Here is a 72,089-nt window from a genome sequence, read left to right on the forward strand (position 1 = left end):
ATAACAGATATCACTCAGAAAAGTAACACATTGAACTAAAGCGTATTTTACGATTGTGTAACATAAAAAAGAGTTAGTGACGTTTAAAATCCGCTCTCCCATTTTTGTCCAAGATGGTGGGGCGCTTTTTCACTAACAAAAATCGCAGGATTTGTACTGGATCGGTTGCTAGATAACTCTTTTAACACTTATAAAAGAAATCAATTGTATTAACACTTAATGTACGATTTCACTACCCAGTTTTGCTAAGTAATAACGTGACTGGTTCTTTGTACGATTCTTACGATTCTCTCAACTTGATCGTGATAGATCAGATACTTTACTTGATTGCATTACATCTTGCCTGGATCACTGCATTAAAGAGAAATAAATATAATGGATTCTTGTATCGCTATCGGAGCGGGTGGACAGGAAGCGACACTTTTTGCCAAAATTTTAAGAGAGAAGAAAATTAGAATATCGTACTGATTATTACTTTGTTCAACCTAACTGATAATTCAAAATTGCAAGATTGGCCTACTATTATCGATATTGTTCTAAAGACACGACCAAAAGTACACCAAATAAGGCTTGCACCTTCTACAAAATACACTCTAAAGCAGTGGTTTTTAACTTTTTGGAGTACCGAACCCCACCAGTTTCATATGCGCAATCACCGAACCCTCCTTAATCGTCCACAATGACAAATTCCGATCGTGAATCCTATGAGTCGGGTGTGTGTCTTAACCTCCGCGGAAGCCCTGAGACTGAATTACCGAACCTCTCGGGTTCGATGGAGCCCACTCTTTTGATTTTCTACTTTTTATTTGTTTCGGCATCTTAAGAGAATTTAATTGGCATCCAGTGAAGTTTTAGGGAACGACAATCAGCGTAATTGTTAATTTTTTCCAGACTGTCGCACACACAAACACACGCGCATATATATATATATATATATATATATATATATATATATATATATATATATATATATATATATATGGGGGAGGGGGCGCCTAACTGAAAGTTCGCCCCGGGCGCCGGAAGGGGTCGCTACGCCTCTGAATCAACGTACCTAATGTGCACATAAGAAACATGGGCGTCCAACTGTAGACTATTGCCAGGGCATCAGATGGTGACCCTAGTTTGATTTAGTTATCTTTAGCCCAACATGTTCCTAGTGTATGGCACTTTTTAAAACTCACATGAACATCATAGAGCCCAGGGGGAGGCCAGAGGCCCACTCAGTCATGCAATCGCTGGGCGATGTGCCTGGTGAAGTCTGACCATTTAATCAAGTAGTACCTCTGACACCATGTGCAGGATGTCCAAACACAGATCTTATGTGCTTAGATAGCCACTGGGAAACTCTGGGCACCAAACCACACCTCTGAAATTGGTTTTTATCATAGAAACCTTCCAATGAGTATTCTCAATAACTTCCCTAAATGTTATGGCCATCTGTTGAAGGGTATAGTAATGCATAAAAATATATATATAAAATATACATATATGTTGAGAGAGAGAGAGAGATTTTAAAGACTTTGTAAGAAATTATAGTAAAAAAAATAATCAATACACTAGGTCCATAGATTTTGATCTTTATTATTTTTACATAAGCCTACTGAATGTACCATATGAAGAGTTGTAGGCTCAGCTTAGTTAATATTTCAGAAAATGACACAATGTTAAAAAAAAAATTGCAATGAGGTGGTGTGGGGTAGCCTAGGCTAAGTGTGTGATGATAAAAATTTCTTATTAAAAGGATTATCGTGTGATAACATGAGAGAAAATTATTTTTATTTTTTTCACCAAATATTCAGCCTGTCAATAGTATTATTAATATTGTTGTTCAAAAATTATGCAAAATAATTTCGTAAATATGATAAATAATGTTCTTTTTAAAATGTCTATCAATAATTTTGTTCATATACTATCTTAATTTACTGACTACTTTAAGTATTTCACTCTAATAAATACATCTTTTCCCCTTATTTAAATAGGTCTGTATATTGTATGGGCTTACATTCCTGATTACTGGCTACATTCAGTTGGTCTCACTTACTGGCCTCAAAAGTAAGTAGTGGAAATGTTTTTAACTTCTTGCACTTGTTGAATGACATTTCTGCGATGCATTATTTTCCATCTTTTTATGTCAGAAGGGTTTGATTGACCGGTACAGTATCTAGCTTTCCTTAACTTAAATCTTGTATCATCATGGTCTTTCTACTTACTTTGTTAAACTGTCTACTCACACTCTCATAATTAACATATGTAACAGAAACAGAATGTAACAATAAAAACTTGACTCTTTTTCAGATATTGGGCTGTTTCATTGCCAGTATACTTATGTGTTGCTATCATCCTGAGTTACATTGCTTATACAGGGTTAATTCTGATTAAAACTCCTGCTCTTGATGATGTTAGAACAATAACAGGTAGGCCCTATAGGTCACTGGGGTTTTCAATTTATTGAAAAACCCTTTTACATCAGGGAAATAATCTTTCCATTTCTTTAAAATGAGTTTTTTATAGGCATGTAAGTGCAATAGCTTAGATGTGTTGTCTATGTTTTTTTTGACTGTCAAAAGAGGACATCAACTTATATTTTCCCCCACCTACCATAAAACCCATATAGGATGAATGGGCTAATAACTACAAATACTGCAAACTATGGAGCCATTTTGTATAATTTTTCCAAAGCTTCATAACTGAAACAAAGCAGTTTAACTGATCATGTAGCTGAATCAAACATCCTTTTGAATAGCGGGCTTATTAAAGATTATAAAAAGAAAAAAGATAAGATAAAAATAAGAAAAAAGTCATCTAATCCAGTATAAAACTTTTTCTTAAGTTACTCTGTCATTTTGTTATTTGTGAATTGTTTGTTGTCAAATCTTGTAAATCAGTTTTTAAACAGTTCTAGTGGAGTGGCTTCTTTCTTTGAATATATTAATTGAAGAACACCCTATGAATAACGAGTATTAACGAGTATGTTTAAGAATTGTGTAGCATAGATGATGGACCTTTTATAAAAGGGAGATGATCCATAATAGAAAAGCTCAAAATTTCATGTTTTGCAAAGTACTCATATGATTTGAAGCAAAAATGTTTAAATATTTATAGGGGATAGGGTTGTCATAAAAATATTGTTTGGGAAGGATATGTATTTCTTCTTGTTTTAAAACTTATACACTTACTATTATGTTTTTCGATATATATATATATATATATATATATATATATATATATCTAATATATAAAGCTCAATTCTGTAACGCATATGTTTGTCGTTGGCATTTCTACGGATTTAAGTGTTAGATCAATTATCGTGCGCGTTTGTCTAAATTTATGAGTTAAAAAATTACTATTAAAAGTGTTGGGAAATCATTTTCATTTTTCAAATTATAGTAATAATTGTCGGCATGTTCATTAAACACAAGTTTTAAAAAAAATATCATCTTTTACAAAAATTCTAATTATGTTTTTATTTAGTCCTATAGCGCTTACTTCCCTTTGATAAATTAGGCAAAACACAATTACTTCCCTTTATGAAACCCATTGCATTAGTTGAAAAGCATTTACTTTTTAATTACTTTGTTTTGGTGTTGGGAAAAAAAATAATTACATAATTAGCGGGGATTGATCAAGTGCAAATGTTTTAGGTATTTTACGGATAAGCTTGGAGTATTATAATTGTTCATTAAATTGAAACAGGCGCGTTCGTTTAAGTGAGTGCAAAAACTATGAATAAGTTGGGGTACTATAGTCGTTTATTAAGCTAAAACAGGCGATTCTGCCCCGGGCGTTTATGTTCGCGTTAGTGTTTTCTTTGTGTTTAGGTGGGTTTGCGTTAGTGGTTGCGTTTTGATTTGGTTCGTTTTTGTTCTTTCTTTTTTCGTTTTTGTTTTTTTTTGTTTGGGTTTGTATTTGTGTTTTTGGTTGGTTTTGCGTTTGGATTTGGTTTGTTTTCGTTTGCTTTTTCGTTTTTTTTTTTTTTGGTATTGGTGTTTGTGGTTGGGTTTGTTGTTAGGTTTTTGTTTTCGTTTGTTTTTTCTTTGTGTTTGTATTGGTGTTTGTGGTTGTGGTTGGGTTTGTTGTTAGGTTTTTGTTTTCGTTTGTATTTCTAATTGTGTTAGCGTTATGTTTGCGTTTTGTTGTTTTGGTTGGTTGTGGTTTGGGTGGGCAATGCCGGGTTTATGATGATTACTAAACACACAGGTAATGGTCTTTAACGGAAAGGTTTTTCACAGAAGCCAGAGCAGGGCCTGGCCGGGACGGCTAGTATATATATATATATAATTTCTTAGTAAAATGCATATATTAATCCTTAATTTTTAAAAAATGTGTATTTAAATGATTGTTAATTATGAAGGTTTTTATGAAAACTATCTGAAATATTAAGGCTAATCACCAATATTTGTGTTACAGATAGGCGTGCATTGTATGCAGATAATGAGCATTCACACCCTGAAGCTATCCCACCTTTGAGGGATTTAGACATTTCAACAGTTAATGCCCTCCTATACTTGGATTGAAATATTTTGCAGTTTCTATTCTACAATTAAAAGTTATGGTAAATAAATAATCATGATTCTGTGAATTGTTTGTATTATTTATTTTTTATACATAACTGAAATACCATTTAAAATTTATACTTTTCTGTTGTTGATAATTTACAAAATATTTAACTAAAAATCCACATGTCATGTTGAAGTTTATTTGTCAGTTTGAAATATTACAAAATAAAATAAATAATCAAAAAGAAAAATCACAAAATGGAATAACAGAAATAGTTGGAAAACATCTAAGTATTAGCCAGATTGTAATGAATACATTATATTACTCCCAAAATATTTTTTATATAGAAATCAATATTTCAGCACTTAAAAACATTACATCACACAAAATTATCTCCTGACTATTAAAAAAATCTATCCCATTATTATCTATAATAATATTATCTAATAATACATAAAACTAAATTTTAATGAAGATTATCCTGACAGCCATATCAGATTCAGCTGTTTAAAAAGTAAATGGTTTAAAAAATAAAGGGAGATATAAAACTACATCATCAATAGTTTTTTTTTGTCTGATGGAAGATGAAATTTGATGTTTCCCTGTGTTTAAAAATGTCCTATTTATTTCTTTTGAAAATCTAAACTAGAAGAAATTTTTAAACTAGTTCAAGGCAATTTATTTTGTAACTAGTTTTTTTTTTTAAATTATAATGAACAAAGTAAATGGAATATGTGTAAAGCATAATTTATTTCTATTAACAGAAATTTTAGGAAAACATTTTTTAAGCAGCTGAAGTTTATATCAATGATTATTATGATATTTAAATTCTTGAATTTAAATTTATCTATACAAGTGCATCCACACATAGTGGATAGTTATCTTTGTGAGCTAGACAAAAGGCTATAAAAGCATTCAGAATGTAGAAAGATAAAAATAAAGCAGCAACAACCAGTGCTAAGAGCCATCAGACTTTGCATTAATCCATCATCACCCTTCTATTGAGACCCCAAACACTTAAGTGCTTCACATCCATCCATCCACTGCTGGTATGTTAAACAGGTCACAGAGACCATCACTGGAGTTAGCAGAAGAACTCAGTACATTTTTCGCAATACAAAAAAGAATGCTTAGGCAGCAAATAGATTCATCATGATTAATTACCACTATTTAACTGTATGATTTACTGAACGAAAAAAAGAACGAAACCAAGGATCTTTTTTCATTTTTTTTAGCATTAAAATACTAATCTTTAAAAACTTGTTCTGATCTATATGTTGTCATTACAAAAAAAATGCGCCCCCCCCCCCCCCCCCCCCCCAAAAAAAAATCCTGTCTATTTTTAAAAAGTCACTGATGAAATTTATGGGATAATTCCATTTAAGAGATTTTACCAGTTCCGTTTAAGCTATATTTCACTGTCATGAGCCATTTCCAGGAGCGTTCTGTTGGAATTGCACTGAATAGGAGCCTGTGTCAGGATCCTTTTGTAGATTAAAATTGTTGACAGACAAGCCAAAAGGTCGCAGAACCAAATTTCCAAGGTCCTTCAGCTTACCTAAGAATACAAAAATTAAAAACATTTATTTCAATGAGTAACAAGACATGGCATTAAGGATTAAGTTGTATTAAATTGTTCAACATGGAAATACCTATCATTTCTTCTTTCATTTTCTCATTTCTGTCTTTAATCTGTTCAGCAAGTTTCTGAAATGCAGGTAGAAATTTTGACTAAAATCAATTGTGATATGCATTTTTAATACAGATGTTCACAATAAGGCATAATGTAGACAAAATGTTCACTGAATTTCAATTTGAGTTTTTTTAATATATAATTAAATACTTTTATGCGAGTTATTATTAAATTCTAAATGAAAAGAAAATTAAGTTTCTTTAGGTCATGTAGGTTCCTAAAACAATGCTAAACACGTCTGGTTGTTATATTAACAGCTATTCCCTTTGTGTTTTAAAAATAATATTCTCATGACTAATTTAAATACCAATTTACAACTTTTTCTGACTTTTGTTATAAGATTTATTTAATGGGCCTCATATGAATACTTACTATAGGCCTAAGAAAAATATTATATTTGTTTATAGTTCAAAAATCAAATTCTCAGGCCTTATTTTAAATCATAAATTAAAGACAATAAATTTAGACAATCCCCTGTTTTGTTCCAAAAACATATTTACAGCCGTGACTTTAATAACTACAATTAACTTTATTATGAGGATAATACAAACCATGCATTCAGCTCTTGCCAGGTACTGGGATGGATCAAGTTCAACAACTTTTTGGTAATCACTTAATGCTTCATCCAGTTTGGTGGTTTTTTCATACAACTCCGCCCGCCTCAAGAGGGCTTTGATATAATGAGGATGAAGTTCTATTGCACATGTGCTGTCCTTAATAGCGCTGTCATACATCTCCTTTAAAAAAAAGAGAATCAGCAAATATAAACTTCAGATTGCGCTAGAAGAATAAGTTTGTATTTTTCTAAAATATCTGCCTGATATTGCTTTTTATGTAAGAAACTGAACGGATACTAAATTAAGAATCATTTTAACATAATACAAGTCTTAATTATAAGTAGAGTATTTAAAAAATGTAAACATATTTTAACACCTTTTTCATCTTACAAGCTGCTCTATTCGCAAACATTATTGATCTCTCTTTGTGGAAATTCAATGGACAAATATCTAATGCTTCACTGTATGCGTCCATAGCTTCATCAAAATCTCCATTACGAAATTTAGAATTGCCCTCATCTTTTAACTGCTGACTTTTATTTTTTCTTTCCTGAAATATGCAATAAACCATTATTAAAAATATATTCATTGTGTAGTATTGTTGAGTAACGTGTGTACACAGCTCAGTACCAATGCATCACACACAGTTTTATTGGAACAGAACTACTTTATTAAAGACAAATACCAAAAACAACACAACATGGGATGGTGTGGTTGGGTAGTGATGTCTACTGAACATCAAACACTTAGCCCTGATGGGTACCTCCTAGTTGGGGATAATAAAGGTGGCTGGGAATATAACTGACTACACAATCACCTTCCCATATTGATAAGAAAGGGTCCCAGCATTTTCTTAGCTTTTAATGACTGAGTTTTATTCAACAGGATACGCAAATAATGCCCATAGAGTGTTTCGCAAATAGAATGAACCCACCAGTTTTTCTTCCTCTGTCAGCAACTCTTCCATTTTCTTTCTAACTTCAATTTCATCAACAATTTCTGGCTCTTTCTCATCCTTACTCGATTCATCATCACTGCTAGATTCATCTTCGCAGTTTATCACACCTTCAGCACTTTCAGCATTTTCAACATCTGCCTGGTCATCAAGAGTTTCTTTGTAGAGCTCATTTTCCTCATAACCTACAGGTATAAACTCATAATCACTGTCTTCATCCCCCTCATTCGCCGACTGATACTCATCATCACTGTTTTCAACATTTTGTTTCTTTTCTGTTTCCATACAAGCTGAATCTCTATCACATTCTTCACTGACTTGGACTGGAACTTTCAGCTCTGGTATGGTACTAGTGCTGGTATTTGAAGGGAGTGTACATGTGTTTTTATAGTCTGTCTGGGGCATATTCTGGTTATTGATGTCATGCTGAGAATTCACATTGCTCAAAATGTTACTCTGTGACTTAAAATTCCTTTCCCTTCCATGGATATCAATAAATTCTTCTGGATTATGAATGTACTCTTCATGCTGTGAATTTGTGTCTGCTAAATCTTTGGATTTAGATTCATCCCATTCACCATCTTCATCTTTCTCACAACTGGCCATGTTGTTTGAAGAGTATCTATAATAAAAAGAAACAGCACATTATAATTATGTAAACCAGCTTGTTGTCTTTACTGAATGACTATATTAGTTTATGGTAATGTTTTTTCCCTATACAAGTACAATGAATTAGACAAATGGCAAGACAAGTAATTTCTTTAGTCATTTGCCTTTTTGGAACAAATCTTTAAACCCCCTAAATTATGTCCTTCAAGACTGAATTATACAATAATAAATAGTTGATTTTGATCAATATAACTCTAAATACTATATATATATTATAGATCAATATAGAAATCAAAGATTTCAGGAGACAACACTGGAACTTATGCTTTTGTTGTAGTATTTTACATAACAGTATTACTAGGTGGTAATTAAAACTAGCAGAGTTAGCTCCCTTATGAATTATTTAAAGTTAGATCTTGATTTCCAGGTCTACTAAAAAATATAAAAAATTATCTGGCTTAATAATAAATCAATTTGGGCCTATATTTTAAAGTTTGTTTTTTTAAGCTATAGACCTAGGCCTCAATAATAATAATTATTATTATTAATAAGTAGGGCTTACTTAACAATTACTAGATCTATAGGCCTCTGAAAAAGTCTATATTAACTATTAGTTTAATGTATTAAATAAACTTACAAACTAGATCTAAATGTAGTCTAATTAGTAAGCCTAATTAAATTTAAAAATTTTTAGTCTCAGAAATGAGGAGGCCTATTTTCCCTATAGATAATAGTAAGCCTATAGAATAGATAGGCCTACTATTATTATATTTGTAGCAAAGGCCTATAAAAGTACTTCTCTTGTTACAACTGATACTGTTAATTATAATAAGAACTAGATCTAGTAAGTACAGTAGGCTGCCTCTATAAGGACCTGTGTCCTTATAGCCTCTGTCAATTTCGGACCAGCCCATAAAATTGTTAAGATTTAGTTAAACAATAATTCTTTTAAGATGCAGAATATATCTTTTCTGTTGTGATTTTTAAAAATTGTAATTCTAAATGATATCTTGAGTTTGAGATCTTGCTTTAAAAACCCCATACCATTACTGATATGTCATGGTGAACGGTCGTCATATGGCCTATGATAAGAACTTCTCAGACCAAGTCAAGCGAATTAGGGGAAATAATCACTCTCTTAATACAAATATGTATATGTCTACACATTTGATTATAAATGTCAAAACAAATCAATAATTACTTTAGAATGTAATAAAGTAGCTTAACACTATTCGTTTTTACAAAAATATGTTGTCTCCAATCAGAATTAAATACATTGGCATCATAAATGCTAAAGTATTACAGCATAATGAAAAGTTTTTGAAATCAGAGTAGGTATAAAACCACGCTTTTCAATATAAATGAAAAACATTCAGAATAATAGCCTACATGTAACTAAAATATCGGTCTTGCAGTTCAGATTTTTTAATTAGATACTGCTTTTTGTGTTCTTTAAAGACCATTTTTTACTTTCTCGTATATACGAAGTATAGAGAAAGTCTTGTAATCATGCTCAAAAATAACATGAAATTTTGACAGTTTTCACTGTTTTACACCTAAGTCCTTCATCACATCCGGAGTACAGAGGACTTATTTTAATCAGGCAAAAATTATAAATACAAATATATAAACATTTTGACGTTGTGTGCGTTATCGAGTCGGAAAAACTGGACTTTGCAATTCTGTCCGTGTGTCTGTGTGTAAACAAGATAACTTGAGTATCGTTACAGCTAGGTTGATGAAATTTCATATATAAGTATTATATCAAAATCGTAGATCCTGATCAACTTTTGAGCGATTTCCGATAACCGGAAGTGGTACTTTTTCTACTTTGAATTTTTCAAAAGCCTATAACTTGCGTACTATTTTAGACAGATAAATGAAATTTCACACGTAAGTAAAATATCTAATTCTCTACCTTCTGTCAAATTTCGAGTAATTTCCGTTGACCGGAAGTACTAATTTACGCTATTTCCGATTTCTCAAAAAATGCATGTAAATTTATAAAGTACTGATAATATCCTGCACTTTTATGCACATGTTATTAGGCGTTAACTTGGTGTGAGACGGAGTGGTCTAGCGGTAGAGAGCTGGACTGCTAACCCGTTAGTCTCGAGTTCGAATCCGGGTTCAAGTCAGTAGACCGTCCCTGAGTCCACCCAACTCTGATGGGTACCTAACTCCTGTTAGGGAAAGTAAAGGCGGCTGGGCATAGTGCTGACCACACTATCTCTTCATATGTCGAGGTCACAGAAACAAGTGAATTCTACTTCACTTGCCCCATAGACCGTCAGGTTTGAAAGGGAAACTTTTCACTTGGTGTGCAATTCTTTTTTTACGAGATTCTATTCTATTATAAAAAGTTTAAGTAATTAAAAATGGATAACAAATATTGTCTATGTCCTGAGTTGCCATCCCTCGTAATTTTATATTAGAATATTTGAGAAAGTTTAGGGGTGATCACTCCCGGTTTATTTAACATAATGACAAGGTATGGGTTAGATTACTGTATTGCTAACACAACTTTTTTCTGGTAATTGCAAAAACAACATTCACAGAGATTTACGTTTCAAAAGCTATGATTCTGGCGGCATGGTACTTTGGTACATCATTACATGTTTTCCCAAACATGCTTAACAGATAAGTTGGGGGTGGGTTGGGGGGTTCAACTACATTCACCACTGTCTGGTCACTTTAGGTCAATTATCCAACCCAGCGTATACCTAGGTGTGACATTAATGTCACTCTACACAATTGTGGTGGTGAGGTGGAGGGGGATTAACCAACTCAGAGTGAACATAGCGTCAGTTTTTAGATGACTGACATATTCAATTATACATGTATGTATTATACTGATTCAGAAATAGATTATGACAGTAAAATTTTTTTTTTACAGAGGGTCCATGGGGGGGGGGTTGTAACTCCCCTAAACTAAGTACTGTAAGTAAGTAATAAGTACTGAGTAATAACTGGTAATCTATCGTTTTGGGTAAGTAAAATCACCCGCGGCTAGTAATGTGCGAAAAAGCTACCTCATTGTCAAGGCTGTAATAGAAGTTTACAAAAAAAAAAATTAAACAAGATGGCTGCTATAGTAAATGAGCATGGTTGCATCTGTTGGAAACATCGCTAGTCTTCATTTATTACTGAAAAGTTTTAATTCAACTGTTTGAAAACAGGTAGATCTACATAAATGAAACAAGGAAACATTTTTGTATTTTTCAAATTATAAATCCTCCTCAAAATGTGAAATAATTATTAAAATTTAAGGAGTAACCTGTTTTTCACATTACTAGTCGCGGTGATTTTTACGTACCCAAAACGATAAGATTACCGTAATAAGTAATAACTAATTATTAATTACTATAGTGTAACTATACTACTATAGTAAGTACAGTAAGTTATACACTCACACTGTGACTGTGAGTCAAAGTGTGACAGTTAGTACATTAATTAATTATTAATTAGGCCTAATAATTAGCCTAAGCTTTAAAGTTTTCATAAGTAGGCCTACTAATTAGTATTAATTACTAATTAGACCTAAGCCTAATTAATTTAATTATCTAATTAGGCCTACTTAATTACTAATTACTCTGCTAGCTAGTAGTAGTAGTAGTCTTAAGTTAAAAATAGTTAATATGATTAGATTATATGATTATTATATTATTAATTATTATAAAGTTAATTTTTTAAATTTTTAGGCTAAGTTAAAGTTATAGATTCTAAAATCTAAGTGTAGTAGGTAATCTATCGTTTTGGGTACGTAAAATCGCCCGCGACTAATAATGTGAAAAAAAGGTGACTCCTTACATTTTTAAATTATTTCACATTTTGAGGATGATTTATGTTTTGAAAAATACAAAAATGTTTCCTTGTTTCATTTATGTACCTGTTTTTAAACAATTGAATTAAAACTTTTCAGTAATAAATGAACACCAGCGATGTTTCCAGCAGATGCAACCATGCTCATTTACTATTGCAGCCATCTTGTTAAAGTTTTATTTTTATAGTCTTAAAGCGCGAGATTCAGGCGGAAGTCACTCTATTTTACAAATGGCTGCTGTTTATATAGCAAATCTTGCTTGCAGACACTTCTGTTTAAAGTTAATTTCTGGCCTATATTGATATATTTAGCCATTGATTTAGGTTTATTATTATATTTGACACAAACATATCACAATATACTTCTATTACAGCCTTGACAATGAGGTAACGTTTTCGTACATTAATAGCCGCGGGCGATTTTACGTACCCAAAACGATAGATTACCGTGTAGTAGTAGATTGTAGATTCTAGTAGGCCTAAATTACATAGAATCTAAAATAATAAATATAAAACAGTAGGCATATAATATATAGAATATAGATCTAGATCATGATAGATTTTTTAGATTCTGGATCCTAGATTCTAGATCTAGGAGATCTACTTACAAGTAGTGGAGTAGTATTATAATAGCCACAGATTGATTTTTCTAGATAAAATTATTTAATCGTAGTAGTTTCCCTTGTTACTTTGGATCAGCGATTTTTATTTTCCGAAAATCTAGGTTCTCGCTAAACTACACAACATGCTAAAAGTAGCTAAAACGCTAAACTTAAGTTTTTATTTTCTATCAAATCGATTCTAGATTCTACAAATGATTTCATGATCATTTTAATTTGCATAAATTGTAAACCTGTTTGTTATAGATTTTAATTAATTTAGCTGCAAATCCCGTTGGAAGACGGGCAAAATAGGCCTAAATAAAGATCTAGATTCTTGTCTTTTTACTTTTTACAGGTTTTTTAAAATTTCCGTTTGTCGAGGTCAGTTATGTTTAATAAAGGATAATTTAAGGGTCATCCATAAATGACGTCACACTCGTAGGGGGGAGGGAGTCCGTAATTTTGTGACGATGTGTGATGAGGGGGAGGGGGGGTTCAGATGTTGCGACGTCACACTTTTGCATTATAAATAAGCAATGTTAGAAAACGAATTTTAGACGTTGTTTCGCGTTTTAGATAACTGTTTTAATAAATTGTAATAGACAAGATTTTAGAAAAATATCGATGTTTTAAAAAAATTCAACTGCAATTTTGAGGGGGGTTGTAGGTTGAGGTCTGACGTCATTTTAGGGGGGGGGGGGGGTCTGGCTTTTTGTGACGACGTGTGACGAAGGGGGGGGGGGAGGTAAAAATCGTCAAAAAAAAAGCGTGTTGTCATTTATGGATGACCCCTTAATGAAAACAACATTGGATGACAAAATGAACTAATATTTCGTCCAAACTGATTACCTTAGATTCAATGATGTACAAAAAATTTACGTCGTTTATAGCATGGACGATCGATGCTCGTGATTTACTCACACATTGAGCCTGGTTTGTTTTTTAAAATACGTGCAGTGTAGTTTTAAGGGGTCGTCTATAAATGACGTCACACTCGTAGGGGGGGAGGGAGGGGGTCTGTAATTTTGTGACGGTGTATGATGAGGGGGAGGGGGGGGGGTTCAGGTATTGTGACGTCACTTTTTTTGCATTAAAAAAGCAATGTTAGAAAACGAGTTTTCGCGTTGTAGAAAACGGTTTTAATAAATTACAATAGAAATTGATCAAAATACTCTATGTATCGTCAAAAAAAGCGTGACGTCATTTATGGATGACCCCTAATTTTACTTTTTATATGCATCATCATTCCTGTGGACTCGTTGTGGAGCATAGGGACGCAACAACACCTCTCCATCGTAGTAGGTTCTGGGCGATTCCTTCAAGTTGGGTCCACGTTATTCCGACTGCTTCTGCTTCACTGACCCTATTCGTGTTTTTTTTATGGGCTAACTACTTTCCTCTTTCCATGGGGATTTCGATCTTGAGCCTGTCTGGTTAGTTTATAAATGTGTGTCCGATCCATCCCAGTTTGCGCTTTTGTATTTGTTTTTTTTCTCCGCAGTTCGGCATTGGTATTTTTTCAGGCCCCTTGATGTTCAATATGCGGCGTTAATGAAAGCCTGACGTTTGTAGTTGTAGATAATGTAGTTCGTGTTACTCTCCACGTCTAAGTGTAGAACGGATTAACATTGCTGTTAAACAGAAGTATTTTGGACAGCGTAGATCAGGGGTACCCAACCTTTTTTAGCGCAATTTCCATTCTGGAGAATTGCGTTTATTAACTCGTCATTTCTGGGAATGGATGGATGAATGAATATATGGATGAATGTGTGTCCGGGCTTTAAGTCGTATCTCCTCCTCAACGAAGCAATATCGATGACTAGTTCCAAAAGCAATTATGTTAAACAAGTTACGAGAATGAGCATAGGCCATAAAAATTCCGGGTTTCTTTCATGTATTTCCCGGAAAAGCCAAAAAACCTCGAAAAAATTTAGTTTTTGGCCCATATCTCGGCAACCAGACCACTTAGCGACTTGAAACATGTACCAATCGATTCCTGTCATAATTTAGAACAATATTGCCGAAGAAAGTTTTCAAAAATATCCTCTCGTTCGGTCACAAATTTTAAAATTACATAAACACCTACAAACCGATCGTTCTTCTAGCTTGAACGCACCCCAGCATTATACGTCAGAGCTATTTTTAGATAACATAAGGAAATTGCGCATAAATGTCACAAGACTTTTTACTTTCTCGTATATACGTAGTATAGAGAAAGTCTTGTAATCGTGCAAAAAAAAAAAAATCGAGATTTTTACAAATCTCGACGTTTTACACCTTACTGATACGGAAAAACATAATTTTGCAATCTTGTCCGTATGTCTGTGTGTCTGTCTGTGTGTCTGTCTGTCCGTGTGTAAACACGATTACTTGAGTATCGTTACAGCTAGGTTGATGAAATTTCATATATAAGTATTTTATCAAAATCGTAGATCCGTATCAACTTTTGAGCGATTTCCGATAACCGGAAGTGGTACTTTTCCTACTTTGAATTTTTCAAAAGCCTATAACTTGAGTACTATTTCAGATAGATAAATGAAATTTCACATGTAAGTAAAAGATCTAATTCTCTACCTTCTGTCAAATTTTGAGTAATTTCCGTTGACCGGAAGTAATAATTTACGCTACTTCCGATTTCTCAAAAAACTATTGTAAATTTTAAAAGTACTAATAATATTGCGCACTATTATGCGCTTTTTTATTTGGCGTTCACTTGGTGTGCAATTAATTTGTCTACGAGATTTTATTCTATTTTTAAAACTTTAAGTATTTAAAATGGATTAAAAATCATGTCTATAGCCCGAGTTCCCATCCCCTGTTATTTTATATAAGAATATTCGAGAAAGTTTAGGGGAGATCACTCCCGGTTTATTTAATTAACTTGTTTTACTCTAGAGCACATTCTAAAATATCAGTAGGGTGGCGGGCACCAACTATTTTAAATCGACAAACTCCTTCCAGAGGCGTAGCGACCCTTCCCGTCACCCGGGGACAAAACTTTCGATTTGCACCCCCACCCCCCCCCCCTCAAACTTTCGATTTGCACCCCTCCCCCTCAAACTTTCGATTTGCACCCACCCCTCAAACTTTCGATTTGCACCCCTCCCCCTCAAACTTTCGATTTGCACCCCCCCCCCTCAAACTTTCGATTTCCATCCCCTTCAACCTTTCAATAATGTTTATGAAATAAATTCTGTCTCTGTCGAATAATGAGAGGCGGGCACATACGAATCGCGGGCGCGGGGTTGGGAACCCCTGGCGTAGATAGTGCTCTCGACGTCCGCGTTGTACGAAGTGTGTTGAATGCTTACCAGGCCTTGCTGATCCCATTTAAAGATGATAATTCTAATTAATTAAATGATTCACTATAGTTAGTTAAATAGTCTTTTAAAGCAAAGTTGACAAATCCCGACAAATTGGGGGTGGGGGGGGGGGGGGGTACGACGACACCATTAGGTGCCGCACCGGGTACGGCCTTAGATGTCCTCATCTACTCCCCCATTCTAGCATTGCACTTTCTAAATATGTGAAGCGATCCACCTCCAAAATATTAATTTCTTGTATCCTAAGTGGGAGCTCGCCTGTTTATTGTTAATTATCATCACCTCTGTCCTCCCCCCCCCCCCCCACCATTAATCTGTAAGCCGTAAGCCTTCATTAAGTGCTTCTTCGCCGAGTTTGCTTAGCTTGCACTAGGCTGTGAGAGGAGGCTGATGTCAACCGCAAAATCTAGGTCTTCCAGCAGTTTAGTGAGGGTCAACTGAATTCCAGCTTTTTGGTCTGAAGTTGTTCTCCTCATGATCCAGTCAATGACTATCAAAAAGCATGAGGCCTTTCACTGGAAAAGGGTTAGTCAACGTGTAGAGATGTAATTGTTTATATATACTAGGTAAGAATTTGTTTCAATATGTAATGTAAGCGCTTCGATGCTAAATCCATCATGTGGTCGTCCACAAGGACGACCCCCCCCCCCACCGCCAAATTCACATGCTTCAACAAAAGTCGATTGTTTTGGTACCCCTCTCCTTCCTTTGCGCGGACGTCATTAATGGATGACCCGCATAAAACGGTATAAGTTCGATTTCGATGTTATCTTTGCAAAGGGAAACAGCTCAATTATTATTTTCGGTCGAACAATCCTAGCTTGATTATATCCCCTGTATGGAATGAAGCCAACATAAATTAGGCCATTTTGCTATATGTCGGTGCATGTGTGTGTGTGTGTGTGGGGGGGGGGGGGGTCTGTCTTTTTTTTTTATGACGGAGAGAGTGTAGAATATGTATAAAAAAAGCTTAACGAAGATTCAGGATGGTCAATGAGAAAATACAACCGATTCATCTTACAATGGTGTAATTTATGTAATTAATAAATGTAAAATTTGAAAACTTACTTCAATTTAAATTAAATTAATAGTAGAGTTGATATAGATCTAGATCTATATTTAACCAAAACTGTTACCAAACAAAGGTGTGGTGAAATTCATTTTTTAGCCACGGGCCATCATCGTCTTATCATTTGGTCTACTTTTTGAACAAAAAATGATGTTTAAATTTAGGTAAGCGAATTGCCAAAATGGATTAGCAAATGTTTTGAGATATTATTTTAATAAAGCATCCTTAAGTGAAATTATAAAAAGTAAATAACTGTTATCTTTGAAAAAAATATTAATTCAACCCAAATCAGACTATCAGTAGGTTTTCCTCTTAAATATCTCAATAAATTTGATGTCATAAAAACATTCTACATGCAATTGTACTATAGCCTGGTAAGCAGAGGCTCAACAAAAATAGGAAGCGGTAATTTTTGTTTGGTTTTGATATTCTATTCCAGAATCTAGATTCTAGATTTCTAGGTTTAGACTAGATTCTAGATATTAGAATCTAGATTTAGACTAAATCTAGAATTTAGATCTTTTATTAAAATGAGTATGTTAACGGTTAAACTCAGTAGTACTAAGACTAGACTGATATTATTATTAAAAACCTAGTGTCTACACTCAGAGTTCAGAGTCACTAGTGACTAGAAATCTAATCTAGATCTCTGTAGAAGTAGAATACTCTAGATCTAGATTCTAGGTCTAGATCTAGATCTACTCTACCTACAGACTGTCCTACAGTACAGTCTACACAGTACTCTAGTGCTAGTCTACACATACACTTAGACTACACTACACACTCTACACACACTCTCTAAGTTAGACCCTAACAACTACTGAAGAATAGACTTAGTCTAGACTCTAGATTTAGATTGGAATTCTAGTGACTACTCTAGATCTAGAATTAGATTTAGATTAGATCTAGAATCGAGACTTATATTAAACTGTAAACTAGTGTAGAACTGTTGTGTAGATCTCAGATGTCTAGTTTAGGTGGATGGCACCAAGACTAAAAATTGCAAAACACATAGAAGAAAAATTCTTTTTGAAAGTTTTTGCCAGTTCAATTAGGCTAACGATTAAATAGAGTTAAAAAAGTCTTAAGTTTTTTAGTTGACGACCCTGAAAGGGGTGTGGGCACACCATGACGTAAACCATGAAACGTTGCTATTGCTATGTTCTACTTGAAATAAAATAATGTGTTCACAAATTCACGTGATTTGGCAAAATGGGAGAGGGGAATGACACCAATTTAATTTATATAAACTTTTATTATTGGGGTGGGGGTGTGACACCATAAGGTGCTGCACATGCTCTTCATGTATACTTCAGTTTTTATAAGCTATTACTAAGGTAGCTGTCTCTGTCTTTATCTGTGGGTTTGGGGCAATTTTTATTTCACTTCCAATGCAGCGAAATTGTTTTAAATTCTTGAAATTTTGATCTCCAATGATGATGCAAGAATATTAATGTTTTTAACCTCGACAATTGTTTAGTTTATCGCTAGTTAAATAGTGTATATAAGTATTGTAGCCATGAAAGTTTAAGATCCATATTTAGTATTTAGGTATTTATAAACTCAATACTAGCTGTAACAAGTAACTGACAAAACTTATATTAAAAAACATCTTTTTTCTTACAATTTTTGCAGAATTTTTACAAGAGAGGATGTAAAAGCAATCTACAAATAATCGCATTCAAACAATGCATTTGTGTTGTCATATTTCCTTTGGTATACAAGACAATGGCTGACAGAGATTCAGTGGAAGATATTGAAGAGCAAATTAGAAGACTTCAAAAGAAAAAGGTTAAAAAATCATGTTTCTTGTTACTTTATCTTTTGTTATGTTTGTTAAGCTCTATATTTGATCCATTTACCAAAGAGTATCTACAATAAATTTCAGTTAGGGGCCTAACTCACTTAATATTATTATCTTAGGCCTTATTTGAAATATATCTTGTTATAAAATAACAATATCACTTAATGAAAAATGTTTCTTTGTAAAATGACATGCACTGTATTTTTTCCCTTCATTTTCAGGAAGAAGTTGAATATAAGAAAAAGCTTGATCATTTAAGATTGCTGCAAGAAGAGTTATCAAAATCCAGTTCTTCAAGTAATTTTTAATTTCTTTATATTCATTACCAGTATTGTTTCTTGTTCAGTCATATTAATCAAAATATTCTGTTCTAAATTTTTTGTTTGATATTGTTATCACTTTGTCCTTATTTTTATAAATAACAGGTTCCGGCTTAAAGAATCAAAAAGAGAGCAAAACTCGAGATAATAGAGAAACTGAAGATATACTTCAATCTCATGATGATATTTTAGCTCAACAGAAGTCTACCCGAGCAAGTTATTCTTCACTTGGTGCATCAAGCTCTGCATTGGATGATTTAAGAGAGGAGTTTCAGAGATCAGATGATTCATATAGTAAGAACAAGTTTTAATTGCCTTTTATAAAACATTCTTTTTCTTTTTAGACAATGATTGAGCTTAACCTATTTTACACAAACCACCTTCAGATTAATTATCCTGCAAAATCCCTGCTAAAGAGGGGTAACTCTGTAGATAGAATAAATTGGTTTCGAAATTTTTCTTTTATGACAAATCAATTATGAAATATAATTACATGCAATAAAGCGAAATGGTTGTAGTAGGTACTCCAAACTGCTGAAAATTGAGGTTTTTGCTAATTTTCAATACTTTTTCACTACTTTCCACCACAAAGTTCTCCCATAAAAATTAAGAGTATATTAATATAAATGGTGTGGTTAGAAAGCTTAACTTCAGCTCTACAGTAATATGTTGTTTGTTTTTATATTGGTTAAGGGAAAATAAATGTTTTTGTAGCTTGAAAAACATCTCTGCATCAATTTTTAGCAGCAAAAAAACAGCCCCTATTCTGAGGCTTTGGGCTTCAGCGCCATAACTTAGCTTAACGTACGCAGGATTGAATGACCTTTAGTGTCGTTTAAAATATTAAGTAAACTTTTTTAGTAATAATGGCTAATTTCTCAAATTTTCTCAAAATAATTGAATTTTCACCAAAATCCACTAAAAATATAAGATTTTTACTAGCATGGCCAGAAAGATGGTCAATTTTTCTATGTAAATGAAAAAATATCTCTGCAATATCAAACATAGTGTGAATGACAAAGCGCGATAATGAAACCATGTGTACCTTTCGTTCACCGACGCGATCAAGAAATTTTTTACAAAGAAAATACAAGCCCAGCGCAATCGAGATCCCTGACGTGTTTGAATCGATATCTATTTTTTCTTACACATTATATCAAAATCATAAACCGTGAGTGATCTCCCCTAAACTTTCTCAAATATTCTAATATAACACTACAAGGGATGGCAACTCGGGAAATAGACATGATTTTTAATCCATTTTTAATTACTTAAACTTTTTAAAATAGAATAGAATTTCGTAGTAAAAAAGAATTGCCCACCAAGTGAATGGCAAACAATATGTGTATAATAGTGCGGAATATTATTAGTACTTTATAAATTCATTTGCGTTATTTGAGAAAACGGAAATAGAGTAAATTACTTCCGTTGGTTAACGTAAATCATTTGAAATTTGTTAGAAGGCAGAGGATTAGATCTTTTACTTATATATGAAATTTCATTTTTCTATCTGAAACAGCACTCAAGTTATAGGCTTTTGAAAAGCTAAAAGTAGAATAAGTTCTACTTCAGGTTACTTTATCACCCAATAATTCTTTTATGTTAATTTACAGGTTGTAATTTGCTACAAATAATAGTTGAAAATAGGTCCTTACTCATACATTCAGCCTGATTTTAGTTCAGAAATGGAGCATTTTTATTAACATTTTCACTGATCTATCACTAAATTATTTTACTGAGAATATTTCTTATTTTATTAGGTTAACTGTAGTTTTACGTTTCTTTACATATCGGAATTGTTTTAGTACTTTTTAATCAATTTTAAAATACTGACTTAAAGCTGTGTTAAGGCTTAAAAGTTCCACCCCACATTATTTTCTCAAACCTAGACATTTAACTGCATGATTTATACTACTCAATTCAATTTATATAATTAGGTGACATTTTCCTCTTTAAATTGATAATTTTTACCGCAAGTAGTTTGTAATTCAGAATTACTTCGTTAAATGTTTTTAATTCACAGTCACATTATAAAAAGTTCTGTATTATAGGATTATTTATTTGCACTCATCAGTTTAATCTTCCATTCCATTTACCTTTATAGTGTTTAAATGTTTACTCAATTTTAATTTCTGTTAAGTATACTTTTTAAGTTGACTAAAATTGTTTTGTTGAAGTATGCTTATCTATAAAGTACTATTTCAACTTTATTTTTTTTCCGTTCCTTAAAAGATGCAGTTAACAAGTTAATGACTCCTGAACATAAACAAGCAATAAGAGACAATCGTGAGATATTGGTTGCAAACATGTCGCCCGGTGACTTATTCAATTTTCTTATTGCCAAAAAAATCTTTACAGAAAGTGATGTCAACAGGATAAAAGACAAAAATGGAATTGAATTAGTGAATGAGGTATCAGAAATAACTATATACGTAGATTCTGACTGTTTTCTTACATTATGTATGCACTAAAACATCGCTATAGCAATTACTTTTTACTTTTTGATTGAATGTCATAAACCTTTTTTTAGGAACTGCTAAATCTTTTAATTAAAAGATCTGACAGAGGTTTTTATGTCTTTGTTGATGCCTTACGACAAACATTACAAGATGGACTCGCTGACATAATAGATCCACCTGAAAAAAACAGTACAAGAAAAAGAAAAAGTGGTAATGAACCAAGTACAATTCTGACATTTAAAAAAATTTAAGTCTTATAATATATGGTTGTTTTATTATGTAATATCAAATGAAGTACTTTTAAATAAAGCATTTAGTTACCATGAAGCAAATAGTTATTTTAGTAAACATTAAGTAGAAGTAAGACTGCAATTTAATTTAGGTTTTGATGAATGAATGTAAAAAACATAAATAAAACCTATTTTATTAGTTTGTCTTTCAACACTTAAAAAAGAATTATTTTTATCATTATTTAGTTAAAGAAAGCACTTAAATAAATTATTAAACAAAACACTAAGCAAAAACACATTTGCATTTTTATCTTTAATTAGGTGAAATGCGTGTCAATGTTGATTGTGAGCGTGTTGTTCCAATCAATAAAAGAGTCAAAGTATGCACCTGTCAGCAGATAGAGGCCACAATTCTGAAAATAGCTGAAGGTTACTTTAAAAAATAATTACCTAAGTATTTTTATTTACATATGCTAGAAATTTCTTCCAATAATTTGTACTGATTTGTATTTCTAAAAGTTAAAGTTCCTATTATTTACATTTTTGTAAGATGCATATTCCAAGATCAAGCGAAAAGATTGTACTCCATCCAGTTTTGAACAATTCAAGAAAGAGCTCCAACAAACAAATGAACTTGTGAAGGTTGGTAGTTATTTGTTTCATTTACCTAAATTTTGATACTGTATAGTTGATCTGTGTGTTTAAATTTTTCATTTTCGCAGTTTCAGGAATCTTTCATATTTTTTTTCATCATAAGATATAGGGGATAGACTCTTAGCTTTTATTGTGTTTTGTATATTATATGTAACATAGTTATCACTTTATTTTCCTTAAAAAATGTCTTGTCAATCACAGGAAACGGTTGAAGCATATAATGCAATAAAACTGGTCTGTAGTCATGGCGAGTTGACAGATATAAGTAATGGAAGCATAAGTTTCACCATTCGACTTTCATCTTTAAAGGCTTGTCAAAGGCTCTGGGATATTTGTAACTCAGGTGTGATGCTGGCAACATTTCAGTCAAGTTTTGTAACACCCACCTTGCTGAGGAAGTCGGGTGCTAAAGACATTAAACTGAGTCTGCGTGTTTGCCAGCTGGAGTATTTAACTTGTGCAATTGAACTTGGTGAGTTTTATAAATTCAGGCAGCATGCTTGTGTTTAATTGAAAAGCAATAAGTGAGCACCAAAATCACAATATCTCATTTATTTTTAAAATTAGCGGCTGTTTGCTGATTAAAATTTTAAAAACATTTTGTCTGTACACATTCTCTAAAAAAAAATATTTAAGGAATAATACCAGTGTGAGGGGGAAGAGTGGTCTAGTGGTAGAGAGCTGGACTGCTAACCCGTAAGTCTCGAGTTTGAATCCGGGTTTAAGTCAGTAGACCATCCCAGAGTCCACCCAACTCTGATGGGTACCTAACTCACGTTAGGGAAAGTAAAGGCGTCTGGGCATAGTGCTGACCACACTATCTTTATATGCCGAGGTAACAGAAACCAGTGAACTCTACTTCACTTGCCTTATAGACTGTCAGGTTTGAAAAGGGAACTTTACTTTTTTACCAATGTGAAGGTGTGTTTTGGGGGGATCACCTGTTTTAATGTCAGTTCAGCTGGGGAAAATGTTAAGTAAATGACACTTTACAGAAGCAATTGCAGCTAAATGTTTTTCTAGTGGTTTTTAGAAAGGTAATATTAAATTTTTTTGGTATAATAAACATATTTAATTTCCAAAGGTGGTATATGAAGGAATAAAATTCATCAGGGTTTGCTAGTCCATTTGAAAATTTGAGTTACTGTAGTTGAGAAAATTTGGCATATCAGTCTAATACTAGATCAATAGTACTAAGTACCTAAGTGAATATCAATAAAACAATTTTACAAACTTTCTTTTCTCATTCAATATTTATTGTGTCAGTTATTGATAGAAATCTTTCTTGCAGCAAATAGAGAATTGCAGGTGTTAAAATCTGCTCAGTCTGGACCTACACCAATTAAGGTATTTTGTTCTAGTCCAGTAATACTATTACGTTTTTAAGTAAAATGTAATGTTTCTTTATCTATGTTGTAATTGATTTTTCAATTTAACTATACCCCTGTACAGAGAAGATTACGGCAGAAAAGAACCATTGATGAAAATAGCTCACTGGATAGCAAGCAATCTTTGACTCACATTAAGAGACAACCTTTCCAAGAAATGTATGTAAAAATTGCACTTTATTTTGTAATAAATATATTATAATAGATTTAATTTTTTTTTTTTTAAATTGATTTAATTGAACTTTGTTTCAATTTTTACCCTTTCTTTTTGCAGATCTATAAACATTTCTAACTCATCACAAGTAATGAAAGATAAGCCAAACAGTCTGTCACAAAAATCTGATCTCAAGGAGTCAATGGCAAACTGCCACAATGACTTTGGAAAACAGCCATCGAACAGTGCTAACCTGTTAGCAAATATCACTGATATCCAGAAAAATAGAACATCTTCCCCAAAGGAGATTGGTCTGAGATCACGAATAGTTAGACCAGCACATACAAATTTTGCAAAGTTGAAACAGAAAAGAGACAGACATATTGTTGCTGCCAGTTCTTCAGAAAATTTTACTAGTGTAAATAACAGACATTTAAAACACGAGGGTCTTGATATTTCTCCGTGGAAAAATATGTGCCCATACAATTTACGCTACAAAATTATATCTCTAGAAACTGGAATATCTTAGATTATTTTGCAGGATTCTTATAAACTTTTTATAAGCAATATTTTTTGCATAGACAGTTAACGTTTATTGTACTGACCTCCATTAGAAGTCATTTGTAATAATAAAATAAAAATCTTTATAATAATCTTATAATAATGCACTAAAAATAAAATTGATATCTTTATTTAGAGCTTTAATCACTCAAAAGCTTTGATTAGAGAAAGCAAGTTTTTTTTATTTTCAGTGCATTTAAAAGCTTATTAAAAAGGCTTTTATATTTATTTTCCACTTTTTAGTAATCTTTTACTAAATAAAGAGGCTTTGACTAAAAATTCCTTATGTTAAAGCCCCATTCAGTAGCTCTAAATCATTAAAAGACAATTATCTGCTACTTCTTAGTCCATGACCATGCAATAAAATCACTCAGCTGTAAAAAAAGTTCAGTTTACCTCTGATGACCATCTGATTGTAATATCTAGAGTATTTTATATTATCTCCCCTTTTAAATAAAACTGAACTTAGTAAATTATTAAATTAAATTTTAATGACTACCCTAATGTCTAGTTAGATTAATAAATAGATATTTTTGCATTTTCACTGGAGACAGATGTATCTGGAAAGCTAGAAAAAAAAAATCTCTGCAAGAATTGCCACATCTCACAGATAGGCATTTTGAACGAACTAAAAACTTATGCCTGTATTAAAAATGTATACTGTTAAAATATAGAGATATGGTATAACATTTTTAAAAAGCTATTGTTCTCTTTTGGTGTTACTGCCCACAAATGTATTTTTAAATATGTATATATACATGATGCTTTACAAGTGCCTTTAAGTTTTATGCAAGTCATTTTTATATATGCAAAGATTTGATGAATTCTGTTTTTAAAAAAAAAAGTAAAGTTCTTGTAATTTAATAAACTAAGCTGTGATGTTTTAAGATTTTTAGACACCTGAAAAATCTCTTGTTCAAAAATACAATTATTAATATGAAAGAAGCATTCTTATGGGGCTTAGATCTAATTGTTGTAATATTTATGCAAGTAACCAGGAACAAGTTTGACTTCAAAAATAGTTTCAAAACCTTCAACTCTAAAACGTTTATTTATGGCTTTTAATAAGTGCAGAATTTTTAACAAAATAATTACATGTACATAATATTTTTTACTTTTAGGGCTTGACAATACTTAATTTAAAATCAAGCAAGCTGTAGATTTTTAATTATTTTAGATTGTTTTATTTCTTTTATTTTCCAATTATTGTTTTATGCTGTTTTGACTCTCTTATAGTGATAGGTAATCATCAGCCTGTGCTTTAGCATTTCATTGAGTCGGTAAATTTCTTTTGTTAAAACCATTCTTCTATACCACCGAGGCAAGAACAAATTGTATATATTTTTAATAGTGTGTTTGAAAATTGCATATGCGTTAAGTACCAGTACTTAATTTAAAGTTAATAAAAAGTACTTCAACTACACTTGTTTTTATGTGTTTAATATGTAAATTATAAACATTATTAGCCATGGTAAATAGGAAAAACAAAACCAAGCATAGTAAAAAATTATGCACGCTTAGATGATACTTTAGTGTGCAACTTTTTTTTAGCACAACAAACTGTCCACAATGGAAAATAACAGGAAACATTTTTGGTTTGTGTGCATGCAACTGACAGCTGCTTAAATCGTACCATGGGAACGTAAATTTACATGTCCACAAAACTTGAATTTTGGAGCCCCCATTGAAGTTGATTTTGTGTACTAACTAAAATATTACTTTTAATTGATGCAGATGTAGTAAGTCTATGATTGGAAAAAACTTTCTCAAGTATTAAAAAGTTAATCTAGAATGCTTTAAAAGATAAATTAACAATCCAAATAAAAACTCTTGATATATTTAAATTATCTCATCATCTTTTCCCATTTGAGCACAAGCAAGGTACATGGAGTAGATAAAGTTAGAGTTAATCTGTTTCAACGATCTAGGCATGCAAGGTGGATGAGGTAAGCACTTTTCCCAGCAGCATTTGTTTCACTGGATAGTCGTCAGAATCAAGACTTACAGTTAGCTGTCGTCAGTGGTAACATCCCACCATTCAGCATCCCTCTACCTTATTACTTTCTTTAGTGATAAAAGTTTATTTTTTGTATGGAGAGAATATTTTTTTTAAAAAGTATTATTTTTAAAATGTTAGTAGTCATACAACTGTGGGCTGAAGAGCTGTTTCTGTCTCTATCTTTTTATTTACAAATACAGAAAAAAAAGTGCAATGCTGCCAAACTATCCAATTAGCATTTGATCCAACCCACTTGTAGTAATTTATAATAAATAGACCAATGGCCATAGTAATTTTTTAAAATGACTGTCAGGGGTCGGCAACCTGAGGCTCGCGAGCCGCATGCGGCTCTTTTGATGTCAAGGTGCGGCTCTCCAGTTCCTTGCACAAATATTAATAGTTATATTATTTCATTTTCAAAACTTATAAAAATATTATACTTTAAAGAAAAACAACTTTAAACAGGATTGTTATTTTATTCAAAATGCATCCCTCTACCAAAGTATTTTAGTTATTAACTTTCTACGGTGGAGCCAGGTACTAGACTGTGGGGAACAAGTAGGGTGGAAGATAAGCACTGCGAGAAACGAAGGACAGAAGCGACCGATACAGTTATCAAACCTATATCTAAGCCAGTTAGTCAGAGTTGAGGGCTACTTGGCTATAGGAGACACCTCCTGAGCCAGTGGGGTCCGTAAAGAAGAAAAAACAAAGTTATTGGCTTCTAAAGTGGATTGGGATTGTCCTATAGTTATATTATTTGATTACTAACTTAATCATAGCAGAGCTAGCTAGCACACTTTTTTGTGCGAAACATGTTTTTCTATCAATCAATATTAGTTCATATTTAAAGGTATTTATTTCAAATAAACAATTAAATTGATTTACCTAATTCTAATCAAATACCAGAGTATTTGAATAATAATATTAGTGGCTCTTTAAAAACTGGAAAATTTTGTAAATTGTAACTTTTGGCTCTTTCATCTCAAAAGGTTGCCGACCCCTGGACTATGTCACTATAGTCACACTACAAAATATATAGCCTATGGTTATTATAAAACAATCACCACAAACTAAAAATATGTGTCATATTTAGGGCTTTATTTATTTACGGTAACTCATATTTTTGTTATTCACATTTTAAGTATATTATGTTTCAAAAGTAACATCCAAATCTATAATTGAATAAAAAATGTACATAAAATTTCATTTTGTCAAAATTAAATGGTGAATAACCAGAAACAAGCAATAAAGGCCTAATTACAGTATCAGTTTAGTATTTAGTCATTAACAGATAAAAGCATTTGTTGTAATAATTAAATATATCATTATAATTTTTAGCAACCTAAAACTATAATTGTCATCATAACTTTTCTTTCTTTTTCTTCTTTTTTCTTTTAATTACTTCTAGATGATCTACTGCTGTTGTCTCATTCTGTTCTTGTGTCATTAAGTCTAGACTAGGTTCACATTCATCTTCCAACTTTCTTTTCTTCTTTTTCTTCTTCTTTTTACATGTTTCTGTTACTGTTTCTGTGACTTCAACATTGCTTAAAGCTTCCTTATCTTCAGAAGCAACTGTCCTTTTTTTACTTTTCCTTTTCTTCTCTATATTTTGATTAATTTCTTCTTTACCATATACTTCAGCAGGACTTGTAGAACTACTATTATGGCTGTTGACATCTTCATCTGCTGACTTCTTTTTCTTCTTCTTTTTCTTGGAGACTCTACCTTCTGTTACTTCAACATTAGGATTTATATCAGCAGTTTCATTTGTCTTGGATGATTTTTTTCTGTTTAAAGTTTCCTCAAATTTCTGATCTTGCGCTGCAACTCTGCTCAATTTCCCTTTCATTTTTATTCCAAACATTGCAGCCCTATGAAAAAAATAAATATATTGCATTATCTCTCTTAGATCTTAAGCAGGGAATCAAATTCAAAAAGAGAAAACCCACTTAAATATAGGCAGGCCATGAGTACATTTTAAAAATTTGCATTTAATATTAAACACAACATGTAACCTAGACAGCAAGGTAAATAATCCTGGCTTTAAAATGCAGGTGGTAATTTGATAAAATGGATTAAGAATTTGAAACAATGATTTAAAGGTTATATAAAACAAACCTGTGTCCTGTTGCACCACCACAAAACTTGTGAATGTCATCCAAAGTGGGTATGCTTAAATAACAGATATGTAACCATAAAATAATAATTTAATAAAAAATAATCTTTAAATATAATTAATTTTAATTTCTAACACATTATAACTTCAGCCTCAGCAAGATTTTTTACAAAAATTTTAATTTTTTTTTACCTAACAGCTTCTCCTGGTTCATCTTCACTGGAGTCTGAGTCATTTTTGTTATCCTCTTCTACACCATTTGTTAATGTTGAGCTCTGAAAGAAAATATTTAACAATTTTGTAAAAGAATAGCATTTTAATTACAAAAATCAATTTCGACAAGATTCAAGTAAATTTATTACATTTCAAGTAGGAATAGGTATTGTGACATCAATTGATGAGGCTATTTACATTAAATTAAAACTACTTCAAGTAAAAAACTACTCAAAGTTGAAAAACAAAAATTAGAATTATGAAAATTACCTGAACAAATCCCTTATAAACATTTACTGATGTGGTCTTGGGTTTTTGCTCCTTGTCATCCTGCAGAAATAATAAATATAAATTTGAATTCAATGTGTTACTGTTATGTTGAAAAGTTGTAGCTAAGAATGTCAAGATTAGATGAAGAATACCAATTTAGAAATGTAATAATGTAGACCATTTAGAGTAAATATAGCATTCAAATTTCTAATGAACATGCAGAGGATTACACAATTTTTCAGGCAATGCTAACATAATAGGATAGTGTACCTGGTATATGTAATAAAGTTAATAAAGAAAACATTGAAAACTAGTGTACATTATTATAGATAGGCTTTAGTTGTCAAGTTAAAAGATTCTACTTAGCATGGTGTCACATCACAAAATGGACATTGTAACTATTGCTACCTTTTGTTTTCCAATCTTTTGAGCAGCTTCATTAAAAACCCTTAACCACCAGTGATCTGTAAACTCTTTGCCTGGGTCATGGCCAACCTAGAATTCAAAAGTAAATTTAAACTTAAATTTATAAACCTTCAATCATCACACAAAAATTAAAAAGTTTAAAATACACTGCTGTGTTTGATTAGCAAGTCCTGTAACAGTTGTATCTTTATTCTTAGATAAGCTCAGTATTAAGCTGGACACATTTTTAAGATAATATAATCATAAAAATGTAATAAATATATTTCAATGCAGGAATGTACCAAACATAGCAAGCATATATAGGAATACTTTTTATTCAATTTGAGTAAAAACTCAACCTACTCCAGCTTTGTCCATTTTGAGGGAAACTTTGATAGGTTCAGACATGCCATTTTCTTTCTTTCCCAGTCCTGAGCCTTAAAAAAAAAAACAATTTGAAATTTAGAAATACTGCCTAAAAGAATAGCTTTATAGCAATATATTTTTTTGGAAGCCTTTTGCTTTGTCTGCCCCCTGAACTGGAGGACCCTAAATTTACTTAAACTTCAAGATAATTTGGAAAATCTACCAGGTCTAAGAATTTTGAAAGTAAGAGAGCTATGTATGTGAGTCTGTCACTATTTGTGCATGTACCAAGTCAAATGAGTTTAATATGAACTAGATTTAATTTTAAGTGTTTTAAGGGGATATGGGCAGTTTATTTCTTCTATTTTTTACAATTTAAGATCTAAAGTCTTTTGAATACTATTACCATGTTTGGACCATGAAAGTAAGTATTAAACAGCAAAAAAAGGGTTGAAAACAATTTCGGTTGTCATGGAAACCCGAAAAAACCTCCACCATTTTTAATATTTCAGTACTTTTAAAAATGCTAAGGCTTTTTTATTTATGTACTTATAGCAATCCAATTTAAACTGCTTAGGTATATTTTAGTATATATTAAAACTTTTGTCACAACGTTTTGAAATAGCTACTAGTAAGAATTTTACATGGTCTAAAAAATCGTACCCTTTTTGATATTCAAAAGTGTTAAAATTTGCATATTAATTACCAAATACTTTTTTCTATGAAAGCCATCACAATTCCCTCAGGACAAAAGTTGTATTTTTGCATGAAGAACAAGTACTAAAAATATGGTGGGCATTGTTTAATGCCAACCCTAATCCTATCCCTAACTCTAGCCATAGGTCACTAAGTGGAGACGTTTGGGAGAAAAATCTTCTTCCGAGTAGTCACTTCGTATTATTATAGGCCCTACTTCTGATAAAGTCAGATAAAGCTTTAACAATGAGGGAACTTTTTCGTACATTACTAGCCTCTGCCGATTTTACGCACATAAAACGATAGATCACCAAAATTAGTTAGTCACCTTTTTTTTCCCCCACATAGACTACTAGAATCAGGGTTCATACTGTTTTTTGAAAATGAAATTCCAGACTTTTTCCAGACATTTTCCAGACTTTTTTGGAAAAATTCCAGACTTTAGACAGATAATGTGTTAGCGAATAATTTTTTTAAATGATGCACTATTTGTACTGTCATTATAATTACTTATACTAAATTGACATTTATTTTAGGCAATTGAGCTATATTCATAGTGAACTTTCTCTAGCCGAATTGACAGAAAATCACTTTTCTAAGTTTGCCTACTCCACCCTACCTAAAATTTTAACAATTAAAAAATTGATTAAAATGATGCAACTATTTTGTTTCCAACATTAGACTTATGTAATCTGTTCCTGATCTAATTGCTTATGTTTTCAATTAAACTATCATTAAAATGGTATTGCATAATAGTGAGAGTTAATTACTTTAAAGAATAATAATGTAATGTATTAATTTAGGTCTGCTCTTGTTAAGTAGCCTATAGGCTACTTGTAAAAAAAAAATATGGTGCAAAAAAAAAAAAAAAAAAAACTGTATGTGCTTATAGTAATAGCTGAGAAACGGGTCTACAATAAAAAAAATTGCCGGTATCCTCCCCCCCCCCCCACAGACATGGTGAAGCGGTCACTGTGAGGTCATAGTGGTCTAGACTTCAGTATAACATGAACTGTGCTGTGACTTATACCCCCTCCCCCACCCTACTTACCAAGCAGTACCAACTACCAACTTGGGGTCACGGTGAGTTCACACAAGTAACCGATGTTGCAAGGAGGGGCGGGGTAGTCTAACTTTAATCGTCAGCATTTGCAAAGATATCAAAAATAGTTTAATGGAAGGTGAATTAAAATTAAAGGGGTCATCCATTTATGACGTACACATGGAGGGGGGAAGGGGTCGGAAGATTTTGTGATTACATTCTAAAACAAACATAAAACTTGTATCTTGCAAGTAGAAAGTAAAATTAAGACGACTGTGCTGGTGTTTTAAAAACCATCACAGCGTGTAAGTAAAACACGGTATTTATATCTGCCTTAACATTATTGCAAGAACGTGTCGTCACACTTTATAAAACCCTCCTCCCGACTTTCCGGAGTGTGACGTCATTTATGGACTACTCCTAAATAAAAATAGTACCTCTTTGTTAAGCTGAAGCAAACAGAAATACAGGTATGAACCCAAGGAGGCCTTGCGACTTATTAATCTTATAAATGTTAATATTAATCCAAAGTAAGTGAACGCGTGTGGACAGAGGGGGGGGGGGGGGGGGGAGGAGGAGTGGGGAAAGGGGAAAGGGGGTGGGTCTAAAATCGGAAAAATTGTTGTAAGTCATAAACGGATGACGCCTTACAGACTGATACATTATATCTAAACAACCACTCACACATCTCCCCCATAAATTTTGTTAACGATGAAAAAATAGCGGGTAAAATCGAGAGCCTAACAATCATGACGGCGATCATTCTTTCATTAAATGACAATTGTACGTACTTGTAACACATTCACACGGTTAGTCGTGCCACAAAATATCTATTCCCTCCCTTCCCCTCTTCTCCCAATGACGTAGTAACTGAGCATCCGTCTTTTTTCTGCAAACCAGCGGAAAAACGTCACAGTACAGTGTAAACCCGCGCGATAGCGCGGGGAAAAAAATTGGAGTAAATTCACTTAAAAAAAAAAACATTTGTTTTTAAGTTGGAAAATATGGACTACGAAGTTTTGTTTCTAAAACTAGATTCCAGACTTTTTCCAGACTTTTAAAAAATCCTGCCCAAAAACTAGCGATTTTCCAGACTTTTTTAAGTCTTAAATTCACTTTTCTAAATTCAAGACTTTTTCCAGACTTTCCAGACTGCGTACGAACCCTGTAGAATCTAGTCTCGGCAGATTTTACGTCGATCTAGCATTCTGATTCTAGCTAGATCTAGTAGCGGTAGTAGCTAGCTACTAGCTAGACTAGGGGTTTGCCAACCCCGTGCCAGCGGGCGCCATGGCGCCCGCCGAACGATTCGCATGTGCCCGCCTCTCACTATTCGACAGAGACATAATTTTTTTCATAAACATTATTGAAAGGTTGAACGGGATGGAAATCGAAAGTTTGAAGGGGAGGGGGTGAAAATCTGGAAGGAGTTTGTCGTTTTAAAAGAGGTGGTGTGCCCGCCACCCTGCCGATATTTTAGAATGTGCTCTAGAGTAAAAAAAAAGTTGGGAACCCCTGAGCTAGACCCTAAAATGATCTAAAATAGTAAAAAACGATAGATTCCGATCCGATCTGTCATTCCGTCTTTGGTCTTTGACCTTTGTTGACATACCTTCTGTCCAGCCTTGTTTTTTCAGCATACGTTTTGCAAAATCTAATCCAGCCATTATTTTAGAGGAACAATAAAGAGTTGAAGCAGTAGATTTTTATAGAAATTGTAAGTTATTCTAGCACGTGTGTATCGTTCTTTTAGTTTATCATATTTGTTTACAAGATGAAAGGGAAGCTACTCTATCTAAATATGTAACATTAAATACGCAAAGGCCAGGACCTTGTCAATGTTGAAGCAAAATGTTATTTTTAATGATCTATCTATGCCATTGATAATGATAAATAATTAGGCATCGTAGTGATTCAGAGCGGTTTTATGAATTTATAATTGTAGTTTACAAATAATAAACTTTTTCTTTACCATCAGTTTCAGTTTCAAGTTAAGAAATTATGAAAAAAATAATATTCTTTAAAATTAAAGTAACTGGTTAAATTTCACTAAAATGCCTGGGTTACAGCAGAATCAAAATAAATACATCCTTAACTAATGCTTTAAATTAAAAACAACAACAACAACAAGAAAACTGAAACTATAAAGATTAGATTTCTTAACCTATATTTTCTCAGATAAGCTCCGATCTGCGATGCTTAATTGGAGAAAATAGGCTTACAATTATTACTGTAGAAATGTTTTGAGTAGTTTTCTTTTTTGTGTGTGTGTAACAAGATATTGGTTTTAACAGGTTTTTTACCTTTCAAAATTCTGGTGACAAACCAACACGACTAACAACAGTACGTTTTAAAAAAATAGATTTACATAACCCTCTCAACTCTTTCTAGGCATATTTGACACTCTTTGCTGTATTGCTTCATATATGAATTTTGAATGTATTTGATAAGATTTAATACTGCGACTTTTTAATTACGACTTACCTTTCAAATTATGTATTTTATAGGTGTTTATTTTAGGCACCAGGTTTTTTGGTTGTTGCTTAAAGAAAGGCAGAGTTTTAAAAAACATTTTTAGAAACTAGAGCGATTGGCTTTATGGTTACCTCCCATTTGTCAATTAACGGCGTATCGAATTTGCATGACTGTTAGAATGTCATTTTTCAACGCCAGGGGTAAGAATATTTAATCCATTCATGTAAGAGACAGCTTGTGAATTTCTTGACCCCTGTAAAATGTTGGTTATCTCCCTTTAAGTCATCCGTTGATTTCTAAAACATGCTTGTAATTTCTGTGATTTTTTAATGGTTACCTCTCACATATCATCCGTTGATTTCTAAAACTTATGATTTTCTGTTAATTTTTTATAGTAACCTCATATATATCATCAGCTCATTTATCAAATTGGTGTTTGATTTTCTTGATACCGTGTAAATTGTTTGTTATTTCCCATAATGTCAAACCCGTTGATGCATCAGGCTTGTTCGTTAATTTATGGACCATATGTTTGTTGTTTGTATATACTGGTAAGTTTTATGGTTTTAGATATAGATCTTAATTAATCCAATGATGCAGGCATACATGTTATGATATACTTGTTATAAGAAACATCTAATGATATGTGTCATATAAATCTTAAATAATGCAGGCATACATGTTATGATATACTTGTCATAAAAAAAGTCTAATAATATGTGCCAAATAAATCTAAATCTAATGATGTAAGCATATATGTTATTGATGTACTTGTCATAAGAAAGTATAATGATATGTGCCAACATCTAATATGGTATTGGCTTATATCTAATTATATGAGCCTACATCTTATGTTATGCATCAGATGCATTAGATTCTAATAATATACACCTGATAAAATAACCTATAATATAAGTTTGTATACAACGGATAGCAACGTAATCATCCAACTTTGTGCAACACAGTATCTCAGAAGTTGGCGTGATAGATTTGACAAGATGCACGGCTAGGTTTGACCAGTTACTCAGCTAGGTTTGACCACTTATTCAGCTAGGTTTGACCAGTTATTCAGCTAGGTTTGACCAGTACTCAGCTAGGTTTGACCAGTTATTCAGCTAGGTTTGACCAGTACTCAGCTAGGTTTTACCAGTACTCAGCTAGGTTTGACCATTTATTCAGCTAGGTTTGACCAGTACTCAGCTAGGTTTGACCAGCACTCAGCTAGGTTTGACCAGTCACTCAGCTAGGTTTGACCAGTCACTCAGCTAGGTTTGCCCAGTCACTCAGCTAGGTTTGACCAGTCACTCAGCTAGGTTTGACCAGTCACTCAGCTAGGTTTGACCAGCTAGGTTTGACCAGTCACTCAGCTAGGTATGACCAGTCACTCAGCTAGGTTTGACCAGCTAGGTTAGACCAGTCACCCAGCTAAGTTTGACCAGTCACTCAGCTAGGTTTGACCAGTCACTCAGCTAGGTTTGACCAGCTAGGTTTGACCAGTCACTCAGCTAGGTTTGACCAGTCACTCAGCTAGGTTTGACCAGCTAGGTTTGACCAGTCACTCAGCTAGGTTAGACCAGTCACTCAGCTAGGTTTGACCAGTCACTCAGCTAGATTTGACCAATCTCTCAGCTAGGTTTGACCAGCTAGGTTAGACCAGTCACCCAGCTAAGTTTGACCAGTCACTCAGCTAGGTTTGACCAGTCACTCAGCTAGGTTTGACCAGTCACTCAGCTAGATTTGACCAGTCTCTCAGCTAGGTTTGACCAGCTAGGTTAGACCAGTCACCCAGCTAAGTTTGACCAGTCACTCAGCTAGGTTTGACCAGTCACTCAGCTAGGTTTGACCAGTCACTCAGCTAGGTTTGACCAGTCACTCAGCTAGGTTTGACCAGTCACTCAGCTAGGTTTTACCAGTCACTCAGCTAGATTTGACTAGTCTCTCAGCTAGGTTTGACCAGTCACTCAGTTAGATTTGACCAGTCACTCAGCTAGGTTTGACCAGCTAGGTTAGACCAGTCACCCAGCTAAGTTTGACCAGTCACTCAGCTAGGTTTGACCAGTCACTCAGCTAGGTTTGACCAGTCACTCAGCTAGGTTTGACCAGTCTCTCAGCTAGGTTTGACCAGCTAGGTTAGACCAGTCACTCAGCTAGGTTTGACCAGTCACTCAGCTAGGTTTGACCAGTCACTCAGCTAGGTTTGCCCAGTCACTCAGCTAGATTTGACTAGTCTCTCAGCTAGGTTTGACCAGTCACTCAGCTAGGTTTGACCAGCTAGGTTTGACCAGTCACTCAGCTAGGTTAGACCAGTCACTCAGCTAGGTTTGACCAGTCACTCAGCTAGATTTGACCAGCTAGGTTAGACCAGTCACTCAGCTAGGTTTGACCAGTCACTCAGCTAGGTTTGACCAGCTAGGTTTGACCAGTCACTCAGCTAGATTTGACCAGTCTCTCAGCTAGGTTTGACCAGCTAGGTTAGAGCAGTCACCCAGCTAAGTTTGACCAGTCACTCAGCTAGGTTTGACCAGTCACTCAGCTAGGTTTGACCAGTCACTCAGCTAGATTTGACCAGTCTCTCAGCTAGGTTTGACCAGCTAGGTTAGACCAGTCACCCAGCTTAGTTTGACCAGTCACTCAGCTAGGTTTGACCAGTCACTCAGCTAGGTTTGACCAGTCACTCAGCTAGGTTTGACCAGTCACTCAGCTAGGTTTGACCAGCTAGGTTTGACCAGTCACTCAGCTAGGTTTGACCAGTCACTCAGCTAGGTTTGACCAGCTAGGTTAGACCAGTCACCCAGCTAAGTTCGACCAGTCACTCAGCTAGGTTTGACCAGTCACTCAGCTAGGTTTGACCAGCTAGGTTTGACCAGTCACTCAGCTAGGTTTGATCAGTCACTCAGCTAGGTTTGACCAGCTAGGTTTGACCAGTCACTCAGCTAGGTTAGACCAGTCACTCAGCTAGGTTTGACCAGTCACTCAGCTAGATTTGAACAATCTCTCAGCTAGGTTTGACCAGCTAGGTTAGACCAGTCACCCAGCTAAGTTTGACCAGTCACTCAGCTAGGTTTGACCAGTCACTCAGCTAGGTTTGACCAGTCACTCAGCTAGGTTTGACCAGTCACTCAGCTAGATTTGACCAGTCTCTCAGCTAGGTTTGACCAGCTAGGTTAGACCAGTCACCCAGCTAAGTTTGACCAGTCACTCAGCTAGGTTTGACCAGTCACTCAGCTAGGTTTAACCAGTCACTCAGCTAGGTTTGACCAGTCACTCAGCTAGGTTTGACCAGTCACTCAGCTAGGTTTGACCAGTCACTCAGCTAGATTTGACTAGTCTCTCAGCTAGGTTTGACCAGTCACTCAGTTAGATTTGACCAGTCTATCAGCTAGGTTTGACCAGCTAGGTTAGACCAGTCACCCAGCTAAGGTTAGACCAGTCACTCAGCTAGGGTTGACCAGCTAGGTTTGACCAGTCACTCAGCTAGGTTAGACCAGTCACTCAGCTAGGTTTGACCAGTCACTCAGCTAGATTTGACCAGTCTCTCAGCTAGGTTTGACCAGCTAGGTTAGAGCAGTCACCCAGCTAAGTTTGACCAGTCACTCAGCTAGGTTTGACCAGTCACTCAGCTAGGTTTGACCAGTCACTCAGCTAGGTTTGACCAGCTAGGTTTGACCAGTCACTCAGCTAGGTTTGACCAGTCACTCAGCTAGGTTTGACCAGCTAGGTTTGACCAGTCACTCAGCTAGGTTTGACCAGCTAGGTTAGACCAGTCACCCAGCTAAGTTTGACCAGTCACTCAGCTAGGTTTGACCAGCTAGGTTAGACCAGTCACCCAGCTAAGTTTGACCAGTCACTCAGCTAGGTTTGACCAGTCACTCAGCTAGGTTTGACCAGCTAGGTTTGACCAGTCACTCAGCTAGGTTTGACCAGTCACTCAGCTAGGTTTGACCAGCTAGGTTTGACCAGTCACTCAGCTAGGTTAGACCAGTCACTCAGCTAGGTTTGACCAGTCACTCAGCTAGATTTGACCAATCTCTCAGCTAGGTTTGACCAGCTAGGTTAGACCAGTCACCCAGCTAAGTTTGACCAGTCTTTCAGCTAGGTTTGACCAGTTACTCAGCTAGGTTTGACCAGTCACTCAGCTAGATTTGACCAGTCTCTCAGCTAGGTTTGACCAGCTAGGTTAGACCAGTCACCCAGCTAAGTTTGACCAGTCACTCAGCTAGGTTTGACCAGTCACTCAGCTAGGTTTGACCAGTCACTCAGCTAGGTTTGACCAGTCTCTCAGCTAGGTTTGACCAGCTAGGTTAGACCAGTCACTCAGCTAGGTTTGACCAGTCACTCAGCTAGGTTTGACCAGTCACTCAGCTAGGTTTGCCCAGTCACTCAGCTAGATTTGACTAGTCTCTCAGCTAGGTTTGACCAGTCACTCAGCTAGGTTAGACCAGTCACTCAGCTAGGTTTGACCAGTCACTCAGCTAGATTTGACCAGCTAGGTTAGACCAGTCACTCAGCTAGGTTTGACCAGTCACTCAGCTAGGTTTGACCAGCTAGGTTTGACCAGTCACTCAGCTAGATTTGACCAGTCTCTCAGCTAGGTTTGACCAGCTAGGTTAGAGCAGTCACCCAGCTAAGTTTGACCAGTCACTCAGCTAGGTTTGACCAGTCACTCAGCTAGGTTTGACCAGTCACTCAGCTAGATTTGACCAGTCTCTCAGCTAGGTTTGACCAGCTAGGTTAGACCAGTCACCCAGCTAAGTTTGACCAGTCACTCAGCTAGGTTTGACCAGTCACTCAGCTAGGTTTGACCAGTCACTCAGCTAGGTTTGACCAGTCACTCAGCTAGGTTTGACCAGCTAGGTTTGACCAGTCACTCAGCTAGGTTTGACCAGTCACTCAGCTAGGTTTGACCAGCTAGGTTAGACCAGTCACCCAGCTAAGTTCGACCAGTCACTCATCTAGGTTTGACCAGTCACTCAGCTAGGTTTGACCAGCTAGGTTTGACCAGTCACTCAGCTAGGTTTGATCAGTCACTCAGCTAGGTTTGACCAGCTAGGTTTGACCAGTCACTCAGCTAGGTTAGACCAGTCACTCAGCTAGGTTTGACCAGTCACTCAGTTAGATTTGACCAATCTCTCAGCTAGGTTTGACCAGCTAGGTTAGACCAGTCACCCAGCTAAGTTTGACCAGTCACTCAGCTAGGTTTGACCAGTCACTCAGCTAGGTTTGACCAGTCACTCAGCTAGGTTTGACCAGTCACTCAGCTAGATTTGACCAGTCTCTCAGCTAGGTTTGACCAGCTAGGTTAGACCAGTCACCCAGCTAAGTTTGACCAGTCACTCAGCTAGGTTTGACCAGTCACTCAGCTAGGTTTAACCAGTCACTCAGCTAGGTTAGACCAGTCACTCAGCTAGGTTTGACCAGTCACTCAGCTAGGTTTGACTAGTCACTCAGCTAGGTTTGCCCAGTCACTCAGCTAGGTTTGACCAGTCACTCAGCTAGGTTTGACCAGCTAGGTTTGACCAGTCACTCAGCTAGGTTAGACCAGTCACTCAGCTAGGTTTGACCAGTCACTCAGCTAGATTTGACCAGTCTCTCAGCTAGGTTTGACCAGCTAGGTTAGAGCAGTCACCCAGCTAAGTTTGACCAGTCACTCAGCTAGGTTTGACCAGTCACTCAGCTAGGTTTGACCAGTCACTCAGCTAGGTTTGACCAGCTAGGTTTGACCAGTCACTCAGCTAGGTTTGACCAGTCACTCAGCTAGGTTTGACCAGCTAGGTTTGACCAGTCACTCAGCTAGGTTTGACCAGCTAGGTTAGACCAGTCACCCAGCTAAGTTTGACCAGTCACTCGGCTAGGTTTGACCAGCTAGGTTAGACCAGTCACCCAGCTAAGTTTGACCAGTCACTCAGCTAGGTTTGACCAGTCACTCAGCTAGGTTCGACCAGCTAGGTTTGACCAGTCACTCAGCTAGGTTTGACCAGTCACTCAGCTAGGTTTGACCAGCTAGGTTTGACCAGTCACTCAGCTAGGTTTGACCAGTCACTCAGCTAGATTTGACCAATCTCTCAGCTAGGTTTGACCAGCTAGGTTAGACCAGTCACCCAGCTAAGTTTGACCAGTCACTCAGCTAGGTTTGACCAGTCACTCAGCTAGGTTTGACCAGTCACTCAGCTAGATTTGACCAGTCTCTCAGCTAGGTTTGACCAGCTAGGTTAGACCAGTCACCCAGCTAAGTTTGACCAGTCACTCAGCTAGGTTTGACCAGTCACTCAGCTAGGTTTAACCAGTCACTCAGCTAGGTTTGACCAGTCACTCAGCTAGGTTTGACCAGTCACTCAGCTAGGTTTGACCAGTCACTCAGCTAGATTTGACTAGTCTCTCAGCTAGGTTTGACCAGTCACTCAGTTAGATTTGACCAGTCTATCAGCTAGGTTTGACCAGCTAGGTTAGACCAGTCACCCAGCTAAGTTTGACCAGTCACTCAGCTAGGTTTGACCAGTCACTCAGCTAGGTTTGACCAGTCACTCAGCTAGGTTTGACCAGTCTCTCAGCTAGGTTTGACCAGCTAGGTTAGACCAGTCACTCAGCTAGGTTTGACCAGTCACTCAGCTAGGTTTGACCAGTCACTCAGCTAGGTTTGCCCAGTCACTCAGCTAGATTTGACTAGTCTCTCAGCTAGGTTTGACCAGTCACTCAGCTAGGTTTGACCAGCTAGGTTAGACCAGTCACCCAGCTAAGTTTGACCAGTCACTCAGCTAGGTTTGACCAGTCACTCAGCTAGGTTTGACCAGTCACTCAGCTAGGTTTGACCAGCTAGGTTTGACCAGTCACTCAGCTAGGTTTGACCAGTCACTCAGCTAGGTTTGACCAGCTAGGTTTGACCAGTCACTCAGCTAGGTTAGACCAGTCACTCAGCTAGGTTTGACCAGTCACTCAGCTAGATTTGACCAATCTCTCAGCTAGGTTTGACCAGCTAGGTTAGACCAGTCACCCAGCTAAGTTTGACCAGTCACTCAGCTAGGTTTGACCAGTCACTCAGCTAGGTTTGACCAGTCACTCAGCTAGGTTTAACCAGTCACTCAGCTAGGTTTGACCAGTCACTCAGCTAGGTTTGACCAGTCACTCAGCTAGGTTAGACCAGTCACTCAGCTAGATTTGACTAGTCTCTCAGCTAGGTTTGACCAGTCACTCAGTTAGATTTGACCAGTCTATCAGCTAGGTTTGACCAGCTAGGTTAGACCAGTCACCCAGCTAAGTTTGACCAGTCACTCAGCTAGGTTTGACCAGTCACTCAGCTAGGTTTGACCAGTCACTCAGCTAGGTTTGACCAGTCTCTCAGCTAGGTTTGACCAGCTAGGTTTGACCAGTCACTCAGCTAGGTTTGACCAGTCACTCAGCTAGATTTGACCAGTCTCTCAGCTAGGTTTGACCAGCTAGGTTAGACCAGTCACCCAGCTAAGTTTGACCAGTCACTCAGCTAGGTTTGACCAGTCACTCAGCTAGGTTTGACCAGTCACTCAGCTAGGTTTGACCAGCTAGGTTTGACCAGTCACTCAGCTAGGTTTGACCAGTCACTCAGCTAGGTTTGACCAGCTAGGTTTGACCAGTCACTCAGCTAGGCTAGACCAGTCACTCAGCTAGGTTTGACCAGTCACTCAGCTAGATTTGACCAATCTCTCAGCTAGGTTTGACCAGCTAGGTTAGACCAGTCACCCAGCTAAGTTTGACCAGTCACTCAGCTAGGTTTGACCAGTCACTCAGCTAGGTTTGACCAGTCACTCAGCTAGATTTGACCAGTCTCTCAGCTAGGTTTGACCAGCTAGGTTAGACCAGTCACCCAGCTAAGTTTGACCAGTCACTCAGCTAGGTTTGACCAGTCACTCAGCTAGGTTTGACCAGTCACTCAGCTAGGTTTAACCAGTCACTCAGCTAGGTTTGACCAGTCACTCAGCTAGGTTTGACCAGTCACTCAGCTAGGTTTGACCAGCTAGGTTAGACCAGTCACCCAGCTAAGTTTGACCAGTCACTCAGCTAGGTTTGACCAGTCACTCAGCTAGGTTTGACCAGTCACTCAGCTAGGTTTGACCAGTCACTCAGCTAGGTTTGACCAGTCACTCAGCTAGGTTAGACCAGTCACTCAGCTAGGTTTGACCAGTCACTCAGCTAGGTTTGACCAGTCACTCAGCTAGGTTGACCAGTACTCAGCTAGGTACTCAGTATCTGTTAAGTTGAATGAGCCTCAGAGGTAAAAATCAGATACGAGGCATTGCCTTCGATGGGAACGGAGCCCACAATTTAATATAACGTCTAGAGATATGGGATAGGGGCCAGAAATGTACCATACTGGCTAGAGATATAGAATAGGGGCCAGAAATACAGGGGAGAGACGGGACATTTGAAACGCAGCCCTGCAGCGATGTGGACGCTAAAAAGTTAATTGCATGTTGTATGTTAGGCAATAACCATTTGAGTGACTGGATTTTAGCTGATGGTTTGTCGGGGTAGTTTTTGGTCTAGACATGTACACAGACATATTTTGTCTGGACCGATGCATTTTAGTAGTGCTATTTGAATTTATTTTATTTGTGATGTTTTGTCTGAATTTATTTTATTCGTGATATTTGTCTGAATTTATTTAATTCGTGATATTTGTCTGAATTTATTTTATTTGTAAAGTTTAGTCTAAATTCATTTTATTTGTGACGTTTAGTTTGAATTTATTTTATTTGTGATGTTTAGTCTAAATATATTTTATCTGTGATGTTTTGTCTGAATTTATTTTATTCGTGAAATTTGTCTGAATTTATTTTATTTGTGATGTTTAGTCTAGATTTATTTTATATCTGTGTTTTTTGTCTGATGTTTAGTTTGAATTTATTTTATTTGTGATGTTTAATCTAATTTTTTTTATTCGTGATATTTTTCTGGAATTATTTTTTTTATAACATTTAGTCTGAATTTATTTTATTTGTGATGTTCAGTCAGAATTTATTTTATTCGTGATATTTTGTTTGAATTTATTTTATTCCTGATGTAGGCCTATGTTTTTATTTTATTCGTGATTTTTTGTCTGGATTTATTGTATTTATTTGATATTTTGCCTGAATTTTTTTTGTGCGTGATATTTTGTATTAATCTATTTATTCGTGATGTTTTGTCCGGATTTAATTTTTTGTGATATTTTGTCTGGATTTTCATTTCGTGATATTTTGTATGACTATGTTCTATTCATAATATTTTGCTGAATATTTTTCATTCGTTATATTTTGTCTAAATATTATCTTTTTTTTGATACTTTTTGTTGGGATATTTTTTTTTAAAGAATAGGATTTAATTATTAATGACACATCGTTGACAAATTAACCATAATAATTGTAAGTTTAGCGTCAAGTTTGCTGTTTATTTACGGAGAAATCAAAACGCCGACTTTAACAAACAAAAATTGACTTTGAAAATTATTCTGGAAAAAGTCCCTCTTTATATAAATTCCTAAATCAACAATCTGAGCTAAAACCTCAACTTTGTGTTGCCACTCAGAGTTTCTTCCAGGCATCTTTTTTTTACCGCCCCCCCCCCCGAACGAAATGAAATTTATAAAATTTATATAGAAAATATATACTTTTAACAGTGTCCGCCCCCCCCCCCGAAGAAAGTTTACCGCCCCCCCCCCCCCCCCCCGAAGATTTCAAGTGCCCCCCCGGAGAAAAAAGTCTGGAAGAAACACTGTTGCCACTGTGTCACCCCATCTCCTACAATTTATTATTCTAACTAAATAAGTTGTATAATCTGGTGCGGACCCCTACCCCACCTTGTGCCTTAACTAATAGTTTTTATTGCCTGTTTGCTTTTGGAGTAAATAATTATAATCCCTCCTGTTTTATTTTTTATAACTAAATAAAGCATTCTTTCGACAGCAATTTTTTTACGATTTTTCAAGTTGCTGTCACCATCTAAATAGTATAATTTGGTGTGGACCCCTACTCCTTGTGACATAACTGATTTTTATTATTGTCTGTTTGATATGCAGTTAATAATTATAATGTGATATATTACTTCTGTAATATTGAATAACGGTGCATAATATATTATTTACTCAATGTAGGCCTACGTTTGACTGATGATAAATTTATTTCAACAAAAAAATTCAATATTTTAATGGCAGCCCACAATTTAGTAGATGGAGACAACTGAATATATAAACAATTTTGTTAAAAGCTGGCAAATATTTCACTCATCAAAAGAACTATTGTGAGGAATGCCGTTATTTCGAGAAACCTCAGCGTAGAGAACACCCAGTGGTCAAACTTATTGTGTGGAACAAGTATGAATCTTAGAAAGCGCAGCATATTAAAGTATTTTGCTGTCAATATCTCTTTTAAAATGTACATTTTCTTTAATAAAATCTTAAAATTATTTATTAAAATTAATATAATATATTGTATTATGTTGTTTTGTTTTCATTTTTTAAAATTCTGGTCAGTGTTTATATTTTCCTTAAATAAACTTCAAACTTGGGTTGAATATTGAACTTTTTGAAAACTTGGGTTTTTTATTCAATTTTTTGTGTGTCAGAATGTCGCCTACTTCAAAGTAACAAAAAAACATACAATTGTTTTCTTTTGAAGCTATCGACATTATGATTGCATATTTCATGTGAAGTTAATGTTTCGAAAAAATATTAGTTATTTAGAAAAGTGACTGTTTCTAATAGGCTTGAAAAAGCTGGTTCCAAATGGTTCTAAATGTTTGTTGCCAAAAAGCAGATTTTTCAACCAAAATTCAATATTTTACAACATTTGTGAAATAAGTACAAAATGACTTCCGGTTTTATTAAGGCTAGAAATAATCAAACACATAGTTGCTAGTAATATAATAATAGTTTAGCAAACACTTTTATTTTTAATTTGGATTACTAGAGTCAGGGTGCTGTGGGGATAGGGAATGTTATATTATATTTAATATAAATACAATACTGGGCTATACACCATTGGCCACTATTGTGTATTTTATTGTTGTGACTTTCATTGTTTTACTCTCCCTGGCCATTCCGGTTGTCCAAGGTGTGGTTGAGTGCGGTTTTTAAAAATATTTGAATCGATAAAATAATTTTAAATGACTTCTTAAAGGCTTATATTCAAAAGAAAAATATGAAAATGGGTGTAATCGATTGTTTCAAAACAGCATCAAGATTTTAAAATGAAACTATAATTTTATCACTTGCTATATTCTTAAGATTTAAAAAAAAATTTGTTTGATTACATAGACTTTTCAAGCCTATTGAGGCAAAGCACAAAACTCGAACCACCATTCTTGTACACCTACGTTAAAGAAAAGTAAAACTATGTACGTATGTTGCATGACTTGAACGGGTGTTTTTAATAACAAGGAAAAAAGTCTATTTGCTCCATACTGCAAGTAATTTAGTTGGAAATAGCCTGACAATTTAGCAATCATTCCCGCTTGTACTATGCTCGCTTCCAAGCTGGCCATAGCATCAGTTCACAATTGTAGAAATTGAACTCAAAGTGTCCATGGCCAGATTTCTGCTTAAACCGGCCAAAGCAAAGAATGGGCTTGATACCTCTGATTCTTTCAGCAAAGTTCAGATTCATTTCCCAAAACCAACACGGGGGGCGCGGCTTGGCTCGCGTTTTACCCACGGCGGGCTGGTAATGAACAGCTTAAAATTACGTGTGACTTTGAGATCAACACACTGTCTCCTCGAAGGTTTTCCGAAGTTTCTTTCAAAATAATGGCTTCTAGAAATCACGAACGTAAAAAAAGTCATTTCAATATTTTTCTTTTTTCCATTTCGCTTGTATTAAGAACATTTCTTTTAAGGTTTGTTCACTTCTGACGGAGCGTCGTACATTGTGTTTGTGGATCAGAACAAGCCCCGGGGAGGGAGGGTGTGGGCAGAAATAGCTAATTTGGTAGACTCGTGTCAGGGTCATTTTTTAAATAAAAAAAAAAGATAATGCTTGTTGATGTTAAAAAAATAGTTCTCACCGAAAACACAAAATTCCTGAGAGTTTTATTTTTCTTTGGCAGACGTGGAGCCGCCATTGATGATTGGTGCTTTTCAGAGGTTCTATTTCTCGCTGTATTCATACACTGGGAGAAAGAAAGACAAAAAGAAAATGTCAGCCTCTTCAAAACCGAGACGTGTCGATTTATCAACAATTATTCTGCGCGTGTTTAGCCAAGGTTCAATTATTTCATGTTTAGACAAACGTTTGATAGCATACGAGTATTTGCTACAGCAAATCACCAGCTTCCACCCCCCCCCACCCGCCAACCACCCTTCATGTCCAAGCACACAATGTAATAAAAAAATCAACTCGCGTACAATATTAGAATAAAAAAAAACGTGAATAAAATGAAGAAAAAGCCATCTCCGAAAGAGCTTATTAAAGCCTTTCCAAGTGCCAATGCAATCAGAAGACCCACAATATTTTCACTCTTTGCAAATGTTATTAGGGATTTCTGAATAGGAGCTGTCTCGATTCATACTACATCTACTCACATTGGCCGCCTTGTGAGCAAACAGTGGACACGGCCGAATGGGGGGAATCGTCTCCTCGGATGAAATCCTCGCTCTTCTGAGAAGACACAGGCGGGCAGGGAGCACTCCATAATGGCATCCAATGGCGTGAGACGGGAGCTGTCAAATGCTTGCATAGCGCCCCGCTGCGCCGTACCCCCACTCTCTTCTAGTTTCATGTAAACATCAGCCAGGGGGTCTTTCATGGCCGCCAACTATCCCTAATGAGCGGTGACTGGCGGTAATTTGACTGATTTTTCCCCAACACTGGGGGCCCGGTGGGCGGCCTGACGTCCCCACCCTGACGTCCCCACCCAGACATCCTCCTCGTCTGCTGGCGAGCGGCAGCTGAATAAGACCACGGTGCTTATGTCGAAAAATTGTACTTGAAAAGGTTGAGAAACCCCCACGACAACTAGGCCTGCCCACTCTCTTTGAAATCTCAATAAAAGTCAACCCTACCGGGGCTTTGTGTGGAGGAAATTTCGACCAGAGAAAGACCAAACCTGGCGAAACGCGAGAAAGTTGACCAAATTGTTGGCAGATTTCTTCCGTTAGCCGCCATCTGCTGCTTCCGGCTCGTGAAATCAAATCAGCCAGCGATTAGATTTGTCATTCAAGTTGTCTGCAGTTAAAATATGAAAGAGAAACGAAATGAAAACAAAAACAACCGGTTCCTTCAATTCCCGAAATCAAAATGGGTGTGCAAAAATTACATTTTTTAAATGAAAAGAAAATGAAAAGCCAGTTAATAGAAAAATAATAAACTTTTAGCGAAGCTTTCATATAGACATGTAATCTGAAGATGTGTCTATACAAATTTACCACATTATATTTTAAATTTAGATACACTTGTGATAGACTTTCTACAGGAATCTGATTTTAAAATGCTCAAAATTTTCAAGCTATTTCTTCGACTTAATGATTTGTTACACGACAAGCATTTATTACGTGCCCTTATTTGGTCGGTTCAAAGCTAGAACCTCGAGCCTGCATATTCACCATTATGGCGCTTCTTCTCATCTGTACTACATATTATTGTGCCCCTTCCTCTTGAAACAGTCTGTACTCTCCACTCTAGTACAGCGATGCAGTAGAGTTATGGTGTCCAATACATACCACATTTGTCCTCTCCATTATACATTTATTCTCATCATCCCCCTCCCCATCCCCCTTGATCATATACATAATAAAGAACGTATACGACTTTGTTTTCCTGGCAATTCGTCGATTCTCGCACTCTATTTGTAAGCGAAAAGGGCAAAGTATGCGAACACAAGGCTGCTCTTTTGATAATCAATCAAAAACTTAATTACCAACTGGCAAGTCGGTGCACGCTCTTGGCACCCAAGCTGGTCATATGGGCACCAGCATACGAGTGGCCAGATTTAAATACCGACCGGGAAGTGACAACCAAGTCAAATGTGTTTGCAGAAAATATTATTAAATTTTGAAAAATTCACCACCCATAAATAATTATTCGGCATCGCGCAATTATGTTTAATACAAATGTACTAATAAATGTAAACACGTCAGTGTTGTATTCAACGGCAAAAAGTTTTTAATTAATTGATCTGATTTACAGATTAGATATAGTTTATTAAACAAAAGAAATTTCTAACTGTATACTTTTAAAAAAAATAGGCAAGCGACTTAATTTAGCTCTGCTAATTCAGGTTTCAATTTTTTTTTCAAGCTATATTGGTGGCTATCGAGCCTTATCTACCCGATGGTTCGAACTATGGGCTTTCCCTTCCATTGTCAAACATTAAAAATTACTACTCCCAATTTAAAAATGAATCAAGGGAGACAATCTATAATTATGTCATTAAAATTCTTCAAAATGCAGAGAAATTCATTAATAATAAGACAAAGAACGGATTTTATTATTTATTATCTTAGCAAACATGTATATTAAACATTTAACATTAATTTTTATCCACTGTTTTTTATTTATAGAGTTGAGAAGTATCATAAAACTCTAATTTGAAACTAAAACCATTAGCTGCATTAAATGCCTAATTACTATGGACTCGATATAAGCTTTTGTTGAACAATGTGTTTGTTGAAGTTTGTATAAATAAAAGCATCCATTGAAATTAAAAGTATTAAAAAAAAAAAAAAAAAAAAAAAAAAAAAAAAAAAGAAGTTTTCTATTATTTATAAAATTAAAAAAAAATTAGAAAAAATAAAAATAAAGAAATAACTTGCTTTCTCTGTATACATTCTATCTGTCTAGATCAGAATTTACATGATTTTTTTGTGAAATCGGAAATAGCGTAAATTAGTACTTCAGGTCAACGGAAATTACTCAAAATTTGACAGAAGGTAGAGATTCAGATCTTTTACTTACATGTGAAATTTCATTTATCTATCCTAAATAGTACTCAAGTTATAGGCTTTTGAAAAATTCAAAGAAGAAAAAGTACCACTTCCGGTTATCGGAAATCGCTCAAAAGTTGATACGGATCTACGATTTTGATAAAATACTTATATATGAAATTTCATCAACCTAGCTATAACGGTACTCAAGTTAGTTGTTAGTATGAAGGATGACATTTATTGTTGACCATTTTGGGTTATTAGTGTAAGAACTTGTTCGAGTGTTTTATCTTTGAGTGTGGAGGGGGGGGGGGGGGAGACTGTTAAGAGTGCTATTGATGATGTCTTTTTCGTGTTTGTTGGCGTGTAGAGTGTAAAGGCCAGGCCTCTTGGTGATCTTATTCCTTTTTGTGACGTCGGGCCTTACAAAGAATCCCACTAAACTGACCCACCAAATAACACACACGAAAATCCCACTAAATTGACCTATTAAATACACCACAAATAAATCCCTCTAAACAGACTCATCAAATAATGCACACAGAAATCCCAGTAAACTGACCCATCAAATAACGCACACAGAAATCCCACTAAACTGACCGACCAAATTGTTCACCAACAAAGCCTATGAAACTTTCATCATATAAACCATCTTTCTTTACTCTCACGTTTTTAATTTTAACCCTATAACTGGCCACATCTTTTATCACAACACAACACAACACAACACCAAAACAAAATACATCAACTACTGACAAGCAGAACGATGCCTCACCAATTATCAACTTAATATATTTCCACAATATTTGAATATCATTACCTGCTTTTTCTATAAATTAAAGATCATACATCGTAGGTTGTTTTTTTTTTAATCTTTTTTTTTTTATTACAGATAGAGACATTAAGCAATTAACTTTTCATTTTTTAGCGCATTAAAAAGAAAGAAATGAGTCGAAATACAAAGACGAACGAAAATGGAAACAAACGAATATCATGTCTCTGTTTTCGTTCCTCGGCTTTTATTATTCAAATCCAGGTGCGCCACTCTAACAATTTGTCAAAGATGTGTTTTTAAAATGGAGACAAAAAAATTAAACCAAGCCGCTGTTGTTTATTTATTTGAACTGACCGGTTGAAAATAAAGTGAATTAAAATAAAGGAGAATCGTTAATGGATTGTTTAATGGCTATGACGACAGGGGAACTTTAGTTAGGAAGGTGTTCGACTTTTAACTCTATTGTGAGCATCAAATCTCGTCTTTAGAATATTTCAAACTTAAAAAAACTAAACAAAATTGAAGTTTTGTCAAATGAGAAACAAGGTAATGTAAATATTTCATTTATAAAAAATGCAAAAGCAGCTAACTTACATTTAATTTTTACATTTTTACATTTACTTTTTTTTCTACATAGTAGCTAAATCTATATTTTTGTTACAAAATATTTAAGACAAAATGTATTAGACCTTTACACGTAACTCACACTATTAGTAATTCATAAACAGTTTTAAAACTAAAACAAAAGTGAAATCCTTGTTATTACTGGGTTTATACCATTGTTTGGCTAAAAATGGGGAAAAATACATTTTGACCCACCTTCACTCGTATAAATTTTGCCTTTTTTCGACTTAAACTGATAAAAAAAAAATAAAAAAAATTGTGGAAAGTCAATTAAAATTTGATGAAAGCTCTTTATTTGTTGAACAAACAATTAATAGAACTAGGCTCTTGACAGAAGAAAAACAAGAAAGAACACGGAACGGAATATCTTCTATTAGGCTAGCTGAGCTTCCGCATTCTAGCTGCTACAAATAGAAATACAGACTACACAATTTCAACTTTAACCAATATTAAGGCTAGGTAAAGGAATAAGTTTAGAGTTCAGCTATAGTAGAATGGGAAACTAGCGATAACGGAAAAAAATTGCTTGGTTAAAACAAAAACAGCGATTGAAATAACAAGAAAATTAATAACAACATAGCTGATGCACAACCTAGTCGTACAGGGATGTTGTTGTTTTCCTTTTTAATACATTAAAAACATCTCCACTAGAATTATTTATTTTTGTATTTATAAAAAACACACTTAAATTCGCTGAAATTTTTCTGTCGGTGGAGTTCTAGCTTCATGTTCTGTGTTAGTGTTGTCCAGGTTTGTATGTCCAGGTCCCTTTGTGGTAAATATCGTCTTTGATAGATATGTACATTTTCCCGAGTTCAACGCCTCGCCGCCCAGCCGCCTATTCTTCTGCTCTCTTTTCCCTTTGTTCGTGTATTACATAGTTTGCCCTTTGTATATTACCAGAGTTTGAACACAGATCAGATCCATTAGATTGATAATACTGATATGCCACATTGGCACTTTTTGTCCACGATGAAATCAGTTATTATTAGTTTGGCGAACTCCATTAACACGTTTTTAAATTGTGAAACAAGCACTGTTTTGATAGATAATTGTATTTAAACAGTTTAAAGAAGTTTAAAATTTTAACCAAACAGGTCAAGTTTTTGACGTCATTTAGAAAATACAAATGTAAGAAAACTGCAAACATCTTAGTGAAATATATTTTTAAAAATCTATTTAAAAAATAAACCAGAAACACATTTTATGAATATAAAAAAGCGAATGAAGATTTGGCGTTAAAAATGTTATTTTTTTTTCTAAAAGAGAGCAGAATCATGAACGTACTTAATAGATTTCTAACATCGAGTAAATGCGTTAAAAGGGGAGTGAATCGGGGATCAGGAGTACGAGCAAATGATGAGGAAAAAAAACCCCGCTAAAGTGGGGGCCGTACAAAGATATTCTGGTGGAGCAGATGAAACCATTTTCATGGGGAGGGGGAGAGAAAGCGAGTTTTGAAACATCGTATTGATATTCTCCACACTCTCATTGCAGTCCCAACATTTGTGAAGATGTTATATATATTTTCTGTCACCAGATAGAAAATAGAGTTCACCGTGAGAGTGCTGTCCCCTGCGGAATCTGTCCAAACTTGCCTCTTTCCGGGTTTTTAAAATTTGTTTTGGCTGAAAAGAGAAGAAGGAATAAAAGCCCTGGAATATTTCTTGTGAGATTTGGTAAGCAAACCCGAAAGTGTTTCAATTCGTTGTTTCTTTCTTTTTTTTTTATTTGTATTGAAAAATAAATTCTAGAAAAAAAATATTTCTTCTTTGGTCATTTCCTGTGTTTGTTTTATTCTAAAAGACGGTTGATTGGCCAATAGAACGGTATAATTCAAACAGCGGTGTGAGAGATAGCTTGCCTGGGCACACGATGAATAGCGCAGCCTGCATCAATACCATTAGCCGGTCCCACGTTCGCCCAATCAGATACAAGGGTGTGAGAACTCTGGGAGTCGGGCAAGAAAAAAATAAACCATAAAAACGATGTTAAAACAAAAAAAAAAAATTCTAGAAAGGGGGTTGGGCGAAGTGAGAAAAAAATCCCGGCGATTTAATGCCTTTTCAGAAAAGCCCATTCTAATTCACGGCCTTAAAATGCACGGGGGCGCGCCGGGGCGCTTGCACAACAATGGCGTTCGGGGCTTAAGGGGCGAGAGCTCACCCCCTCAAATTAAGAGCCCCGCACGATTAAGAATTCCAAGAGCTCGCTATTGGACCAATCACGGCCCTGCTGGTGACGGGCTAGAACAAGCAGAATTAGCCACGTCACATCCGCTCCCTTCTATCCACCCGTCCACGGGAAATTTCATTTTGCATAGTCTAAAGAGCGAGCCAGTTCCAGAATACCAACACAAACATTATTGCTCACCATCAAGCAGACCCTGGCGTCGGATGATAAATATTTACTTTTACTTTAAAAATACTAATATTCATTAAATATTTTGTAGTATTAAAAAAGAAATTTCATACTGAGAACAATTTAATATAAATGAAGATTCATTAGTCTGCCACCATATAATAAAGGTATTATAAAGAGCTTTAAGTATTCGTAGGTTGCTATTGGATTGAGATCTCTCAATGGTTTAAAAAGAACAAAGGGACGAATGGTGTTTCACGGTGTGGGATATGCAGCGTTTGTCAATATTCATTGTAGTGGTGGGAGAGTATAAAGGGAGCTAATTCATGTCTACAAAGGAGAGGAGATAACTTGTCTAATACAAGTATGTTGACGTAGGGTCAGACAATGGTGTAAAAAAAAATGTTTATTCTGTTTCAGAGTAAACATGCAGTGTGTATGGATGATCAAGTTTGACCGGAAGATAGTGGTACGCCATTAAGGTGTGTCACGAATATCTTTTTAGCTTGAATTCGAAGTTTTATTTCTTCCTTATGTTTAGATGATTTACAAACCGACAACTGGGCAATAAAAATATGTACATTATTACAACGCCAGATGTACATTAACCATTGACTCGAAACGGACAAGAAACATTCAGAAAAAATAATTATAATTAAAACAGCTCATTGATTCCATACTCCAGTCTGTTGGACGTTCCTGAGTCCACCCAGCTCTGGTGGGTACCTGACTCAGGTTCGGGAAACAAAGTCGGTTGGGCATAGTGCTGAACTCACAATCTCCGTGTATGCCGAGGTAATCGAAACAGATGAACTCTACTTCATCTACCCTATGACTCTTAGGCACGAACGGGAAAATATGTTGAATCATTGTTTAGTCTATAGGTAGGTCTATTGTATTAAGGGCTTAAATCTTATAATCTTTTGAGTACAAATCAACTAAAAATATGTTTTTCAAGTATTGTTTAAATGCTTGCTACTTTTAGAAATGTTTAAAAATGTTTAAATTTGGATGTAAATGTAATTTTAATATAAAATAAAAACAAACATAATTTTGCATTGTGTATTAAAAAAAGCATACTTTTAAAATTAAAGAGAAAAATAGTAGAGATGTCTTGTTGCTCAGTACAATTGTAATATGACTATATAATTTTCTGTGAAGAAGTTACCCCCCCCCCCTGCCTCAACCCTTACCATAAAGCTGCCACTAATCCTTGCACATGGCACTGACGAGATCTAATCGCCGCGTAAAAGTGTTCAAATACCAGCCCTTTCCCCAACGCCAATCCGACCTGAGACGTGTCACTTCCATAAGGCACCAGACGCCTTACACGAAGACATGTTGAGAGTTCCTCGACAGCCCGAGTAGGAGCGCTTGACCCTCCCATCCAAGGGATGACCCCAACTGGCCACCGTCCACCCACTTAATAGTCATCCAAATTCCGCTATCAATGACCACTTTGTCGACTGTGCAATGGTCATTGGTCAATCCCCCCTCACTCTTTTACCCCCCCCCTCCTCTCGTTTGATCGGAGACTGCAAGTTAGCTTATCTTAACCTCTTGTCATGTTCCACATTTTCCTCTTCTCCTTCCCCCCCCCCTCACTTCTTTCTCTAACCCGCCGACACTTGTACCTTTACAGCGAAGCAGAATTTTTACAAGACCCCCCGGACGTCCGCAGCCCACCTTCTGTCATCCGCAACAAAGACTGCCACCCTTTCGGCTTGTGTGGCCGCTGACAGGCGGAATTGGCTCCCGTGTCGCCGGCCCGTGGGCCCTGCGTCAGCCCTATCTGCCCGACTCCCGGGACGCGCCGGCGTGTCTCTGCTTGACAAATAGCCCGAGTTATTAGCCAAAAAGAGTTTTCATAACTGTTATTAATTGTTTATGACAATGAACCTGATTCGACACGATAATTGCCTCTTTAAGTGAGAAATCAGATGGGGGGTGAGGGACAAACATGGCCGCGGCATCTACATCACAACGAAACGTATGACACGGACATGAAATTTTTTTTTATATTCTGAACGAAACACAAGAGGGATGGGTGGAGTAGGGAGAGAGGGATGACAGTAATTTTTTTTTTTTAGATTCGGTGTCGTTGAATGTTGGCAGTGTAGCAAACAGCAGACAGGAAGTGGGATTCAGGATGCGTGGTGTCAAAAAATTTGCGAAATGTCATATCACATTCACCACCACGGGTTGTCGTTCTTTGCGCTCGACAAAAAAATGTCGAGAAAATAAATGGTCATTTCCTTGAAAGTTGTGACGGTGTTATTTTTTCCGACAACAAAATCAAAAGAATTTAAAAAGAAATGGTTGAATTAAAATTTCTACTTTATAAAAATTATAAATTCCATTCACAAATTAAATATTTAGGAATGAGTAGTTAAATCATATTAACCTAATAAAGTATAAATAAAAACAATTTAAATCACGGAAGTAAAAAAAAAAGTTTACATAAATAATCATTCTACCACTAACTAATCGCACACAATTATGGCATGGTAACTGTTTTCAGCGATCTGATATATATATATATATATATATATATATATATATATATATATATATATATATTGTACATTATATATATATATATATATATATATATATATATATATATATATATATATATATATATATATATATATATATATATATATATGCCACGCTACTAAGGACAAACCACCTGTCCTCTTATTACTAAGCCACTTCAAAACAAAACATTAATAACGCTGTTTAAATCTACTATCTTTTTCATTTGACTATCACTACCGTTGTTCAAAATGCGACAAACATTTTTAATGATTTAATTTATTAAATGTGGTGTTAAATGTCCCCTTCTCCGTAAAAATATAGACTGATATAAACTTTACCGTCATTGCTAAAGTGATAGCTTATGTCAAAAATAGTGCGCGCGGATCACTCCGCTATTATTACTGCCACACCCGTCCGCCCGGTCCTATTTCTTCAACCCGCAGTGAATCGAAGTGCAGCCGTAGTTTGGCATTCACGTCGTAATTGCATTAACCCCATGATATTATTAAGCCAATAACCCGGCTAGGCGGTGTGTGTCCAGCCCGGATCTGGTCAGGCCTGGGATTGGCTGGTCGGGTATTTTAAGTGCCATTGAGGTGAACAGTGTGGCGCAGATCGAGTCTGTGGACAGATGAGGTATTCGCCCCTGTGGTTTCGTTTATCGCGTCAGTGACGCGTGGAAACTTCCTGAAAAATAATATGCGTCATGTTGGTAGACGCGCTATATAAGAATAGATAGTTAAATGTATTTAAATTAGGTGATATTTATAATTGGTTTATCTTAATTACCAGTCAATTTTAATTGGATAGTTGTGCAACAAACCTAAGAAACCATTATTTACAAATTGTTATCGTTGTTGACCCTGTTAAAAACAGAATAAAGTTTGTTTTAGCGGGTTGTTCAAGTGTGTAGATCTATCAGTATATGAACTTTTTTATTGAAAGCCTTAAAACTTTTCCATTTTGAATGACGAACTAACACGGGGTTTTAAAATGTAATTTGGTAAAGTGTGAATTATTAAATTTTAGTTTTATTTCCAAATCGTGCAATTTAAAAATTTATAAAAAAAATTCTCGAAAAAAAAAGAAAAGCTTAATATTCTCTCAAATAAAAATAAAAAAATAAAAAAAAGCAAATAACAACAAAATAAATATAAAACCAATCCGTTTAAATTTTGTTAAAAGCTCATGGGATTAGTACTTTAAAAAACCAGTTTCCTTAAAACCACAGGTAATTATCACAATGAATTTTTTTTACAAAAATCAAATTGTTATTTGTGCTTATGTGTACACATTTAAAGCAAGCAAGAATGTTAAAAAAGTTATATTAATTAATTTATGTTTTACAAGTAATACAATATTTTAATTGTTGAATTGAATAATATAGAAATATATTTCTGTGCTTCTAAAAGTCAGAACTCACAAACCTTGTCTACAGTCATGAGATTATAGCATACTCTTCAACCAATCAGAAAGTACTTGCCGTGGCCAGACCAGTTTCAGCCAATCAAACAGCTTCGCACCGAACCGATACAGTTTCCAACCAATCAACGAGTTGCTTAAACGCGTGACTGAAATTTAAAAAAAAAGTAAATTAAATTAAATTAAACTTCGGAATCAAAGTTAAAAACACCTTTAAAGAAAAGAAACACAGACTCACCATTAAATCCCAGAGTCTCTCTACAGGTAATGAAAGGAAAAAGACGGACCCCCAGCACTGGTTATCACCCTTGCACGTCCCACTAACGAAATGTACATATGGCCGTGTTAATCTCAGATGCCATGATTTAATCATTTCCCCTTTCATGTGGGATGAATTAGGCATGAGCCAACGTTGCTAAACCGTTTCTTATTTCATCATTGCTTCACTCTATAGGTCAGTGCACACTCCGAGGGTCTGGCTATGTTTTTTTAAAGTCTGCCTAAACCCCACCCCCTTCCTCTGGGCTTATTGCCAGTGACTTATTATTAATGTCAATTAAGTCTTAGATCTGAGATTCTCGGATGCCATGGCACTGAGAATGTTTGCACTTTCCTTACAAGGGCAGGGATTCTCAAATCGTAAAACTGAACTCGCAGCAAACTCTAGAAGAATGGGGGCACTTTCTCCACGTAGGGGAAGAAACATAAAACTGGGCATAAAAATTATTCTAATGCATGAAACTTTGGGCATAAGACATGATTCTAACACATGAGACTTTGGGCATAACAATTATTTTAAAACATGAAACTTTGGGCATAAGACATGATTTTAAAACATGAAACTTTGGGCATAAGACATGATTTTAAAGCATGAAACTTTGGACACAAGACATGATTCTAAAACATGAAACTTTGGGCATAAGACATGATTTTAAAACATGAAACTTTGGGCATAAGACATGATTCTAAAACATGAAACTTTGGGCATAAGACATGATTTTAAAACATGAAACTTTGGGCATAAGACATGATTTTAAAACATGAAACTTTGGACATAAGACATGATTTTAAAACATGAAACTTTGGGCATAAGACATGATTCTAAAACATGATATTCTAAAACATGAAACTTTGTGCATAAGCCATGATTCTAAAACATGAAACTTTGGACAAAAAACCTGATTCCAAAACATGAAACTTTGTGCATAAGCCATGATTCTAAAACATGAAAGTTTGGATATAAAACCTGATTCCAAAACATGAAACTTTGGGCATGAGAGATTATTCTAAAACATGAAACTTTGGGCATACATAATGATTCTTAATCGCGAAACCTTAGGAAGAGACGGGAATAAATATTGAGCACCAAACACCCCAATACTTTTTCTAAATCCGCAATGATTCTCAAAGTGTTGCAACGTATCTTAAGATTAGACAACCCAGTAGTGCCCCTGTACTCTGCTGCTGAATTTTTAAGGTATTCAAGGGGACCTTATTTTTTATTTTTTTAAGTTCTCCAGTTAAATGACCCAGGTGCATTTCACCAAGTTTTTAAGTCTTGCAGGGGCACATACGTGTGATTCAATCCAACCTCTCCTCCATATTTAAATTTAATTTAATTTTAAGTTTGAATCTTTAATTCAACGACGGGGGCAAAAGTTGTGATGTGTTCACCACTTACTTTCACACCCCAACCCCAAACACCCACAGTTTAAAAAAAAATTCAAACCTTAACAATCCTTTCATGCAATCCACTTTTTAAAAAAAATCCAGTATCTTAAAATAGAAAATGCCCAAATTTTGCAGTCATGCAACCAGTTAATTGTTTAAAGCTACGTCACCAGCTTTGATTGGTTGGGGTGTACTTTAATTCCGTCACGCAAAAGCTAATTGATGACCCCCGCAAAGGACATTGGTGAAAAGGTTAAAATAAAAATGGTGGAAGGTACTTCAGTTTTTTTAACTTGGTAAAATAGAAAAGTTTCTTCTACATAGGCTATGTCTTGAAGCGTGGAGCGACAAAATAAACGACATTACACAATAAAACAATGGAACTCGTGCAGAAGGATACAAATATAAAACTTTAGATTAGGTTTTATTTGTTTATTCTTCTTAGATTTTAACTTAAAATTTTTTTTTTCGATTTAAAAAAAGTTTTAAAATTAAAATTGGAACTAAGCTTTTTTGTCTGATTGAATTATTTTAAAAAACTACACTTTAAAATGGAAGTTTCATGTAGACAAGTTAAGGAAACTGATTTTACCTTATTTAAAGTTTTAAAATTGAAAATATATTGGTCTACATGTGAAGAGCAGATGTGTGCTGGTCAGATTTTATGTGCTCAGTATTACGAATTGTCAAATTTGTAGGTGGTCAGTTTTACAAGACTCTTAAACAGTCTGAACGTCTTAGTTTGATAGTTTCTGCTACAATAAATTTACATTTTAAGTAAGTTTATTTAAAATATTTGTATTTTAAATTATTAAAAAACCCATTTAATTGCAGATATTTTATTACCAACTTAAAATGATTTATTTTCACACTTACAAAATTTTTAAAAAAATTTAAAAAGTGTTATAATGACAAGTTCTTATAAAAATATATGTGATGATTTTAAAACGCGTTTATTTAAATTAATCAACATAATTAAAAATAATTTCATAAAAAATATAAACATATATTTATTTAAAGAAATAAAAAATAAATTGGAATTTTTTTTTCAAATGGTCGAGAACACACTTAATATAATATTTCAACAGAAAAATAATTAATTAACGATTAATTGAAAAGCCATCGAAAAACAAAGATTCTCTCTTGGAGGTAATTACATGGAACATTTTAGTTGAAGGTGAAAAAATTTCTTGAAAGTCCTGACCACATAATAACTGAAACACAAATAACATCGCTCACAATGATAATCCATTCTTCTGTTTCTAATTAGTAAAAAGCACGACTAATTGTCTCTTAATTACACAATTGATTGTAATTGGAGCCCTACATTGTGATGACAGCCTTCGTGAAAATCTTGTTTGTGTTTTTAGAGACGAGTTTCAACATTTAAATGCGAGCATAAAAAAAAAGAAATATTGTTTGTCATTTTTACACGTCTAATGGGGAGGGGGGGGGGGGGGGTTTTGTTTTACTAGCCGCGATGCCCGTAGTTTCACGACCTAATTAAAAAAAAAGATTGCATTTTATAATTTAATTAATTTAAAAAACGTTATTTTATAATTTTATTGCTGTTTTCTTTTAAAATAATGTTTGCTTTGCCTTCGTTTTTTACTAATCGTCTAAATATCGTAACTGTAACTGAAAATTAAAAAAAAATTTCTAAATGTTTATTGCATTTCTATTTGTTTATACTTCTGAATATTAGTTATTCAATAATTATAATTTGATCTTAAATATTTTTATAAACGTGATTTAAAATATCACATTTTAAAAAGTAGTTTTCATTTAAAAACTTCGACAAGAAGCGGAAAATTGAAATATCATAACAACGAAATTAAAAGAAAAACATTCGGTAATCTTTGTCTAAGTTCCCATTTAACATATATTTTAAAATACACAATGAATTTATATTGAATATACTATCTGCCCAATACACGATAAATTTATATTGAATATACTATCTGCCCAATACACAATAAATTTATATTGAATATACTATCTGCCAAATACACGATAAATTTATATTGAATATACTATCTGCATAATACACGATAAATTTATATTGAATACATTATCTGTCCAATACACAATAAATTTATATTGAATATATACTATCTGCCAAATACACGATAAATGTATATTGAATATACTATCTGCCCAATACACGATAAATTTATATTGAATATAATATCTGCCCAAGTGCCCAATACACGATAAATTTATATTGAATATAATATCTGCCCAAGTGCCCAATACACGATAAATTTATATTGAATATACTATCTGCGCAATACACGATAAAATTTATATTGAAAATACTATCTGCCCAATACAAGATAAATGTATATCTGCCCAATACACTTTATTTTTGTGTTAAAGCAAGAGTGCATGTACCCTTTCATACAAATGGCGGTGACTTTCAAAGTTTTGAAGGGTAAACTTTTTTTTCTCGAAGAAAGTTCCGTGCTTACCCGGGTTTAACGGCTCCGGTCAGTCGTACATTATTGAAGGCCTGGGCTGGGGAAAGTCTCTAGCCAAAATATAAAAAACTGCACTGAGGTGAAGAAATGTTTATATAACCAGGGACCGTCACTCTCGCGGCACGCTTCTTGGATTACTTTTTCTTGACGAAGTGGCTAATTAAAGTATTTTTAACTTTTCATTTGGTCCTACTCCCCACCCCTTCCTTTCTTCTTTCCAACCCCCTCCCCGCCCAAACACCGACTTTCAAAGACAGGTAAATAGTTAAAAATTGACGAGCTTTAACAGATTGCTGTTCACTACCCCTGGCAACAACCTTCTCGAAGCTTCCAACAGGAACAGGGCTGGTGTTAGGTCACGTGGCTGAACCCACTGATTCTCCCCGCCCCTCCCCTCGTGTTCTTTTAATTGGAACATTCGGCTGGAATGATGGTCGTTGAAATCGTGTGCACTGCTCTGAGATTTTATTTTACCCAGAGCCGCAAGACTGGTAGTTGATATGAGCAATGTGGGGTGTGGGGGTGAGGGGTGAGGGGTGTGGCACGCACTGGGTTTACGTCAGCCAAGGCTTTCATTACGTTGGCGGGTGCTCCAAAAGTTATAATAAAGACTACAGTAGTTACAATAAAAAGTGTAATTTGTAGATTAAAGGTTGATTTAGAAGTTCGTAAGATTAAAATATTTACGAAACGAAATTACTAGATTCATGAAAAAGTTTTTTCTCTGAATATATAAAAAGAACCTCAATATAGGGGTCAATAATTATTTGTAAAAAAATATTGCATTTAATTATTGGTTCGATGGCTGAACACAACGACGAGCCTACAATTCCCCCCCCCCCCCCCCCCCCCACCCAATTAAGCGGGCAATCGATATTTGCATTTCAGGAACAATCAAAACTGAATCGAAAAATATGATTTTCCACAAAATAAATAGTAGTTAACAAAGTTAATATAATAAAAATAATAAGTCCAATAATAATAGTTACACTACGACGAGTTAATGCTAAATTACATACAGTCGAAAAATAAATTAACATTATTGTGCTAGTTATTAGCATATTTTATTGTTTATTTCCTTTAGGAATTCAGTAAAGTCAGTAAAGTTTACTTTGAAATATTGTATTATGGGGAGATACTTGCTTTATACATGCTGTTATATATATATATATATATATATATATATATATATATATATATATATATATATATATATATATATATATATATATAATTACGGGGATTAAACAAACGGAGAACGACGAATTGCAATTATTTATTTATCTTAGTGTGTAGTTAAAATTAATTTAAATGGCGAAAGATAAAATTATCAAAATATTTATGAGTAAATTCGTTTGACCAATTTTTGATTGAATATTTTTGTAGCCTAAGTGATTAATTACTTAATTATAATGAATCAACATAAGCACATTTTTTTCTAAAGTAAATTCTGACTAAAATTCAAATATTTTAAAATAAATAATACAAGAAGACGGGTTTTTTTTTACTTTCTCGTATACGGAGGGTAGAGAAGTATTATAATAGTGTGAAAAATCGAGATTTTAACAACTGTCGACGTGTAGCTGTCTGTCGGTCTGTCTGTCTGTCTGTCTGAGTGTATGTGAGCACGATAAATTCAGGGGCGGAACTACAGTGCCGCCAGACCCCGCAATGCGGGGGGGCCCAGACCGAATGGGGGCCCAAAAATCCCGGCTAAATTATTTAAAAAAAAATTTAAAATAAAAAATTTAAAAAAAAAAAAAAAAAATAGGTGGAGGTCGAGTTATCTTTCTTCTACAGTTACAAAAAAAACACGATAGTCGGCAAACGTCTTTGAAAAAAATGTACAGACTATAGCTCGAGAGACCGCCAGACATATAGACAACTTCAAAGACGCAGGGGCGGAACTACAGTGCCGCCAGACACCGCAATGCGGGGGAGGGGGGCAGACCGATTGGGGGCCCAAAAATCCTGGCTAAATTATTTTTAAAAAAAAATGTAAAAAAAATAAAAAAAATTAAATTAATTTTTTTTTTTTTTAATTTAGGTGGAGGTTGAGTTATCTTTCTTCTACAGTTACAAAAAAACACGATAGTCGGCAAACGTCTTTGAGAAAAATGCACAGACTATAGCTCGAGAGACCGCCAGACATATAGACAACTTCAAAGACGTAGCCTACCTTTTTACTTTTAGTGGCGTCGATTAGGAGAACAAAAAAGGATTGTTATATTGTTTAAATTATTAAATATATATATATATATATATATATATATATATATATATATATATATATATATATATATATATATGATTGTGTGTTTAAACTACTGGCCTGGACTCTACAAAAAATATAATTATTTATTTCGATGTCATACATTTATAATTGCGTTCATTTTTACTTTAACAACTGTATCAATAAACTTGTGAAAGTTTAAGTTATCTCCCTTTAGCGAAGCATCTGAAGTTTTTGCCGGCACGCTTTGAAATCGGACTGGGGAAATGTTGCGGCGACTATTCTGGTCTTCTAGACGACCGGAAAAAGTCGGCACTATTGATGTAGATGTTTATCGGCACTTTCTAGTCCCCTTCCCTTGAACCTTCCCAACTCTCACCCCCCTCACCCCCCTCTCACCCCTACCCCTCACCTCTACCCCTCACCACACCCTTACTCTTACAATAAGATGTAATGCATAGATTAACGAACCGTCTATGAACTACTGAACTGTAAACTGACCACTTCTGCACATTTTGTTAAAGACACTAGTCAGTAGTTGTTCATTTACCCGATGAAGTATTTTGTTGACGAGTCTAATTCACACAACAAGGAAGGTAAGGCTCGTCTTTATATTATTAATTAATTTATAATTATTACACGTATTAATTGAACATTAGTTATTAACACTAAATACATTAAAGTTAATCAAATTTAGGATACCTTGATCTAGCTGTTAAGCCTAAAAACAACCAAAAGATCTATATCACCTTTGAATGTATTAATGTTTAATTTCATGTTTAGCCCGTAACAGGGAGGGGTTATATTCGGTTATAATATGGGTGGGTCTTTGGCAGTGTTGCTTCCAGACTTTTTTCTTCGGGGGGGGGGGGGGGGGAGGCACTTGAAATTTTCGGAGGGGGGGGGGGGGCGGGCACTGTTAAAAGTATATATTTTCTATATAAATTATATAAAATTAATTTCTTTCGGGGGGGGGGGGGGGTGCGGACCGCACCGGGTGACACCATTTAGGGGGGTGACACCAAGGCAAAAAATAGCAAAATATATAGAGAAAAACTCGAGGGGGGGGTGGGTGCAAATCGAAATTTTGAGGGGGGGGGGGGGGGGTGCAAATCGAAAACTTGAGGGGGGGGGTGCAAATCGAAAACTTGAGGGGGGGGTGCAAATCGAAAATTTGAAAGTTTGTCCCTGGGAAGGGTCTCTATGGCTCTGGGGGGTGACACCATTAAGTGCCGCACCGGGTGACACCCGACCTCGCTACGCCACTGCACCCGATATATATATATATATATATATATATATATATATATATATATATATATATACATATAGATGCATATAGATATATATATATATAGGGGCCTAAAAATTTTTTTTGCGGGGGGGCCATTTTTTTCTAGTTCCGCCACTGGATAAATTAAATTAAATTGACGAAATAGCATATATAAGTATTATATTCAAGTTGTAGCTCTTTATCAATTTTTGAAAGAATTCCGATAAACGGAAATGTTTTTTCTACTATACTTCCTTTTGATCACGATAACTTGAGTACTGTTTAAGTTAAATATTCGAAATTTTATATCTACAAAATTATCTTTTAATTAAATTACTTTCAAGTTTTGAGTTACCTGCGATAATCGGAAGTAGTATTTTACTTACAGTTTCTAAAATACCAATATTTTTAGCACCGTTTCAGTTAAGAACACGAAATTTCATACATTTGAATTATACTTTCAAACGTAGAAATATTTTATTTTAAGAGATATCCGGTAAATAAGATGGTATTTCGCTCTATTTCCTTTTTCCAAAGAACATTCAGTCATTCAGAATGTGTTAATTGTATACCATAATTTCATAACGTATAATCTAAGAACTATGTGTTTTCTCGAACTTCCGTTATCGTTATAAAGTTCTCGGAGGTGTCATCGCAATTCTTCCTATTGTATAAGAATATTCGAGAAAGTTTTAAATTAAAATTATAGTTTTATGTTTAACTTCAAAATTTTAAGAATATTACAAATTAATGAGTTAATATACATTTCGCTAAGAAAATAACCGAACACAAAAGAAAGCGTGTTACTTTAAACTATCTGAAATTAAATGAATTAGCATAATTTACTTAATTTTGCAGCAAGGAATAAATAGTCAATACTAATATGATAAGTTTTTAATAAAAGGAAAAGTTTAAATGGAAAATTTAATTGTCGTTTTATAATCTATTATCAAAAGTCAATACGAAATTATCCCTAGGCCGTGAACAATTATAAAACCGTAATTTTATTTTCAGGCGGTATATGTTTAATAAAAATTTAATTAAATAAATCTATATAAATTATGTTATTGTATAATGAATAAAAAAGAGTTCAATATCGGGTTCTGTTAAAACATTGCGATTTTGAAATAATATTAAGCATATAAAATATTATAAGAGGTCTAGATTGTAAACGCAAAGAAAGAAATTAGTTAAACCAGCTTAAGGTATTGTAAGCTGGTCTTACAAAGAATGTTAATTTCATGCAATCGGTTCTTATAAGTTTGACTCCAATTTTTTTGCTTATACAATCAGCTGTTATAAATTTGTCTCGTAAACAATAAACTAAAAGTTACTCGTGTTTTGAGTTATAAAATTGGTCTGAAACTAGTAGTTCTAATAAACGTTTTAAGAAAGTAAACAATTCTTTGTTTTAATAAATATATCTTTGACCTACCTGACTAATTAGGCGAAAACAAGTGGTCGGAGTATCCCGTTTTACCGTTTCATTTTATTTCTAACAGAAAAGATTGTATTCATAGCGATCGCTAAAGTCATACAACGATGACAGAAGAGAAGAAAAAAAAAATTGGAAGGGGTGGGGTAATCGGAGGGGGGGGGGAATCAGAATTCCGAACTTTCACTATCACTTGTTCAGAAGGACACGGCCGACTGGGTTTCTTCTGTGAAGACTGGGCCGATTTGAAAGAGCTTCTGTCAAAACATATGGACGCAGACACTTGGCTGGTAAAATCAAACTTTCATTAGGGACCAGCCCTGAAAAGGATTATTGTAAATAACGATTAAAGCGATTAAAAAAAAAAAGAATGAAAGGAAACGAAAAGAGAAAGTGACGCGCCTTAATGAAAGTCTTGATTAAGACACACATAAGGTTTTCTAAAGACGACATATGTTTCGGAGATAATTAATGGATTACACAGAATTCTTAAATACTCTTTTTATGGGGTAATAAAATTGATAAGACTTCTGGACTTAATCAAAGGAAATGTTGCCCAAATTATGACAATTACATCCTGTCCGTTTTTAGCCTTACTGAGATTGAACTGGGTGGCCAAATAGTTGATTGGGCCACCTTCAGGTTTTTTTAGTGGCCCGCTGTTTGATAAGAATGGAAATTTGGTAATTAATGATAATTAAGATTGATACTTCTGTCATCACCCCCATATTACGTCAGTAATTACATTTCGTTATATGAACAGACGACATTTTATTCACTGTGTTTAAAAATGAATGAAACTAAAATAAATCTGGAATACACTCCATAGGCCCTATATATATATATATATATATATATATATATATATATATATATATATATATATATGTCGGTATGTGTTAGATAAGGCTACAGTGAGCAGGTATTGTAGGCGATAGAAATAAGACTTCAAGTTTACAATTGCTTATGGGTATTTACGCCACCTTTGTTGGCAATGAATCTAAGGGACACAATAAGCAGTTCCAATTTACACCTGACACGTACAACAACTGACAGCAGCGCCGCACACCAGGTTCAAAGTCCACCCGTATTGTCCGAGTGTCCGTTAATGAGCCTCGAAATCAACCAATGACCGCGTGATCATTAGCGCGACCGACGTGGTCATAATATTTTATTACAAGGGGGACGGTGGTTCTGATTCTTAGTGGTCTACCAGCGGAGCGTGTCGGTGGAGGGCGCTACTTGACGTCAGCGGTGGTGGTTGTTGTTGGGGGGGGGGGGCGGAATTGTTGGGTCAGATTGTAGGTAGGTAGCTGTGTCAAGCTCCAGTGGGATTAGTATCTCCGCAGGGAGCCTATTGTTGGTTTTCTAATAAGGTCCGGTGACGCTATGTTAGATCATGCTATACCAGTGACACACAGCACGAAATACGTATATATATATATATATATATATATATATATATATATATATATATATATATATATATATCGCAATTGTACATTTCATAATACATAAATACATTGAAATACAGAAGGGGTATGGTAGGTTGCGACGGGAGGGTGACAGGGGTGACGGGGGTGGGGGTGTAGTGATTAGTTCATGGTGTTGAGATGTCATACACAGGTTGTGTCATCCCCGATGTCAGCCTACATGTCATCCAAGATGTGTTTGGCATTGGCGACAGCGTGACATTTTCCGGTCTAACCACACGACGGGTGGTGAGGGGGTGGGAAGGAGAGCATGTGTGTGGGGTTGAATGAGGGAGAAGGGCTTCAATGGGCTGTTCTGAGAAAAGAAATAACAATTGTCTGAAATGGTTGACAGAGGTCGAAATAATAATTTTGTTGAATGAGGGAGTGAATTTTATGTGAGGTTGTAATCATTAACGTGTGTGGTCTGAGGGATGTTTGTGATTTGCGTGACGTATCAGGTTATGTGACGTATGTAGTTTGTGTGACGTATGTAGTTTGTGTGACGTATATAGTTTGTGTGACGTATGTAGTTTGTGTGATTTATATGATTTGTATTACGTATAAGGTGTATGTGACGTATGCAGCTTGTGTTACGTATGTGGTGTGTGTGAGGTATATACGGTTTGTGTGAAATAATAGCCATATGATGTATGCGTGTTGTGTGATGAGCTATACTTGTATGAACTGTATGTCTTGTGAAACTTGTTAACAAATCAATTTGTTTAAACGTCATTAAGGCAAATAAAACAAAAGTAAAACTCGCAGTTGATAATTTTACATCGAGAAGGTTGCTCCTGATTGGTCTTTATAATCGGCTCGTAAACTTGTCGCAAACGCCTATTTAAAGAGGCAAGGACTAGTGATATAAGAAAAAGTTTAACATTAATAATATTACAGTATATAAATAACCAAATATGAGACCATTTTAACATTACAATAAGGAAGTTAAGTCTCCGGATATTCAAACAAAAATCTATAATAGACAATACTGTAAATCGTTGCCAAAATCGTGGTATGGCAACATTCATTGAAACTTTATTTTTAAACATATTTTTGACACTTAAGGGGATAAACAGCTAAACACTTTGTTAGACAAATATATGTCTTTATAAAGAACCCAAACAAATCAGGAGAAGGAACGCAATAACCTTTTTACCAAAAAATATTAAAGATATAAACTAAGTTTAAAACACTGGTTTAAGGCGGCGAAATTTCTTGTTTTTGAGCGTAAGGAGGGGAATGACCGAAGCTCAATGTATAGAGAGATTGTTGGGTTCAAGTTTGTGTATTAAGCTCCCAATACAGCTCCCAGAGTTGGTTGTCTTCAAGTTTCTCAGTGTCTTAAGCTCCTTATACAGCTCCCAGAGCTGGTTGGCTGCAAGTCTGTGTGTGTCCATGTATTAGCCTGACTTCTGAGCCTTCGATTGCCTAATCACAAAGTGCAGATCGAAGATCGATATTTCACCATCACTTGCTGATTGGTTATCGCCGATCGATGGATCACGGAGAGAGACACTACTCCCCCTCCCCATGTCAACTACACACCCATTGGTTGAAAAAATTCTACCGGCGGCCTCAGATCAAGATGGCGATTTTAAAGTTTAATTTTTGACATAATTAATGAGATTGAAGATTCGCTTCTTTTATCAACCTAAAAAAACAGTTTATTCTTTCTCTGTTCAACTTTCCACATTCTTATTCATCCGTTTTTTTAAAAAAAAATCCCCGTGTCGTTGATTTTTTTACTTAGGAAAAAAATCTTTTAATCTAGAACTAGATCTAGAAGAAACTTCTATAAACGATCTAATCAAACTTGCTCGTTGCTACATTCGACTTAAAAAACGGTAGGAGCAAGAAAGGGACAGATTTTTGTTCAACAATTTGCTGTATTTCTTTCTTTCTTTTAAGAGACATCAACATTAGAAGAAAATCCACACAAATAGATTACTTAATGCAATGTAGCAGAGGACGTTATAAGCATAGTTATTAGGTGTGGTACAGTAGGACTTTATAAGCATACAGTTATTAGGTTTGATACAGTAGGACTTTATAAGCATACAGTTATTAGCAGGACTTTATAAGCATACAGTTATTAGGTGTGGTACAGTAAAACTCTATAAGCATACAGTTATTAGGTGTGGTACAGTAAAACTCTATAAGCATACAGTTATTAGGTGTGGTACAGTAGGACGTTATAAGCATACAGTTATTAGGTGTGGTACAGTATGTTGGATATAGTTCTAGTTTAGATTGCCTGCTATGTTGATTAAGGTCCTTTGTTAGTTGTTGTCTTATATTATGATAATAGGACTTAGTGCTTGGTGTTAGTTAGACAGAGGTGATATGCTAATACTTGTGTAGAGAAGTTCTGACGACTTTAAGTTTGTAGTCTTTGGAGTCCCTTTTTGAAAAGTACGGAAGAAGTTTTACATATTTTTTTTTTAAATGTAAGGTTGAGCTAGTTTAAATCAATGATCACTTTCTCAATGTTAATATTCGTTTGTCTTTAACACGATTCTTGACTCACGGAACTTTAGAAATAATTAGGTTTTTCTTTAGCACAATGTAAAAAATATTTTAAAAAATTGAATTAAAATAAAAGCGAACATTAAAATATAATGGAATCAAAATCAAATTAAAAGTCATTACGCTCTATGTAAAAAAAAAAAAAAACTTTCAAAAATTGTAATTTTAAACAGGCCCTTGCGCCCCCCCCCCCCCTCTTTCCCTCCGCCCCTCCTTTCCCCCCATCCTAAACCGACGTCGCATAAAATACATGCATATATAATTGTATCACCCGGGCTTAGCCCAGGCCGAGAGATGATGAACTTTGGCTGAATTGGTTCGACATTCTACATCCGGGCAGTAATTGCATTCATTCGCTCCCATTAGCCGAGGCGGCGACTAAGAGCAGGCTGCGAATAGCGTAGAAGCTGCTCTAGGGTCTAACGCTTATCCCCACGATAAACCTACAGGACCCGTCCCCAACCGGGGGGCTGTCGGTGTATTTATGGAAACCCATTCGGGCGGGGAGGAAACAGTTTGGACACAGGGTGAAAAACTGGCCGATTTGATTAGCATATGGGAGGACGGGTCACGTGGGAGTGACGTATTACATCGTTAGGCGGTGTCAACTTGAATCGGCCATCTCTTCATTAACCCCGTGCCGGCTTTGCCGGACATTGGGGGCAGCTCAAGTCACCGACGCCGGCTGGAGGGGGGGGGGGGGGCTCTGCTCAATTTGTTGGGGCTAATCTTTCTAGAGCGACGTTTTTAGATGTCTTTTAGCAGATGTCACACGCTGTTCATTTGACAATATCTTTTTTATTCACACACAAGCACCTAGTTTACAAAGTAATACTAAACTTATGTTGCACAACGACAACACACACACACACGCGCGCGCACGCACATACACACACATGTATATATAAGTACCCGACAAATCAACATGAATAAGTAAGGCAGTGATAAAGTACATATCGGTTTTTAACGATTTTATATTTTATATTTTTATAGAATTTGTACTTCAAATTCACAATAACGTTTGTAGTATTATTTATTCAGGACCTAGAGAAATTGTAAAGTTTTATAACAAAAGGATTGTAATTTACAGCAATACAATACTATTTTGTCGAATATACAAGTTGATTAAAAATATTTAATTGTAAGCATTTCAGTGTGCATTGAATAACCTCGTCAGTCCGCATCAAAAGCATACAATACACCGTCAAAAGCATACAAGGCAACGACAAAAGCATACAATACACCGTCAAAAGCATACAATCTACCGTCAAAAGCATACAATCTACCGTCAAAAGCATACAATCCACCGTCAAAAGCATACAGTCCACCGTCAAAAGCATACAATCCACCGTCAAAAGCATACAATCCAGCGTCAAAAGCATATAATCCACCGTCAAAAGCATACAATACACCGTCAAAAGCATACAATCCACCGTCAAATGCACACAATCCACCGTCAAAAGCATACAATCCACCGTCAAAAGTACACAATCCACCGTGAACAAAAGAAACCCCAATGTTCACGACATCTAAAACCTCCTAGCTCGACCCTCGTCACAAAAGGATGGTCTGTTACTTCAGATGTGGACATTAGAAAAATGTGAGAAATATTTCCAGAGAAGGCCGCTGTACGTGCGACAGGGAAGGTCGAGGGAAACTAAACGTTCTACAGGCAGTGACCGCTAAAAGGTATATGTCTTCAGGCAGTGAAGTTATCCATGTACACATTAGAATGATGTACGAACATAGTCAATAGAATGTCATCCATGTACACTAAATGTCATCCATCAATTAGAATGATGTATGAACTCAATCAAATCTATATAGATCTGTCATAATTAGACCTCTTTTCATTGCTTAATTATATTGTCAATAAATCAATTACGTTCTACATAAAAAAAAATCATCGTAAAGTAACATTTCGTATCTTTATATATGGTTAATTTTCGTGAAATCCATTTCAGTTATTTAAAGTCGTACACTGGTGATTGTGAAACAAGCCCATACAAAAACAAGTCTGGAGCATATACGACAAATACTTCGAGAAAATGATACGACAGTTATAATTATGGCATCGACCCAATAACTTTATATGGGGTTGTAAAGTGTAATCGTGAGGGAA

At 35.1% G+C, this 72,089-nt stretch overlaps 4 protein-coding genes across 6 annotated transcripts in view; 2 read left to right on the forward strand and 2 right to left on the reverse strand.

Moving 5' to 3' along the window:
- Positions 1-4,576, forward strand: part of LOC131939731 (phosphatidylinositol N-acetylglucosaminyltransferase subunit P) — a 5,809-nt gene extending 1,233 nt beyond the window's left edge. The window contains exons 2-4 of the mRNA XM_059298215.1: positions 1,983-2,055; positions 2,299-2,417; positions 4,411-4,576. Of these exons, the coding sequence (XP_059154198.1) occupies positions 1,983-2,055; positions 2,299-2,417; positions 4,411-4,517 (299 nt within the window). The 3' untranslated portion in view covers positions 4,518-4,576. The remainder of the gene's footprint in view (positions 1-1,982; positions 2,056-2,298; positions 2,418-4,410) is intronic.
- Positions 4,577-5,814: 1,238 nt separating this feature from the next.
- On the reverse strand, positions 5,815-12,839 carry LOC131939732 (tetratricopeptide repeat protein 1). Its single transcript, XM_059298216.1, has 6 exons — positions 12,745-12,839; positions 7,685-8,327; positions 7,127-7,300; positions 6,745-6,930; positions 6,153-6,207; positions 5,815-6,058 (listed from the first exon to the last, which is right to left on the reverse strand). Exons 2-6 carry the CDS (start codon positions 8,309-8,311, stop codon positions 5,922-5,924), a joined length of 1,179 nt encoding a protein of 392 aa, XP_059154199.1. The 5' UTR covers positions 8,312-8,327; positions 12,745-12,839; the 3' UTR covers positions 5,815-5,921.
- Positions 12,840-17,483: 4,644 nt separating this feature from the next.
- On the forward strand, positions 17,484-26,123 carry LOC131939757 (uncharacterized). 3 transcript variants are annotated; one of them, XM_059298243.1, is made up of 12 exons: positions 17,484-17,535; positions 18,766-18,921; positions 19,156-19,231; positions 19,360-19,548; positions 21,487-21,665; positions 21,785-21,923; positions 22,265-22,372; positions 22,494-22,585; positions 22,799-23,069; positions 23,889-23,944; positions 24,050-24,144; positions 24,260-26,123. In XM_059298243.1, the coding sequence occupies exons 2-12, from the start codon at positions 18,859-18,861 to the stop codon at positions 24,666-24,668; spliced, it is 1,677 nt and encodes a 558-aa protein (XP_059154226.1). In that variant the 5' UTR covers positions 17,484-17,535; positions 18,766-18,858; the 3' UTR covers positions 24,669-26,123. The 3 variants fall into 3 exon arrangements, with proteins under 3 accessions (XP_059154226.1, XP_059154227.1, XP_059154225.1); XM_059298244.1 differs by lacking the exon at positions 17,484-17,535 and adding an exon at positions 17,542-17,549; XM_059298242.1 differs by lacking the exon at positions 17,484-17,535 and adding an exon at positions 17,575-17,664.
- A 1,658-nt stretch (positions 26,124-27,781) lies between these two features.
- LOC131939755 (G patch domain-containing protein 4) lies at positions 27,782-33,626 on the reverse strand. Its single transcript, XM_059298240.1, has 7 exons — positions 33,426-33,626; positions 30,073-30,146; positions 29,713-29,799; positions 29,305-29,364; positions 29,014-29,096; positions 28,824-28,877; positions 27,782-28,576 (listed from the first exon to the last, which is right to left on the reverse strand). Exons 1-7 carry the CDS (start codon positions 33,478-33,480, stop codon positions 28,063-28,065), a joined length of 927 nt encoding a protein of 308 aa, XP_059154223.1. The 5' UTR covers positions 33,481-33,626; the 3' UTR covers positions 27,782-28,062.
- Between the last annotated feature and the right edge of the window lie 38,463 nt (positions 33,627-72,089).

The sequence above is a fragment of the Physella acuta genome, unplaced genomic scaffold, assembly GCF_028476545.2.
Source record: "Physella acuta isolate Inbredline_101_S28 unplaced genomic scaffold, ASM2847654v3 ptg000291l, whole genome shotgun sequence".
Lineage (NCBI taxonomy): Eukaryota > Metazoa > Mollusca > Gastropoda > Physidae > Physella > Physella acuta.

Excerpts from the sequence above, each read along its gene's own strand:
- LOC131939757 (XM_059298243.1), top strand. The coding sequence starts at position 18,859 with ATGGCTGACAGAGATTCAGTGGAAGATATTGAAGAGCAAATTAGAAGA. Across the intron at positions 22,373-22,493 it reads AATTCTGAAAATAGCTGAAG|ATGCATATTCCAAGATCAAG; the intron begins GTTACTTTAAAA and ends CATTTTTGTAAG. Across the intron at positions 22,586-22,798 it reads AAACAAATGAACTTGTGAAG|GAAACGGTTGAAGCATATAA; the intron begins GTTGGTAGTTAT and ends TGTCAATCACAG.
- LOC131939755 (XM_059298240.1), bottom strand. The coding sequence starts at position 33,480 with ATGGCTGGATTAGATTTTGCAAAACGTATGCTGAAAAAACAAGGCTGG. Across the intron at positions 29,365-29,712 it reads AAAAGATTGGAAAACAAAAG|GATGACAAGGAGCAAAAACC; the intron begins GTAGCAATAGTT and ends TTATTTCTGCAG. Across the intron at positions 29,097-29,304 it reads TTTATAAGGGATTTGTTCAG|AGCTCAACATTAACAAATGG; the intron begins GTAATTTTCATA and ends ATTTTCTTTCAG.
- LOC131939732 (XM_059298216.1), bottom strand. The coding sequence starts at position 8,311 with ATGGCCAGTTGTGAGAAAGATGAAGATGGTGAATGGGATGAATCTAAA. Across the intron at positions 6,931-7,126 it reads CAGCTTGTAAGATGAAAAAG|GAGATGTATGACAGCGCTAT; the intron begins GTGTTAAAATAT and ends TTTTTTTTAAAG. Across the intron at positions 6,208-6,744 it reads TGGCAAGAGCTGAATGCATG|AAACTTGCTGAACAGATTAA; the intron begins GTTTGTATTATC and ends CCTGCATTTCAG.